The 60948-nt window shown below is 43.3% G+C and overlaps 1 protein-coding gene across 4 annotated transcripts; it reads left to right on the top strand.

Annotated features, from left to right (window-relative positions):
• Positions 1-20319: 20319 nt before the first annotated feature.
• Positions 20320-44040, top strand: LOC112260118. Of its 4 annotated transcripts, XM_024434977.2 has the most exons (9): positions 20320-20474; positions 25098-25207; positions 28651-28735; positions 32590-32785; positions 33072-33140; positions 33247-34262; positions 34485-35308; positions 39527-39703; positions 42516-44040. In XM_024434977.2, exons 1-9 carry the CDS (start codon positions 20377-20379, stop codon positions 42764-42766), a joined length of 2826 nt encoding a protein of 941 aa, XP_024290745.1. In that variant the 5' UTR covers positions 20320-20376; the 3' UTR covers positions 42767-44040. The 4 variants fall into 4 exon arrangements, with proteins under 4 accessions (XP_024290745.1, XP_024290746.1, XP_024290747.1 ...); XM_024434978.2 differs by lacking the exon at positions 33072-33140; XM_024434979.2 differs by lacking the exon at positions 25098-25207 and having other exon boundaries at positions 20329-20474.
• Positions 44041-60948: the final 16908 nt, after the last annotated feature.

Genomic DNA, 60948 nt, shown 5'->3' with positions numbered 1-60948 from the left:
ATTTGCAGCCTTCTGGGAAACATTTTTTCAAAACTGTTCAGAAGGCTAGATAGATAAAGTTCCATTGCTGTGTCCTGACTATGGACGTGAGCAGTGGGAAGCTGTTGGCTGCATACTAGTCAAAGGATTCCTTGAAGTCAGCTACTTCCCTATTAATCTTTCTTTGTCCTTCATGGTAGCTCTCATACACGGAGAAGCTCATTTAACCCCAGAGATAATGATGGAGTCCCCCCATTACATCCTTTCATCCCTACATACAATCATACAACCTGAAACATAACAATACACCTCTTGAGTTGTTATGGCTTTCAAAACCTTAATGTTTTTTTTCAATTGGTGCATCACTCAATTTGAGAGAGACACCTTTTCTGCTGCTGTGTGTGACGAAGATTAACAGCTAGATGTTCTTTCGAGAATGGGCAGCCATTCCATCCCAACTGAGTGAAACATGAAATAAGCCATAGTCTAGGTGGTGCTTAAGCAGCTGATCCAAGAACCCAAGTATGCTTTGGACGTGGCCACCACAGCTCGACCCACCATGAAGACCGCTCTACCAAGTGTAGCTGACATAAAACACATGTATGCAGTGAAAAAGCCCACCAACAAGAACATGGTCGACTTACTCTCTGCCAACGTAAAAAGATGCAGCTCAAAATCACTTAATGCAGTTTAGGAAGTTGTTGGTCAAATCACTGGACAGTGAGAGGATGACAAAAATTTTGCATTTTGTCATTCAACAAGTTGAATTCACAGACCTGAAGGGACTTCAAAGACGCCCTGTGGCCCATATCTGTGGGCAGCTCCTGCAAGTGCCAAGTACCTATATAAACTACACAGCGTTCCGCCGTGGAGTTCTGCAACGTCCTTGATGGACAATGCCTGGCACTAAACATTGTAGTTGACATTGTCTCCCACAGGCATAGCAACAGGCCCTACATGTAGACTATTTCCTTTTTGGTGTGATTTTATGCTAACATTTTGATAATTTAGCTAACTGGCACTCTTATTCTTCCTATATGAATGCACATTAACCAAATGTTAAGTTACAGTGATGGAGGCTACATTAGGACAAACTATTCAAATCCAGGTTTTGAGCAGTCAATGTTGAAAGATTGTGTGTCTGAATATGCCAGTGTAGTTAGGAGGTACTCACTTTTAAAAAAATAATGTATTAACAACCTCTATGTGCAGTGGACATTCTTCTTAAATTTTATGCAAGGATGTAAAGACATGTTTGTTCCAACACTTTTGTAAAGTTGTGTTTTTGCTAGTGTCTGTTGTCATTGCAGTCTCAAACAGTTAATTAACAGAGGTAATTCCATTGGTGGTGCATTGGATGTTCTTGGACGGAGAGATATATATTCTGACACTTTAAAGGTGAGTTTTTGCTATTGTCTGTTGTCATTGCAGTTTTAACAAGCAAACCATGTGGCTGTAATTTGATGTAGGCTATTACTCTAATCTCATGTTATTATCATGTCACAGTTATTTTACAACACTATCTCAGCAATTTGATAAGATGTGATTTGAAAGAGGCTAGTGCACACAATCAATGGCTGTTTAAGTTTATTTGTTAAGCTTTTGGTCTAAAATACCTCATTAGAACATACAGCGTACTTACAGCACACAGCCACAGCACACCACCACTTTCCCTGGACTCTATAACACCAGCAGCTATTTACTTTGTGTGTTTGGGGTCAGTTTGAATGTGATATCTTACTATATGCTATTTTTTAACAATACAAAACGTACGCATATGCAAACACAGACACACGCAAACATCCACATCACCCCTACCCAGACCCACTGGCTCACAACCCCATCTCCAGCGCTTTTCACTTTTAAAACCTGCACACATTACCCAGACTGTTAGCAGTTGATGTTATTCAGTGGAAGAAAAATAGGTTTCTTCAAAGAGAACAAATCATAGTTGTCATGCTGAGAAGTAGATGGTCAATGTTCATTCTTCCCTGTCCTCAATGATTCTCCACAGAACAAAGCGACAGGATGTAATTTATAACCCAACCCTAGCCTGTGGTTGACCAATTAGAATTCCATTCAGTAAAATTTCAGACTCAATATATACATCATTCGAGCCAATGAGAACTTGTCACATGTAGCTATGAGTCCAGGACTGAAACACCCACCCAGATTCTAAACAGATGTTGACCTGAAAAAAAAAAACATTTCCATTGATCGTTAATTTCCTATTGAAATCTAGTCCTCTGAGTTGTGTTTAAAATATTCTTACAAGACTGTGCCACTACCAGTTGGGAGTAGAAATCACGCGCAACCACCTCTAGCGATATGAAAAGTACAGTTGAAGTCAGAAGTTTAAATACACTTAGGTTGTGAAACGGTTTTCCTTAGGTGAAGTAGAGGCGGACCAAAACGCAGCGTGGTGGTTATTCATGTTTTTTAATAAAGACACTACACATGAATAAACTAACAAAAACAATAAACGTGGAAAACCAAAAACAGCCCTATCTGGTGCAAAACACAGAGACAGGAACCATCACCCACAAACACACAGTGAAACCCAGGCTACCTAAATATGGTTCCCAATCAGAGACAATGACTAACACCTGCCTCTGATTGTGAACCATATCAGGCCAGACATAGAAATAGACAAACAAGACATCCAACATAGAATGCCCACTCAGATCACACCCTGACCAACCAAAACATAGAAACACACAAAGCAAACTATGGTCAGGGTGTGACAGGTTGGAGTCATTAAAACTAGTTTTTCAACCACTCCACAAATTTCTTGTAAACAAACCATAGTTTTGGCAAGTCGGTTAGGACATCTACTTTGTGCATGACACATGTTATTTTTCCAATTGTTTACAGACAGATTATTTCCCTTATAATTCACTGTATCAGAATTCCAGTGAGTCAGAAGTTCACATACACTAAGTTGACTGTGCCTTTAAACAGCTTGGAAAATTCCAGAAAATTATGTCATGGCTTTAGAAGATTCTGTTAGGCTAACTGACATCATTTGAGTCAATTGGAGGTGTACCTGTGAATGTATTTCAAGGCCTACCTTCAGTCTCAGTGGCTCTTTGCTTTGGAAAATCAAAATAAATCAGCCAAGACCAAAATATTTTTGGTTCATCCTTGGGAGCAATTTCCAAGCACCTGAAGGTACCACGTTTATCTGTACAAACAGTAGTATGCAAGTATAAACACCATGGGATCACACAGCCGTCATACTGCTCAGGAAGGAGACGCATTCTGTCCCCTAAAGATGAACGTACTTTGGTGCGAAAAGTGCAAATCAATCCCAGAACAACAGCAAAGGACCTTGTGAAGATGCTGGAAGAAACCGGTCCAAAAGTATGTATATCCATAGTAAAACGAGTCCTATATCGACATAACCTGAAAGGCCACTCAGCAAGGAAGACCCGCTGCTCCAAAACCGCCATAAAAAATGCCAAACTGCCGTTTGTAACTGCACATGGGGACAAAGATTGTACTTTTTGGAGAAATGTCCTCTGGTCTGATGAAACAAAAATAGAACTGTTTGGCCAAAATGACTATCGTTATGTTTGAAGGAAAAAGGGGGAGGCTTGCAAGCCGAAGAACACCATCCCAACCGTGAAGCACGGGGGTGGCAGCATCATGTTGTGGGGGTGCGGGTGCTTTGCTGCAGGAGAGACTGGTGTACTTCACAAAATAGATGGCATCATGAGGGCAGGAAAATATGTAGATATATTGAAGCAAAATCTCAAGACATCAGTCAGGAAGTTAAAGCTTGGTCGCAAATGGTTCTTCCAAATGGACAATGACCCCAAGCATACTTCCAAAGTTGTAGCAAAATTGTGGCTTAAGGACAACAAAGTCAAGGTATTGGAGTGGCCATCACAAAGCCCTAACCTTAATCGTATAGAAGATTTGTGGGCAGAACTGAAAAAGCGTGTGCGAGCAAGGAGGCCTACAAACCTGACTCAGTTACACCAACTCTGTCAGGAGGAATGGGCCAAAATTCATGCAACTTATTGTGGGAAGCTTGTGAAAGGCTACCTGAAACGTTTGACCCAAGTTAAACAATTTAAAGCAATGCTACCAAATACTAATTGAGTGAACTTCTGAGCCACTGGGAATGTGATGAAAGAAATAAAAGCTGAAATAAATCATTCTTTCTACTATTATTCTGACATTTCACATTTTTAAAATAAAGTGGTGATCCTAACTGACCTATGGAAGGGAATTTTTATTAGGATTAAATGTCAGGAATTGTGAAAAACTGAGTTGAAATGTATTTGGCTAAGGTGTAACTTCTGACTTCAACTGTAATTGTTCATGCAGATTTTTGAATAGTCTGTCTACACAATCACAACAATACATACGAAAATGAAAAGTGCTTACATTTATTTATCAAGGTGAATGAATAACAACATTAATAATTCAATGGGCGACATGCATCAACGGCACTTCCTGGTCTTCAAATGTGCCACGGAGCTTTCCCATAGGAAGCAATGGGGTGATGTCATCGATGGCTTTGTCCATCATTTTTAGTCTTTGGTCTGTTTGCGTATTTCAATTAAAGTTGCCTTGTTGGTATCGTAATCATCCCATCATCATATATTATCCAACTTTAAGCCAAAAAGCTATCATCGGGAAGAAATAGGCCAGGGCTATCATGTTTTATGTGAGGATGTATAACACAGTGCCAGGTAGTACCAACTCCAGGATTCTGTAAGAGACTCACAACGATATTATGTAACTTACTATGTATAGAGCAATGTATAGACATTGTGAGTGATGACAAACCAATATTCGGAGTGATGTTAGATATATTGTTTGATTCTATGGTTTGCTGTGATTGTAGTGGGGATCATCCTCTCTAACCCCTTCCAAGAGATTTCCTAGACCTGGCTTTTCAACATAAGTACAGTATGACGAATATTATTTCTGTCCTGATCTTGAAAACAATCAACAAGTGCTGCCTCCGAGTAAGCATGGGCAAATAATATATTTTTTTTTACCAAAAAAAGAAACATCCTGCATCCTGACATTTATAATAAATCCGTAAGGCTATGGTGGATGGCATCTAAAGAAAATATAATTTCCCAAAGGGGTGTAATGAACTCTGTCACTCAGAAATAGACCATGGTTATCTTGTAAACTGTCATGGTCAAAAGAAATAAAGAAACATCCTCAAAGTCTAGTGCGTTTATTTTCAGCAAACTTGTGTAAATATTTGTATGAACATAAGATTCAACTGTGGCATGAACTCAACAAGTTTCACAGACATGTGACTAACAGAAATGGAATAATGTGTCCCTGAACAAAGGGGGGCGTCAAAATCAAAAGTCACAGTCAGTATCTGGTGTGGTCACCAGCTGCATTATATACTGCAGTGCATCTCCTCATGGACTGAATCACCCCACTCTTCCACCAAGGCACCTGCAAGTTCCCGGACATTTCTGGGGGGAATTGCCCTAGCCCTCACCCTCCGATGCAACAGGTCCCGGACGTGCTCAATGGGATTGAGATCCGGGCTCGTCGCTGGCCATGGCAGAACTCTGACATTACTGTCTTGCAGGAAATCACACACAGAACGAGCAGTATGGCACACTGCCCCAGACCATGACGTACCCTCCACCTCCAAATCGATCCCGCTCCAGAGTACAGGCCTTTGGTGTAACGCTCATTCCTTTGACGATGAACGTCAATCCGATCATCACCCCTGGTGAGACAAAACTGCATTGGTGAAGAGCACTTTTTTCCAGTCCTGTCTGGTCCAGCGACGGTGGGTTTGTGCCTATATGCGACGTTGTTGCCGGTGATGTCTGGTGAGGACCTGCCTTACAACAGGCCTACAAGCCCTCAGTCCAGGCTCTCTCAGCCTATTGCGGATAGTCTGAGCATTGATGGCGGGATTGTGCGTTCCTGGTGTAACTCGGGCAGTTGTTGTTGCCATCCTGTACTTGTCCCGCAGGTGTGATGTTCGGATGTACCAATCCTATGCAGGTTTTGTTACACGTGGTCTGCCACTGTGAGGATGATCAGCTGTCCATCCTGTCTCCCTGTAGCGCTGTCTTAGGCATCTCACAGTACAGACATTGCAATTTATTGCCCTGGCCACATCTGCAGTCCTCATGCCTCCTTGCAGCATGCCTAAGGCACGTTCACACAGATGAGCAGGAACCCTGGGAATCTTTCTTTTGGCATTTGTCAGAGTCAGTAGAATAACCTCTTTAGTGTCCTAAGTTTTCATAACTGTGACCTTAATTGCCTACCGTCTATAAGCTGTTAGTGTCTTAACGACCGTTCCACAGGTGCATGTTCATTAATTGTTTATGGTTCATTGAACAAGCATGGGAAACGGTGATTAAACCCTTTACAATGACGATATGTGAAGTTTTTTTTTACAAATTAGCTTTGAAAGACAGGGTCCTGAAAAGTGACATTTCTTTTTTTTGAGTTTAGATTCAATGGTTGTAAACATGGGGAGAGGTCTGTCCATAATAAACATATTATTAAGGACAGCTTTTTGGACACCACACTACACAAGTCAAGTCAGCTATCCTTTAGCTCGAAAAGCTATCGCCAGTTTTGTACAACGTGACTCAGACCAGAGCATACCGGACCCATTTTCTCTACATATCCCCGGATTTCTATCGCAAGCTCTGGACCTTTACACCTGGATCTTGCAGCTAGCTAGCTGCTATCCGAGTGACTATTGGCTTATGTCGGTCCCGGAGCAAACTGGGCTACAATCACTAATCCAGACCCGTTTTACTGCAGATGCAGAGCCCCACGGGGCCTTCACGACTGGATAACTGACGTTTTCTGCCCGAGGGAGTTATCCAACTGGCCCCTCTGCCGTGACGTTACCTGAACGCCCATCTGCGGACCGCTAATCATTAGCTGTCTTCTCGGCTGCTATCTGAATAGGTCTATCGGACAATTTTCTTGGGTCACTATAACTATCTCTATTTTGCCAATTGGATTGGTCCCCTCTACCACACGGAACACCACTAATCTACCGACGGAAACGCACGAGGTGGCTGAAAACAGACCTCCATCCTCTGCCAGCTTGCTAACGATGGCCCGGCTAGCTGTCTGAATCGCCGGTACCCCAACCAACCTCACGACTCACTGGACCCTTATGATCACTCGGCGAAGCATGCCTCTCCTTAATGTCAATATGCCTTGTCCATTGCTGTTCTGGTTAGTGTTTATTGGCTTATTTCACTGTAGAGCCTCTAGCCCTGCTCATTATACCTTATCCAACCTTTCAGTTCCACCACCCACACATGCGATGACATCACCTGGTTCCAATTATGTTTCTAGAGACAATATCTCTTTCATTATCACTCAATGCCTAGGGTTACCTCCATTGCATTCACATGCTACCATACCTTTGTCTGTACATTATACCTTGAAGCTATTTTATCGCCCCCAGAAACCTCCTTTTACTCTCTGTTCCTGACGTCCTATACGACCAATTCTCATAGCTTTTAGCTGTACCCTTATCCTACTCCTCCTCTGTTCCTCTAGTGATGTAGAAGTGAATCCAGGCCCTGCAGTGCCTAGCTCCACTCCTATTCCCCAGGCGCTCTCTTTTGATGACTTCTGTAACCATAATAGCCTTGGTTTCATGCATGTTAACATTAGAAGCCCCCTCTCTAAGTTTGTTTTATTCACTGCTTTAGCACACTCTGCCAACCCGGATGTCCTAGCCGTGTCTGAATCCTGGCTTAGGAAGACCACCAAAAACTCTGAAATCTCCATCCCTAACGACAACATTTTCAGACAAGATAGAACGGCCAAAGGGGGCGGTGTTGCAATCTACTGCAGAGATAGCCTGCAGAGTTCTGTCCTACTATCCAGATCTGTACCCAAACAATTTGAACTTCTACTTTTAAAAATCCAACTCTCTAAAAACAAGTCTCTCACTGTTGCCGCCTGCTATAGACCACCCTCTGCCCCCAGCTGTGCTCTGGACACCATATGAGAACTGATTGCCCCCCCATCTTCAGAGCTCGTGCTGCTAGGTGACCTAAACTGGAACATGCTTAACACCCCAGCCATCCTACAATCTAACCTTGATGCCCTCAATCTCACACAAATTATCAATGAACCTACCAGGTACAACCCCAAATCCATAAATACGGGCACCTTCATGGATATCATCCTAACCAACTTGCCCTCTAAACACTTCAGCGAGCAGGCCTTTCTAATCGGCCTGGCCTGGGTATCCTGGAAGGATATTGACCTCATCCCGTCAGTAGAGGATGCCTGGTTATATTTTTTCAATGCCCCATTCAAGAAATGTAGAACCAGGAACAGATATATCCCTTGGTTCTCTCCAGACCTGACTGCCCTTAACGAACACATATCGCATTAGCATCGATATGCAACTTTTCAGGAAAGTTAGAAACCAATATACACAGACAGTTAGAAAAGCCAAGACTAGTTTTTTCAAGGAGAAATTTGCTTCCTGCAACACAAACTCAAAGAAGTTCTGGAGCACTGTAAAGTCCATGGAGAATAAGAACACCTCCTTCCAGCTGCCCACTGCACTTAGGATAGGAAACTCTGTCACCACCGATAAATCCACTATAATTGAGAATTTCAAGAAGCATTTTTCTACGGCTGGCCATAATTTCCACCTGGCTACCCCTACCCCGGTAACAGCACTGTACCACACACAGCAACCGCCGAAGCCTTCCCCATTTCGCCTTCTCCCAAATCCAGTCAGCTGATGTTCTGAAAGAGTTGCAAAATCTGGACCCCTACAAATCAGCCGGGCTAGACAATCTGGACCCTTTCTTTCTAAAATTATCTGCCGAAATTGTTGCAAACCCTATTACTAGCCTGTTCAACCTCTCTGAGATTCCCAAAGATTGGAAAGCAGCTGTGGTCATCCCCCTCTTCAAAGGGGTGGACACTCTTGACCCAAACTGCTACAGACCTATATCTATCCTACCCTGCCTTTCTAAGGTCTTCGGAAGCCAAGTCAAAAAGCAGATTACCAACCATTTCGAATCCGTACCTTCTCCGCTATGCAAATCTGGTTTCAGAGCTGGTCATGGGTGCACCTCAGCCACGCTCAAGGTCCTAAACAATATCTTAACCGCCATAGATAAGAAACAATACTGTGCAGCCATATTCATTGACCTGGCCAAGGCTTTCGACTCTGTCAATCACCACATCCTCATCGGCAGACTCGATAGCCTTGGTTTCTCAAATGATTGCCTCGCCTGGTTCACCAACTACTTCTCTGATAGAGTTCAGTGTGTCAAATCGGAGGGCCTGTTGTCCGGGCCTCTGGCCAGGATTCAAATCTTGGGCCGACTCTCTGTATACATCAATGATGTCGCTCTTGCTGCTGGTGAGTCTCTGATCCACCTCTACGCAGATGACACCATTCTGTATACTTTTGGCCCTTTTTTGGACACTGTGTTAACAACCCTCCAGACAAGCTTCAATGCCATACAACTCTCCTTCCATGGCCTTCAACTGCTCTTAAATACAAGTAAAACTAAATGCATGCTCTTCAACCGATCGCTGCCTGCACCTGCCCGCCCGTCCAGCATCACTACTCTGGATGGTTCTGACTTAGAATATGTGGACAACTACAAATACCTAGGTGTCTGGTTAGACTAAACTCTCCTTCCAGACTCACATCAAACATCTTCAATCCAAAGTTTAAATCTAGAATTGGCTTCCTATTTTGCAACAAAGCATCCTTCACTCATGCTGCCAAACATACCCTTGTAAAACTGACCATCCTACCGATACTCGACTTCGGCGATGTCATTTACAAAATAGTCTCCAATACCCTACTCAATAAATTGGATGAAGCAGGAGTGGTAAGAATTTAAATTTTTTGTCATTTTTCCCTCTCCCGGTAAATCCCACAAGAGGGCAAATTGAATCATATTGCAAATGTACAAAACATCACCAATCACGACGTGGCCTTATCTCCTAAACGGAAAAGATTTGAAAGACGAAACTTGGTGAGCATAGGTTTGGCATAACGGGCAGTTGGCCCCGAACAAGATGGCGTGTAGGCCTCAACGGTTTTTGAGTTATGGTCATTTTTCTGGGATTAAAGGTCAAAAATGAAAATAGAGCAATAATTTTTCCGCTTCACGTCAAAGTAATGGAACCTACAGAGTCAATAAAAAAAGAACCAGCCATTTATCTATCGTAATTTAAGAGAAATCGTACAATGTGAAATTGGTGATGTTCAAAAATAGTTTTTAAAAAAGAAAGTTTATCCAGTTGCAGCGCGTTCATAGTGTGCTTTGGAGCTCTGCGAGATTTCTGTGATTTTCTGTGATTTTTAAAAATAATACACACTCACTAAACCCTCCGCAAAAAAGTAAGTTCTAAATGTAAAGACTTAAAACTCTCTCTTGGGCCTACCCCAAGGAGGATATGTGTTCACTTTCAGCTTCCTGTGTAAACCGGAAGTGCCTTAAAATGGTGTCATAGGTGCTGTTTTGAAGGGTTAAAAAGGTCTGATCTTTTCAAAACTTCATATGTGTTATTAGGCAACCCTCATAAACTGTAAATCAGTAATTTCAATGACTTCAATTCATTTTGACCATTACTAAAATGTCGACATTTACAAAAGTCCCAGAGTCGCAAGACTAGGTGCATTGAAACCGGCTCGGCCGGAGGGCACTCATTTAACATATTGTGAAATCTGTTGTAAAATAGGACAGGAGAAGTACTCTAGATATAACAAACTGACCCCAGCCCCCTGACACATAAACTACTGCAGCATAAATACTGGTGACTGGAATGAGCTGAAACATACACTCAAACTAGACAGTTTTATCTCAATTTCTTCATCCAAAGACTCAATCATGGACACTCTTACTGGCAATTGTCGCTGCTTTGCTTGATGTATTGTTGTCGCTACCTTCTTGCCCTTTGTGCTGTTCTCTGTGCCCAATAATGTTCAATACCATGTTTTGTGCTGCTATTATGTTGTGCTGCTGCCATGTTGTGTCGCTACCATGTTGTTGTTGTGTTGCTACCATGCTGTGTTGTCATGTGTTGCTGCCATGCTATATTGTTGTAGGTCTGTCTTTATGTAGTGTTGTGGTGTCTCTCTTGTCGTGATGTGTGTTTTGTCCTATATTTATTTTCTTTTTCTTTTTTCTTTTTAATCCCAGCCCCCTTTTTCCGCAGGAGGCCTTTAGCCTTTTGGTAGGCCATCACTGTAAATAAGAATGTGTTCTTAACTGACTTGCCTAGTTAAATAAAGGTTAAATAAAAATGTAACAAATAAATAAAGGCTATATTTGTTGCACCCATTAGGGAGAATGCTGTACCCCTTATTGTTTTAACATTTTATTTGTCCTGTAAATATGCAGTAACTTACTGGCTACTGTGCTGCCAGTAATTTACTATAATTCTGGTCTGATGAAACCAAGATTGAACTGTAGGAAACATGACACCATCCCTACGGTGAAGCATGGTGGTGGCAGCATCATGCTGTGGGGATGTTTTTCAGCAGCAGGGACTGGGATACTAGACAGGATCAAGGGAAACATGAACAGAGCAAAGTACAGAGAGATCCTTGATGAAAATCTGCTGCAGAGCGCTCAGGACCTCAAGACTGGGGTGAAGGTTCACCTTCCAACAGCCAGCGACCCTAAGCACACAGCCAAGACAACGCTGGAGTGGCTTCGGGACAAGTTTCTGAATGTCCTTGAGTGGCCCAGCAGATCCCGGACTTGAACCCGATCGAACATCTCGGGAAAGACCTGAAAATAGCTGTCCAGCAACTTTCCCCATCCAACCTGACAGAGCGTGAGAGGATCTGCATAGAAGAATGGGAGAAACTCCCCAAATACAGGTGTGCCAAGCTTGTAGCGTTATACCCAAGAAGACTCAACGCTGTAATCGCTGCCAAAGGTTCTTCAACAAAGTACTGAGTAAAGGGTCTGAATACTTATGTAAATGTTCTATTTCAGTTTTTTATTTATAATACATTTGCAAAAATGTCTAAACTTGTTTTTGCTTTGTAATTATGTTGTATTGTGTGTAGATTGATGAGGAAAAATTATTTAATCCATTTTAGAATAAGGCTGGAATGTGGAAAAGGTCCAGGGGTCTGAATACTTCCCGAATGCGTATTATGTCTGTTTGTAACAGTGTGTTAAATGGGAAAATGTGATTGTATCATAAATTGTATTTTAATGTTTAAAGACTCTTGGAAGATTAGTCAAAATGAGGACTAAAAGAGATCCTAATAAAATAAAATAAAACCTCCACATGCCTCTGCAACCTGTGCGGGAAAGGGGGCCACTTTCCACTTCTTAAGAAACTGTCCCAGTTCCTATGCTGGCAGGGCAAGGGCCAAAGCCACCAATCCAAATCCCAAACCCACCAACTCACCAGACAAAAACAACAAAGACACAGACCCAGACCTTTCCACAGGCACCGCCCAACCAACCATCCAAGATGTCTAAGAAATGGCCCCCCATCACTGTCACCACCCAAGACATCCAAGAAACAGTCCCCACCCCTGCCTGCACCTTCATCTTCAACAAACCCTCACCTCCACCACCTGCAAATCCCTGGTCGAAGTGGAGCCGGTTTTCGAGAGAGGTCATACAACCGGGATGCTCCATCACCACACATCTTCAGTTCTTAGATGATGATGACCCAAATTGGACAAAAATTACCAAATGGAAAAGAAAACAAACAAACAAACAGACCAATAAGAGACCAGAACACCACCCCAAAACCCAATCCCCGACGACAGCAAACACGACCCGCCAAACCCCCTATCCCCTCAGAGAAACCGTCTCCCCCCAGTCCATTAGTTCCTCTGATCCCTCCTCCCTACCCCTTACTGTCCCTGATTCCCTACTCCCACCACCAACTGCCCCCCCCGCTCAAGCGGGGATGTGAAGCAACACAAACAAATGAACATACACATGGATACACACACACACAGGATAACATTTTCACTATACACACATGTACACATGGAGTTTGTGTTGTAGATACACTACTGTTCAAAAGTTTGGGGTCACTTAGAAATGTCCTTGTTTTTGAAAGAAAAGCAATTTTTTTGTCCATTAAAATAACATCAAATAGATCAGAAATACAGTGTAGATATTGTTAATGTTGTAAATGACTATTGTAGCTGGAAACGGCAGATTTATGGAATATCTACATAGGCGTATAGAGGTCCATTATCATTAACCATCACCCCTGTGTTCCAATGGCACGTTGTGTTAGATAATCCAAGTTTATAATTTTAAAAGGCTAATTGATCACTAGAAAACCCTTTTGCAATTATGTTAGCACAGCTGACAACTGTTGTCCTGATTAAAGAAGGAATAAAACTGGCCTTCTTTAGACTAGTTGAGTATCTGGAGCATCAGCATTTGTGGGTTTGATTACAGGCTCAAAATGGCCCTTTCTTCTGAAACTCGTCAGTCTATTCTTGTTCTGAGAAATGAAGGCTATTCCATGTGAGAAATTGCCAAGGAACATAAGATCTCCTACAACGCTGTGTACTACTCCCTTCATAGAACAGCACAAACTGGCTCTAAGCACAAACTGACACGCAGAAAAGGCTACTCTCCTCAATGTTGTCCTCACAAATAATCCTGATAGGTATCAGTCTGGTGTTTTCTGTAATGACCTTAGTGATCACTGTTTTACAACCTGTGTTCGTAATGGCTGCTCAGTGAAACGACCTGTCCTGATTTGTCATAGACGCTTGCTAAAAAACTTTAACGAGCAAGCCTTCCTTCATGAACTGGCCTCTGTAAAATGGTATAGAATCAGCTTGATTCTATGTCGAAGATGCTTGGACCTTCTTTTTTTATATTTTCAGTGGTATTGTTAACAAATACGCCCGCATAAAGAAAATGCGAATAAAAAACAGGTTCAGGCCCTGGATCGACAGTGATCTTGCATAGTTACTCCACCTGAAGAGTTGCATTTGGCGAATGGCTCGGCACACGCATACTCAGGCTGACTTAAGGAGCAGTTCTCTCTCTGTGGGTCTAACCCGAAGATGTTCTGGAAAACTGTTCATTAAAGACCTGGAGATTAGGATTCCTAATTGACTCAGCCATGCCTCCTGCCCGACCAACATTTCCTTATTTCCCACCCCTTCTAATGCCACTAGCCCCGATGCTCCTCCCTCTTTTTCCCTTCCCTGCTACAAAGTTTCTCCCTGCAGGTGGTCACTGAGTCCGAGGTGCTAAAGGAGCTCCTTAAACTTAACCCCCCCAAAAACATCTTGGTCAGATGGTTTAGATCATTTCTGTTGCTCCCCCTATCATCGCCAAGCCTATCTCTGATCTTTTTAACCTGTCTCTCCTCTCTGGGGAGGTTCCCATTGCTTGGAAGGCAGCCACAGTTCATCCTTTATTTAATTAAAGGGGGAGATCAAGCTGATACTAACTGTTATAGGCCTATTTCTAATTTGCCCCATCTATCAAAACTGTTGGAAAAACTTGTCAATAATCAACTGACTGGCTTTCTATAGTATTCTCTCTGGTATGCAATCTTGTTTCCGCTCAGGTTATGGATGTGTCACTGCAATTTTAAAGGTCCTCAATGATGTCACCATTGCCCTTGATTCGAAGCAATGTTGTGCTGCTATTTTTATTGACTTGACCAAGGCTTTTGACACGGTAGACCATTCCATTCTTGTGAGCCTGCTAAGGAGCATTGGTGTCTCTGAGGGGTCTTTGGCCTGGTTTGCTAACAAAGAGTGCAGTGTATAAAGTCAGAGCATCTGCTGTCTCAGCCACTACCTGTCATTAAGGGTGTACCCCAAGGCTCGATCTTAGGCCCCACACACTTCTCAATTTACATCAGCAACATAGGAAGCTCTCTCATCCATTTATATGCAGATGATACAGACTTATACTCAGCTGGCCTATCCCCGGATTTTGTGTTAAACACTCTACAACAAAGCTGTCTCAGTGCCCAACAAGCTTTCTCTGCCCTTAACATTGTTCTGAACACCTCCAAAACATAGGTCATGTGGTTTGGTAAGAAGACTGCCCCTCTCCCCACAGATGTGATTACTAGCTCTGAGGGTTTAGAGCTTGAGGTAGTCACCTCATACAAGTACTTGGAAGTATGGCTAGACGGTACACTGTCCTTCTCTCAGCACATATCAAATCTGCAGGCTAAAGTTAAATCTAGACTTGGTTTCCTCTATCGTAATCGCTTCTCTTTTACCCCAGCTGCCAAACTAAACCTGATTCAGATGACCATCCTACCCATGATAGATTACGAAGAACTAATTTATAGATTGTCAGGTAAGGGTGCTCTCGATTCAGCTAGATGTTCTTTACCATTCGGCCATCAGATTTGCCACCATTGCTCCTTATAGGACACATCACTGCAATCTATACTCCTCTGTAAACTGGTCATCTCTGTATACCCATCGCAAGACCCACTGGTTGCGTGCTTATTTATAAAACCCTCTTAGGCCTCACTCCCCCCTATCTGAGATATCTACTGCAGCCCTCATACAACACCCGTTCTGCCAGTCACATTCTGTTAAAGGTCCCCAAAGCACACACATCCCTTGGTCGCTCGTCTTTTCAGTTCGCTGCAGCTAGCGACTGGAACGAGCTGCAACAAACACTCAAACTGGACAGTTTTATCTCAATCTCTTCATTCATAGACTCAATCATGAACACTCTTACTGACAGTTGTGGCTGCTTTGCATGATGTATTGCTGTCTCTACCTTCTTGCCCTTTGTGCTGTTGTCTGTGCCCAATAACGGTTATACCCTCTTTGGTGCTGCTACCATGTTGTGTTGCTACCATGTTGTTGTCATGTTATGTTGCTACCATGTTGTGTTATCATATGTTGTTGCCATGCTATGTTGTTGTCTTAGGTCTCTCTTTATGTAGTGTAGTGTTGTCTCTCTTGTTGTAATTTGTTTTGTCATATATTTTTATTTAATAAATGTTTATTTTTAATCCCAGCCCCTGTCCCCACAGGATGTCTTTTGGTAAATAATAATTTGTTCTTAAGAGAGAATAGAGATTGATCAGATATCAGAGCGCCCTATGGAAAAATGAGGTGCCTTTTACACCACACGGACATAGACCATTACTTCTGCTACTGTTGTGAACTAAAACTTATCAACATCTAAGTTGATTTCCTTTTGAATAACGGGGGACCCTGTCCTATCAATGTAGTTTAGTGTCTACAATTTGTTGTACCATAGACACTACCAGTCTACACACTGGCTTGATAACCCTCCCAAACCCAGAAGTGGGGTGATTGCCTGCATTGGGGCCCTTTTTAAGTTTTTCTGGGGCGGGGGCATTTAGTGGCAGGGATAAAGGAGGGGGATTTAGGGGCACCAGCCACTGGAAGCTCATCTGAATGAATGTTCATTTGTGGGTCACTTGGGTTGAGGCTGCCAGTGTCTTCATCAGTGTCATCAGCCCAAGACTGTTCTTGGACCCAGGAAGTAGTGCGATCCTCAGCACATCCATCTAGCATCCTCCATGGAAGGTTCAGCTGCTGCACTGTTGAACTCCAATCCAGAAGCTTCAGTCTCAGGCACATCCCTCACATTGGTGTCACTCATCATACTGTTGTCGCTCTGGGAGCTGGGGTCAGACACATCCTGTGTGTCATCCAAGGGGAGGAAGTTTTCTGGGAGCAGAAGGTTTCTGTGCACCACCCTCTCATTTCCAGCACGTCCCCAGATCTTGTAGATGTTGTATGCAGGCTTTGAAGCCATGACAGTGTACACATCTGATTCCCACTTGTCAGGAAGCTTGTGTTTTCCTCTGCATTCCTTGTTAGCCATGAGAACATGGCCATCAATGGAACGAGACTGGCCCCTAACGTACTTGTTGTACAGGTCAGACTGATGTCTCTGTTCCACTGCAGAGTTCTTCTGGGCTTGGAGCATGGCAGACTGGAGGTCGCTCAACAGGGACTTCAGATAGACTTCGTAGCCATAGACAGTCTGGTCATGGAAGACGTTCTTGAACATCAGGTCAACAGGCAGCCTGAGTACTCTACCAAACATCAAGTAGAAGGGTTTGAAGCCAGTGACCAGTACAGCTGCACACAAAGGTCATGTTCTGGATCATCTGGGGCCACTTCTGTTTTGACTTTGGGGTCAAGGATCTCAGCATGTTACCTAGTGTCCTGTTGAACCTCTCTGTGTCACCGTTCCCCATAGGGGGAGGTTCAACACTTCTCGACACCGGCCAACTCTAGGAGTTCGGCGATGAGTTCAGTTTGAAAATTTTCTCCCTGATGCGAGTGGACACAGAAGAAGTTGTACCAAAACGTCTTTGGTGCCAACTTGGTTAAGTAATCATTAATCACTAGGAAATTCAAAGAATTGTTCCTGTTGTCTTCAGCAGATCAGAAGTCGAAGCATACAAGTTCCAGTGGGGCAGTGGTCTAGATGCTCTCCGGTGGGGCAGTGGTCTTGATGCTCTCCAGTGGGGCTCTTGCTGCGACCTCTGGGGTCTTGCTTAGGACACACCTTTGACAGGTTTTGACCTACACTACCGTTCAAAAGTTTGGGGTCACTTAGAAATGTCCTTTTTTTTAAAGAAAATATAATTTTTTGTCCATTAAAATAACATGAAGTTGATCAGAAATAAAACATTTTTTATATCTACTTAGGCGTACAGAGCCCTATTATCAGCAACTGTCACTCCTGTGTTCCAATGGCACATTGTTAGCCAATTCAAGTTTATCATATTAAAAGGCAAATTAATCATTAGAAAACCCTTTTGCGATTATGTAAGCACAGCTGTCCTAAGACTCAGTTTTCAGCCTCACATTTCAAAGTGACCCCAAACTTTTGAACGGTAGTGTATACTGAACGAAAATATAAACGCAACATGCAAAAATGTCTACGATTTTACTGAGTTACAGTTCATATAAGGAAATCAGTCATTTGAAATAAATGAATTAGTCCGTAATCCATGGATTTCAAATGACAGCGATGGGTGGAGTCACTTGGGAACCAGCTCCACCCACTGGGAAGCCAGGCCCAGCCAATCAGAATGATTTTTTTTGCCCACAAAAGGGCTTTATTACAGACAGAAATACTCCTCAGTTTTATCAGCTGTCCGAGTGGCTGGTCTCAGACTATCCTGCAGGTGAATAAGCCGAATAAGGGGGTTCTGTACTGGCGTGGTTACACCTGGTCTGCAGTTGTGAGGCCGGTTGGACATACTGCCAAGTTCTCTAAAATGACGTTGGAGGCGGCTTATGGTAGCTAAATGAACATTCCATTCTCTGGCAACAGCTCTGGTGGACATTCCTGCAGTCCTGCAGTCACTTGAGACATCTGTGGTATTATGTTGTGTGACAAAACTGCACATTTTAGATTTGTTGTGGATGTCTTTCTACATGTCGTGCCAGAAGAACTTCTGACAGGCGAGGGAGAGGGTGCGTGGCTGACCCTGGTGACCAAACAGGTCATCAATACCATTCAAAGCCTCCTTCCTCTGAGTTTCAGGCAGGACGTTGCTCCTTGTCAGCAGATCTTTGGAAACTCTGTACAGGATATCATTCAGCAGTGTGAGTTTCTCCCATTGCTTCAGAATCTTTAGAGCAAGCTGGTTCTCATTGTGACGCTCACGTTTGGATGATCTGCACTTCCTCTCAACATAGTGGATCACTCTGGAGATGGCGGCATCGTGTTGTTGGTGGGACTTGAGCTCTTCTATGATAAGGTGGGGAGTGTTTCTTGGCCATCTGGAGCTAACGTGCTCATGTGATCCACCAACAAAGCAGCGTTCTGACGAGAAGCAGACTCCCAATCTTTATGAGAGGAGAGTAAAGCTGACACATCATCCTCAGACAAGGACATATCCGCTGACACACGCAGGGAGGAGTTATCTAGGATTGCGGCTGACACATTAAGCGGAATGCATCCTACACGCATCCATCTTTCACAACACACACTTTCCTAAGCAGCTCCAAATATGTCTCAGACGAGTCAATGACTCAGTAGCTTCACGAACGGCCCCTTGCTCAGAGCTTCGGCCACAACCAGTACATTCAAAGGGAACCTGAATGATCTCGAAGCAGTATGGTGCAAGCTTGGAGACCTAGCGCTGCTCACATGCATCAAGCATCAGTCCACACTGAACTTGTGACCTTTAGCCAACGGAAAGGTGGATGCGTCGGAAAGGTGGATGCGGTGCACAAAGTCGCTCGCCTCTCCACATTCCAGCATGTCCTTCAAGAAGACATCTTGGTACTTCACTAAGATCTCGGCCAGCTTAGCTTTCCAATCAGCAGATACTTCACTTCTCGATATCCACATCGCTCTAACCATAGTCCGTCAACAGCTGTGTGGGGTCAGCCATCCTGTGTGAGGAAATGGCAGGACTTGGGGTGTCACACTGAGTGACGGGCAGGTTCTCCACTGCTAGGCAAGGAGAGACATCCACTAGCTTGGCGTTGCGGCGCAGTGTGACCGGGTTTAGTGATGCGTTCAGGACTGTCTTTGGGACCCAGCGATCTCCCCACATGGGTGTTAGGACTTTCTCTAACAGAATGTCCTTAAGGGCTGAGCAGGCGGAGGTGGGCTCAACAATGACAGTGCTCCCAGATGAAACACGAGCATCGTTTGGCAACTTCCCCCATAGAGGTACTCCTTCTGTGAAAGGAGAGTAACAGCTGGCCTAAGCTTTACCGTGCCAATCTTGCTTGCCAACATGTCAATATGACTTGGAAATCTAAGTTTATGAATCAAAGTGAAAGATCAATCAATTGATAGTGACAGAATTAGATTACTTCCCAAGCAAAGCCTATGTTTTGTCGCCTCCGCTATAGAAAGTTGTAGCTTAACCAAAGAAATGAAACATATCCCCATATGTATCAGATTCACGTCTTTTCTGGGTATTTTACAGCTTTTTCTCTAGCATTATCAAATCCATTTTATTTTCTTAAATATTAACCTAACAAAAAGAAGGGATGGGATTACGAATTGACAAGGCTTTACATCAGTATAACACATCAATAATTTAATTATTGGGAATTTATTGACGTCCCATAGTAACCAGCTCAAGGTGCTGAAAGTAGGCATAATTAATTTAAACAGTCTTCATTTTCATTAGACTTTACGAACAACAAGAGGGCTTGTGTTGGAGCCTATTTCTTCCTATTTAAGAAATGAAGTAGGTCTACCTGTTTGACAGACGAAATTAGGCTATGAGCTGCTAAATCCATAGATTTCTCTGTGAATTCAAGATAGGCATACCTTTTATTAAAGAAATTGGCAAAAAAGTACAGGCCTACCCATTGTAATTGTGCTATTCTACCCCCATTTTGCCATAAACCTCTGCATCCTCGCACATGCGCGTTGGGCAATCTACCGGAGCGCGAGGACGGGTAGGAGAGCAGTCCTAATGGCGGAGAACGTACGGTCGCCTTTTGACTACCGGGAGCCACCGACCCTCGACAGTGACGGTGATGGGAGCAAACCGCCACCGCCGCCGCCCCGGGGGTGAGATAAATAGCTTACTGGGAAATACATTTTTGTTGTGTATCTGATCACTTGCTAACGTTACTTTGTTTAAAGTGAAGTAGAACGCAAAGCCCTGCCTAAGCGTGTGTTTGTTTAGTTCCAGGCTTCCATCCGCGTGATGATTCTGCTGACAAAAATGAAACACAGGAAAAGTGCTTTTTCGCTTCGGGATCACTAACTAGTTTAGTATGTGCAAGCATCCACAATTACGGTCACCCACTTCTCTTAACGCCGATTAAGCCGTATGATGTTGCTCTTTCGTTTGGAAGCTGGCCAGCTGTAATGGGCTGTCTGTTATTTCAATAGCCAGCCAGCTAGCCATTTTAGCTTGTCCGGCCAGCTAACGCGTTAGGTTAGTTATATCGGCAGAGCAGAAATCTTCGCTAACTGACTAGCTATCTAATTTTAATTGCATTTAGGACATGCCTTACTTGATTCTGATAACTAACGTTTGCTAACTAGCGAGATACATTATTCATAGATGATTCATTATTTGTAAATATTTCATAAAAATCTGCATACCAGATGTTTTGGTAGCTAGCTAGATCATCTTTATTCAAACTGATGTTGTTGGGGGGGAGCCCCGGAGCCCCAGTTAAATTCAGGCATCATTCTCACTGTGTTGATGATCTGACTGATTTGTGGTGTACTGTATCAGAGAGAGCGAATGAGGGATGGAAAGGTATCTCAGGTGTGTGGAGTGGGGCGCATTTTATATAGGTCTGCTATTAGGGTTTGTCCAATGTTTATTTTATAAAGCTATTATTTTGTGTCTTTATCAGATTATTTAGATTATTTATGGATTTGATTCCATTTGTTGATAGACAGATGTTAAAATTATATTGATACTATGTCATCCCAATTGTTAATGCCATATCTATTTCGTTGCTGTTTTGAATTTAACTTTAGAAACAATATTAGAATAACATTGTTGTGATTAAATTATTCAATATGGTAGTAGAAAATGCCTTACTACGAGTGGTGGTAGACTTTTCTTGGGGTTATTTGACAGCAAGAAATTGCCTATTCATAATGTGGCAGATGTAAATGCAAGTTACTTTACACAAGTATGTGAACACCCCTTCAAATCAGTGGATTTGGCTATTTCAGCCACACCTGTTGCTGACGGGTGTATTCAATCGAGCACACAGCCATGCAATCTCCAAAGACAAACATTGGCAGTAGAATGGCCGGTACTGAGGAGCTCAGTGACTTTCAATGTGACATCGTCATAGGATTATCATAGATTTATCGGTGGTGACCATGTTACCTAGCATCAGTGCAGTGGGCAGCTGGGAGGAGGCACTCTTGTTCTCCATGGACTTTAGTGTCCCAAAACATTTTGAAGTTCGAGCTACAGGATGTGAATTTCTGCTTGAAAAAGCTAGCCTTTGCTTTCCTGACTGACTGCGTGTATTGGTTCCTGACTTCCCTGAACAGTTGCATATCGCGGGGACTATTCGATGCTATTGCAGTCGGCCACAGGATGTCAAGGGCAGTCAGGTCTGGAGTGAACCAAGGGCTATATCTGTTCTTAGTTCTGCATTTTTTTGATCGGGGCATGCTTATCTAAGATGGTGAGGAAATTACTTTTAAAGAATGACCAGGCTTCCTCGGCTGATGGGATGAGGTCAATATCCTTCCAGGATCTCTGAAGCTGGGGGGGATCAATCAATTCACAAATGGTGTCCGGGGCACAGCTGGGGGTGAAGGGGGGTCGATAGCAGGCGGCAACAGTGAGAGACTTATTTCTGGAGAGGTGAATTTTTTAAATTAGAAGTTCAAACTGTTTGGGTATAGACCTGGAAAGTATGACAGAACTTTGCAGGCTATCTCTGCAGTAAATTGCAACTCCTCCCCCTTTGGCAGTTCTATCTTGATAGAAAATGTTGTAGTTGGGTATGTAAATCTCAGAATTGTTGGTGGCCTTCCTAAGCCAGGATTCAGACACGGCAAGGACATCAGGGTTGGCACAGTGAGTAAAACACACTTGGGGCTTCTGATGTTGACATGCATGAAACCAAGACTTTTTTCATCACAGAAGTCAACAAATGAGGGTGCCTGGGGACACGCAGGTCCTGGGTTTACCTCCACATCACCCGAGGATCAGAGGAGGAGTAGGATGAGGGTACGGCTAAAGGCTATCAAAACTGGTCGCCTATAGCGTTGGGGACAAAGAATAAAAGAAGCAGATTTCTGGGCGTGGTAGAATAGATTCAGGGCATAATGTGCAGACAGGGGTATGGTGGGGTGCGGGTACAGCCGAGGTAAGCCCAGGCACTGAGTGATGATAAGAGAGGTTGTATCTCTGGATAAGCTGTTTATAATGGGTGAGGTCACCGCATGTGTGGGAGGCGGGACAAAGGAGGTATAATGAGTGGAACTAGGGGCTCCATTGTAAACTAAAACAATGATAACTAACCTAAACAACAGTATACAAGGCATATTGACATATGAGAGAGGCATAAAGTAATCACAGGTGTTGATTTGGAGAGCTAGCTAAGACAACAACAGGTGAGACAACAACAGCTAATCAGCTAAAACAACAACAGGTAAAAGGGTGATGAATGGGCAGAGAGGGTCGGTTAACTACACACAGGGCCTCAGTTCGCGGCTGGGGCTGACAGATAAACAAAACAAAATAAACCGAATGGAGTACAGTGATTAATGGACAGTCCAGCAGGCATCTGCTATGTAGCCAAGTGATCATAGGGTCCAGGGGGCAGCAATAGATGGAACAGGGAAGCCGCGGAGTAGTCGCTACTACGCTAGCATTCGGGCGACATGGTGTTTAAAGTTAGTAGCCCGGGGCTAGTAGAAGCGTGTGCTCCGACGTCCGACGGAGGCCGGTTGAAGGCACAGCGGATGGAGTATTCGCTGCAGACCAGTCGTAGTGGTGCGGCGGGGCGCAGTGTCGATTAAGGATCCAAGCCAGATGGCGAAAGAGGTATCTTAGTTGTAGTAATTTAGTTTTCTAGCCGGGAGATGCGCCTGGGTCACTGCAAACTGGTGCTTGCTTCGGGGCAGGGGCATTAGCCACTACAGCCACTCGGTAGCAGCGGTGATCCGGTGCCAATGTCCAGAGCTTACGGCAAGGATCCGGTGGAGTAGTGTGTTCTAGCTGTGTTTAGGTGGAGTCCGGGTGAACAACTGAGTAGACCTGGAGGTGGACCTCAGGGATAGCTTCGGTACTGGGTAACTCGGTGGGTGCTAGCTAGCTGTGAAGATCAGGAGTAATGGTCGAGGGATTACGGCAGGATTCCGGTGTTGTAGTGGAGAGACAGTCCGTTACTGGTAGGCTGGCGAGTATTATCCAGGCTAAAAAAAAATTAAAATAAAAATGGCTGGTATCTGTGCAGAAGGTAAAGGCCGCTAGCAGTGGCTAACAATGACTAAATAGCTTGTGGCTAATTAGCTGGTTAGCTTCTGATGGCTAGGTGGTTTTTGCTATAAGGTCTAAAAATAATAGCGGTTCCATATCACAATGGGTGAGGCAGGTTACCGGAAGGTATAATTGAACTAAAATGGAAAAGAGATTGAAAATAAAATTTAAATATATACGAAAAATACAGAAGTACATGAGAGGACGAACAAAACACGTCAGCACTGCTACGCCATCTTGGAAATCAACTTTTTGTTGGGAGTTTAATTAAATGGTTTTCCATGGCCGAGAAGCCGCACACAAGCCTAAGATCACCGTGCGCAATGCCATGTGTCGGCTGGAGTGGTGTAAAGCTCGCAGCCATTGGACGCTGGAGCAGTGGAAATGCGTTCTCTGGAGTGATGAATCCTGCTTCACCATCTGGCAGTCCGACGGACGAATCTGGGTTTGGCGGATGCCAGGAGAACGCTACCTCTATCTAGAAATGCAATTATTGTCATCGACAACATAAATCTGTCTGCTCTATGCAGTACATTTTTAAGCTGAAATGTTCTTAATCTGAAGGGAACCCTAGCCCAAGATGTACCCTACTCTTAAGTTACTCCTTAATTCAAGGACCTTATACGATATCTTCAGAGGTAGATTTTCTCTGGCAGCCAAATACTCAAGCTAAACGTGAATGGATTCTAAATTGCCATACAGTTCTAGAAACATAAAGCCCCTTTTATATCACATTAAAAGTAATTTCCCAAATGCAAAATATACACTTACTGTACACTGTTTTAAACGGCTTTATTACAGTTGCATCCGACAGTATTTTTCAGTGATGACATGTTTCTGGGGACCTTCTTCAGTTACACACAGGTGTTCGGTGCATGCTACATAGAGGGACCACTTGTGCTAATTAGCTATCTTCCATCTGTCTGCCGTAAACACTCGCTGTAATGGCGATATGGCCACGTGGGAACGGTAACCCTATAGAGGTGTGTAATCAATGCAACCTTTTTTATTTATTTATTATTTCTCGCTCATACGAAAGATAAGGTCCTTATGCTCCCAAAACCTGTACCGCAAGCGATGCATGTTAATATTCAGACTGAGCGTTTGGGCACTTAACAAAACTCCCACGTACCGAAGACTCCTTTGTCCTATGACTCTTATGTGTAATGGAACTGAGAATCATGGACAAGGGCTAAAGGAACCCCGCGTGTGTTTTGTAGGCGGGTGTGTGGGAGAAAAAGGAAGGGTACACCTGTGAAGGTGTGTGACCAGGCCTACGTGACCGAGGATGAAGAGGAGGAAAGTCTGTCTGAACACAGCTACAGTCCGGGTAAACACACGCACAGACAGACACCCTATCATGTGCCGTCAGAAAGTATTCACACCCCTGGACTTTTTCTAAATGTTGTATTACAGTATGACTTTACTGGCCTACACACAGTACCCCATAATGTCAAACTGGAATGATGTTTTTGAAGTTTTTACAAACTCATTAAAAAAAAATGTGAAGCTGGAATACCTTGAGTCAGTAAGTATTCAACCCCTATGTTATGACAAGCCTAAATAAGTTCAGGAGTAGAAATTTGCTTAACAAGTCACAAGTTGCAACAATCGTGTTTAACATGATTTTTGAATGACTACCTCATCTCTGTACCCCACACATAATTATCTGTAAGGTCCCTTAGTGTTGCAGTGCATTTCAAACACAGATTCAACCAAAAAGACCTGGAAGGTTTTCCAATGCTTTGCAAACAAGGGCACCTATTGATACATGGTTAAAAGAAAGCAGACATTGAATATCCCTTTGTGCATGGTGAAGTTATTAATGTGCATGGTGAAGTTATTAATTACACTTTGGATGGTATCAAATCACCCAATCACTATAAAGACACAGGCGTCCTTCCTAACTCAGTTTCCGGAGAGGAAGTAAACCACTCGGGGATTTCACCATCAGGCCATTGGTGGCTTTAAAACAGTTAGTGTTTAATGGCTGTGATGGGAGAAAAACTGAGGATGCATCAACTTTGTAGTTACTCTGCAATACTAACCTAATTGACAGAGTGAATAGAAGGAAGCCTGTACAGAGTAAAACATTCCTAAACATGCATCCTGTTTACAACAAGGCTCTATTGTAATACTGCAAAAAATGTGTCAAAGCAATTTCACTCTTTGTCCTGAATACAAAGTGTTTTGTTTGGGGCAAATCCAATACAACACATTCCTGAGTACCACTCCCCATATTTTCAAGCGTAGTGGTGGATGCCTCACGTTATGGGTATGCTTGTAATCATTAAGGACTCGGGAGTATTTCAGGATAAAAACAAACGGAATGGAGCTCAGCACAGACAAAATCCTAGAGGAAAACCTGGTTCCTTTCAGCAAGACAATAACCTTAAACATAAGGCCAAATCTACACTGGAGTTGCTTAACAAAAGACAGTGAATGTTCCTGAGTGGCCAAGTTACAGTTTTGACTTAAATCTACTTGGAATTCTATGGCAAGACCTGAACAATGGTTGTCTAGCAATTATCAACAACCAATTAAGCTTATTAAACCATTTTGAAAAGATCAATCGCCAAATGTTGTAAAATCCAGGTGTGGAACGCTCTTAGAGGGGGCTCCCGAGTGGCACAGTGGTGTAAAGCAGTGCATCACAGTGCAAGAGACGTCACTACAGTCCCTAGTTCAAATCCAGACTGTTTCACACCCTCCGTGATTGGGAGTCCCGTCCTGTAAGGCGGTGCACAATTGGCCCAGCGTCGTCCGGGTTTGGCCAGGGTAGGCCGTCATTGTAAAGAACAAATTCTTAATAGCTGACTTGCCTAGTTAAATAAAGGTTACATTTAAATAAAAAATAATAATAATTGAGACTTACCCAGAAAGACTCACGGCTGTAATCACTGCCAAAGGTGCTTTTACAAAGTACTGACTCTGCGTGTGAATGCTTAGGTAAATTACATATTTGTTTATTTAATTTTCAATGAATGTGCAAAAATGTCTAAACATGTTTTCACTTTGTCATTATGGGGTGTTGTGTGTAGATGGGTGAGCAAAAATGTATGTGTAAGTACAGTGCCTTGCAAAAGTATTCATCCCCCTTGGTGTTTTTCCTATTTTGTTGCATTACAACCTGTAATTTAAATAGATTTTTATTTGGATTTCATGCAATGGACATATTATAATATTACATATTATGGTCATGTAATGGACATATTATATTATAATATTACATTCTGGACATATTATATTGGTGAAGTGAAATGAAAAAAATAACTTCTCTAAAATAAAAAATGGAAAAGTGGTGCGTGCATATGTATTCACCCCCTTAGCTATGAAGCCCCTAAATAAGATCTGGTGCATCCAATTAACTTCAGAAGTCACATAATTAGTTAGATTGCACACAGGTGGACTTTATTTAAGTGTCACATAATCTGTCACATGATACACATGTTCTGAAAGGCCCCAGAGTCTGTAACACCACCAAGCAAGCGGCACCATGAAGACCAAGGAGCTCTCCAATCAGGTCAGGGACAAAGTTGTGGAGAAGTACAAATCAGGGTTGGGTTAGAAAAATATCCTAAATGTTGAACATCCCGCGGAGCACCATTAAATCCATTATTAAAAAATGTAAAGAATATGGCACTACAACCTGCCAAGAGAGGGCCACCCACCAGAACTCACGTGACAGGCAAGGAGGGCATTAATCAGAGAGGCAATAAAGAGACCAAAGATAACCCTGAAGGAGCTGCAAAGCTCCATAGCGGAGATTGGTGTATCTGACCATAGGACCACTTTAAGCCGTACTGTCCACAGAGCTGGGTTTTACGGAAGAGTGGCCCAAAAAAAGCCATTGCTTAAAGAAAAAAATAAGCAAACGCGTTTGGTGTTCGCCAAAAGGCGTGTGGGAGACTCCCCAAACATATGGAAGAAGGTACTCCGGACAGATGAGACAAAAATGTAGCTTTTTGGGCATCAAGGAAAATGCTATGTCTGGCGCAAACCCAACACCTCTCAACACCATGAGAACACCATCCCCACAGTGAAGCATGGTGGTGGCAGCAACATGCTGTGGGGATGTTTTTCCATCGGCAAGGACTGGGAAACATGTTCAGAATTGAAGGAATGATGGATGGTGCAGGGAAAGTCTTGAGGGAAACCTGTTTCAGTCTTCCAGAGATTTGAGACTAGGACCGAGGTTCACCTACCAGCAGGACAATGACTCTAAGCATACTGCTAAAGCAACACTTGAGTGGTTTAAGGGAAAACATTTAAATGTCTTGGAATGGCTTAGGCAAAGCCCAGACCTCAATCCAATTGAGAATCTGTGGTATGATTTAAAGATTGCTGTACACCAGTGGAACCCATCCAGCCAGAAGGAGCTTGAGCAGTTTTGCCTTGAAGAATGGGCAACAATCCCAGTGGCTAGATGTGACAAACCTATGGAGACATTCTCCAGAGACTTGCAGCTGTAATTGCTGCAAAAGGTACCTCTGCAAAGTATTGATTTTGGGGGGATGAATAGTTATGCAAACAGAAGTTTTCTGTTTTTTGTCTTGTTTGTTTCACAATAAAAAAATATTTTGCATCTTCTAAGTGGTAGGCATGTTGTGTAAATGAAATTATACAACCCCCCCCCCCAAAAAATCGATTTTAATTCCAGGTTGTAAGGAAGCAAAATAGGATAAATGCCAGGGGGGTGAATACTTTCGCAAGGCACTGTATACATTGGGTTAAATGTGTGCTGCTGTTCTTACCTGTGTGTAACTCTCCTAGGTGGTGGGCAGTACCCAGAGGGAGCGGAGGACAGACTGCCTCCACCCGGAAGCCCTTACTACCTTGCTGACCCCTCCCAGCTCTGGTGAGAGAGACAATAGGATTACTCAATTACACTTTTAAAAAATGTGTTCTTCTGAAACCGACAGCCAATATGTGATAATGAAAGGTAAGAGGATATCAAGCTTGATGAGAAATACATGAAATGTTTCTGATCTTATCTAGAAATTGCTCAATGAAATGTTGATGCAATTTAAAAAAAATTCTAGTTGCATTTTTTGTTTTGATTTATTTGACGATTAAAAAACCCCCAGAAACAACCACACGTGGATAATGCATTTAAAATCATGACTATGACACAGTTTGTGCGTAGTTGCTGAATATTGGCGTGAACTACAACACACTGTTTTACATGTCAATCCAGAGCATACCATACATGCTCAATGAGTGACATGTCTGGTGAGTATGCATGCCGTGGAAGAACTGGGACATTTTCAGCTTCCAGGAATTGTGTACAGATCCTTTCGACACGAGCCGTGCATTATCATGCTGAAACATCAGGTGATGGCGGTGGATGAATGGTGTCACATTGGGCCTCAGGATCTTGTCACTATCTCTGTGCATTCAATTGCCATCAATAAAATGCAATTGTATTCATTGCCCGTAGCTTATGCCTGCACATACTATAACCTCACCGCCACAATGGGGCACTGTGTTCACAACATTGACATCAGCAAATTGCTCGCCCACACAACACAATTTACCCAGTACAGTTGAAACCGGGATTTATCTGTGAAGAGCACACTTCTTCAGTGTGCCAGTGGCCATCGAAGGTGAGCATTTGCCCACTGAAGTCGGTTACGACGCTGTACTGCAGTCAGATCAAGATCCTGGTGAGGACGACGAGCACGCAGAAGAGATTCCCTGAGACGGTTTCTGACAGTTTATGCAGAAATCCTTTGGTTGTGCAAACCCACAGTTTCATCAGCTGTCTGGGTGGCTGGCCTCAGACGATCCCGCTGGTGAAGAAGCCGGAATTGGAGGTCCTGGGCTGGTGTGGTTGGAGGTACTGCCAAAGTTCTCTACTTCGGCTAATGGTAGAGAAATTAACATTAAATTCTCTGGTAATAGCGTTGGTTGACATTCCTGGAGTCAGCATGCCAATTGCACGCTCTCAACTTGAGACATCTCTAGCATTGTGTTGTGACACAACTGCATATTTTGCCTTTTATTGTCCCCAGCAGAAGGTGCACCTGTGTAATGGTCCTGCTATTTAATCAGCTTCTTCATATGCTAAACCTGTCAGATGGATAGTTTATGTTGGCAAAGGAGAGATTTTCACTAACAGGGATGTAAACAGAATGTATGCAAAACATTTGAGAGAAGCTTTTTGTGTGTATGGAATGTTTCGTGGACTTTTTTTTTTCCAGCTTCATGAAACATGGGAACAACACTACATGTTGCGTCTTATCATTTTGTTCAGTATAAATGAATGGTAAAAATATTAACAAACATATACACATACGTAAGTAGGCCTAGGCTAGTAGGCATACTTGGGTTACACATAACCAGGGGTTGGTTTTTAGGAACAGAACCGGGAACGAAAGTGAACTGTTATTTTAAAAGCATGGGAACTGGTTAATAATGTTATTTTATGTTCCGGGACTCTTTTTTTTCAGTCCCACAAAAAAACATTACAAGGCACCTATGCAAAGCCCTCAATCTGTCACTCAAACGAATTCCAGTGTCTGCCTGCCAGCTGAAAATCTTTCTGTCCGTGTAGGCTACCTGCTCCTCCCACCGCCGAAGCATAGGTAACTGTAGCCTACTGACATTACAAGCGTTATTCAGAAATTAGGGAGAGATTTTTAGATAGAATAATGGAATATATTATTCAGTGCTAGATACTGATACTATAGTTATCACATTTCACATTGGATTTATTACAGTGCCTTCAGAAATTATTCACACTCCTTTAATTTTTCTGCATTTTGTGTTACAGCCTGAATTAAAAAGGGGTTAACGCTGCAAAATGTAATTTTTTGGTGACCCAACCAAATTCACATAGAAATGTGAGTTATAGATCTGTTGTTCTCATTGAAAGCAGGTTTTAAGATGCTGTAGATATGTTCTATGCGCGTTATTTCTAGGCATCGCGTTAAGTTACATTTTTGCATCTTTTACTTTCGGTTTTGTACACCAGCTTCAATAAGATCCAATATTTTTGCTTATTGAAAGATTATAAAATAGAGCAGACAGCCATGCAATCTCCAAAGACACACATTCGCAGTAGAATGGCCATACTGAAGAGCTCAGTGACTTTCAATGTGGCACCGTCAAAGGATGCCACCTTTCCAACAAGTCAGTTTGTAAAATTTCTGCCCTGCTAGAGCTGCCCCAGTCAACTGTAAGTGCTGTTATTCTGAAGTGGAAATGGCTCCGAGCAGCAACGTCTTCAGCCGCAAAGTGGTAAGCCACACAATCACATAGAACGAGACCGGCGAGTGCTGAAGCGCCTGGCGCGTACATTTTTTTGTTCTCGGTTGCAAAACTCATTACCGAGTTCCACACTGCCTCTGGAAGCAATGTCACCACAAAAACTGTTTGTCGGGAGCTTCATGAAATTGTTTTTTCCATGGCCGAGCATCCGTGCACAAGCCTAAGATCATGCGCAATGCCAAGCGTCGGCTGGAGTGGAGTAAAGCTCGCCGCCATTGGACTCTGGAAAGGGTGGAAATGCATTCTCTGGAGTGATGAATCATGCTTCACCATCCAGCAGTCCGACAAACGACTCTGGGTTTGGCTGATGCCAGGAGATCGCTACTTGTCCGAATGTATAGTGCCATATGTCAAGGTTGGTGGAGGAGGAATAATGGTCTGGGGCTGTTTGTCTATGGTTCGGGTTAGGCCCCTTCCTTCCAGTGAATGAAAATCTTAATGCCGCAGCATACAATGACATTCTACATGATTCTGTGCTCCCAACTTCGTGGCAACAGTTTGGGGAAGGCCCTTTCCTGTTTCAGCATGACACTGCCCTTGTGCACATAGCAAGGTCAGTACAGAAATGGTTTGTCGTGATCGGTGTGAAAGATCTTGACTGGCCTGCACAGAGCCCTGACTTCAACCCCTTCAAACACCTTTCGATGAATTTGAACGCCGACTGCGAGCCAGGCCTATTTGCCCAACATCAGTGCCTGACCTCACTAATGCTCTTGTGGTTGAATGGAAGCATGTCCCCGCAGAAATGTTCCAACTTCTAGTGGCAAGCCTTCCCAGAAGAGTGGAGGATGTTATAGAATCAAAGGGGGACCGACTCCATATTAATGCCCATGTTTTTGGAATGAGATGTTCGAATAGCAGTACAATACAGTACTAAGTACAGCACAGGATACACACACACTAGCCCACACACACGGTACGGTGGTACTGTACATTTTGTGCTGTGGGTATGTATTGGTGTGCTGCCTTGGCAGCAGCTAATGGGGATAAAAAAAATAGCTTACATGTTTGAATTTTAATTCGGAACAGATATTTAGAAGTTTTTGGAAATGTGGTCGCATAAACCTGAGGGAGATTTTACATTAATTCCATTATCAAAGTTTGCATCTGCACAATTCTTCCACTTAATTTGTTTTTGAAAAATGTTCAGTGGAAATTGTCACAATTAGTCCTTTTGCATGTCATTGTATGGTTTGTTCAAAATATTCATATTTTTTGTTTGGCATACATTTGTTAAGTAAAAAAACTGAGTCAAAGCGCAAATCCTTTACTGTAGAATGGCCCACACCTCACCAAGACCTTGATCAGTGAAATCCGGTGTGTCAGTACTGGAGTAGAACAAAAGGCGGCACACAGTGTATCTCTCCAGGACCAGGCTTGGTGACGACCAATCCAATGGTGAGTGGATGGTATGTAACGGTACTGTGTTTCTCTGTACAGCGTGTCGGAGCTGGGTGAGGAGGGGGCGAGTGGTGTCCGGGGGCCAGTGCTCTTCCACCCCCCTCCCAACTGCAGAATCCGAGAGGTGCACTGTGGAAGCCAGGTGCGACTGGTCGTTATAGCGATCCATGACATCGCCAAAGGGGAGGAGATCACGGTGGACTACAGCCTGACGGACTGGGGAGAGAACGCCATGGTGATTGACTTGCTGATAACATCACCAGCTTAACTCATCACAAACCCATTTCAGCCATTCTTAAATATACTTGGAACTATTGTTGTTAGAGGTCATGACTTCTGACTAACAGCAACCGTATACACATCAAAATTGACGTTGTTCATCTGTAGGCATTAGTTGCATTCATGTTGTCTCCTTGTTCTAAGAAAAAACATTGCAATGCCCAGTGTAATTGTTGTGGCACTCAGATAATAATACTCTGAATCCATATTGAAGCCTTTTGGTTGTGTTATGAATATTCTAGGGATTCCATAGCTCTGTGTCTTCGCGAGGGTTTGACTGCAGCTTTAACCCAGACAATAACATTAAGAAGGTAATCAAAACGGTCATGACCCTACCTCAAGCTCATTTAATCTATTGGTTACAGAGGGTATTTACAAAGTCTCTTTTGTCTTGTTTTGGGGTTTGTCTCCGAACAGGAGGAAGAGCCCGGCCCCCACCCTCTGTCTCTCTCTGACTACCTCACCCCCTCCTGGTCCCTCTCCCCTTCCTCCTCCCCGCTCACCCACTCTGAGCCCAGCGACTCAGACCGAGAAGAAGATGACGACGACGACGATGATGATGAAGAAGAGATGGAGGAGCTAAGGGGCCGTATGCTCAGTCGCCGAAAGAAGCGCAAGATAGCTGTCACGGTCACCACCAAGAAGAACAGCGCCGCTAATCCCAGGGTGGGACCCGGCCACCCCTGCTCGTTGTTATCCTCCCGATTGGCTGCCTCCCCGGCCCAGACCCAGTCTCAGGCCGCCACTACCCTGGCGCCCCCCACCACCAATATCAACAACAACATCAACATAAACATTGGCAGCTCCAGCGGGGCTACTGTCAGCCGACGGCAGCACTGTTCCTACTGCGGCCGCCACTACCGTTCGCTGGCGCGCCACCTGGAGAAACACCATGCCAACCAGCCAAAGGTCAGGGCGGCCATGGATCTAGCCACACACCACACACACTCCTCCTCTACCTCCTCCCATCCTCACTCCTCCACCACCACCACCTCTCATGGCCATACCTTCGCCTCCCCCCAGCCCTCATCATCCTCCGCTCCCGCCCCTCCCCCTCCTTTCTCCAGTGAGAGAGAGAGGGATGCGCCGGCCACTCGAAGTTCCTCGGGGGCGGTCTCCTTTTCGCTCTCATTGTCTGCTCAGTCGGCTGTGGCCAAGAAAGGCTCCAACTTATCGGTGCAGACGCCAAAGCAATGTTTCGCCCCTGCAGTGGCACCGGTTAAAAGCCTGCCCACACCAGCCAGGAGGGGCCGCAGGCCGAAGAGAGCAAAGGAGGAGCAGCAGAAAACAGAGGAGTGCTTCAGGAGCAAGGAGGAAGAGATACCTCCACGTTCTACCCTCGAGCCGGAGGAAGAAGAGCCGGGTGAGGAGCTGGAGCTGTGTGGAGCTGGGGAAGGGGATAGTCCTGGGAATAAGAGTGTCGAGATGGCTAGGTATGTGATGGATAATATGGTTCTGCTGCATTGGAAAGAAAGTCGGGCCTAACTGAAATGTGAAATATGATGTTCTGTATCAAAACTGCTTGAGAAATGACAGCATATTCTGCAATTCTATCATTATTGTTGTGATAAAGATAAAGTAAAAATATAACTTTTTGACATGTTATTATTTTTACTTTCTCACGCTCCCTCTCTCTGCCTCTCTCCTTTTTCTAGCTCTCACAGACATCACATGCCCCCTCTCCTATCCTCCCTCTCCTGCCTGGTGCTCTTCCTCCGCCGGCAGCAACACTCTTCCTTCTTGTCCCTATCACGCTCCCCCAGTTCGGCCGAGGCCTGGCGCCTACTTTGCCACTCCAGCCTGGCGCTACTTATCCTCTACAACCGGCACCGTGAGTGCGAAGTGGCCAAGCTCACCACCCAGGACTACCACAACCGCACCACCACACCGAGCCCAACCCAGGCTAACTTGGCCAACGACCCCCCCACTGGCCTAGAGGCCATCCTCTCCCCCTTCGAGCACCAGGTGCTTTGCCACCTCCCCCGGGCAGGTGTGCTGGGTAAGCGGGGGCGTATCCAACCCCTCATCCTGCCCCCGCACTGCGAGCCCTGCATGGAGCTGCTCCTTCAGACCTCTGCCAATGTGGGCGTGGACCCCCACAGCCCCTACGTCTTCTCCCGGCCCTTCCACTCGCCCGCCACCCCGCTCCGGGGCACCGACCTGCTGCGCAACCTGGCACGTGCCAGCGGCGCCAAGAATCCCGGAGTGCTGACCCAAACGCGAGTGCGCCGGCAGGTGGCCATCCTTACCCAGTTACTGCTCTTGGAGGAAGGTGAGGGGCAGGGCCTGCCGAGCGGGGCGGCTGGCAAGCGCCTGGAAGACTTCCTGCAGCGGGAGTACCACGTAACCCAGAGCTGCACCACGATAGGCCGAGACCCTGCGTTGATGGGACATGTGGGCAGGGTGGTGCTTTATGGGGAGCGGCAGGGCGTGCTGTTCAAGGGGATGAGCCTGCAGCACATTTGTCTGGAGCTGGATGGTAAGGAGACACTTCCAGGAACTCGGCCCTGGTATGACGAAACTAGCACTTACTGCTAATTCATGACAGAACGCCATCCATCCCTAAAAAAATAAAGTTTCTGTTCATGAAGGGTTTGCATCAGTGACCTTCAGAAGGGAATACAAGAGAAAAGTTGAATTGCATTTAGGTGTGAACTATTAATCTCCCCAATTTTCTCTCATTGTGATGATGGAGGAGAGGAGGAAACAAGGAGGTTCTGAGATGGATCAGCAGTAGAGTAATTGATAGCTTTGTTTAATATGAGTATGCTTGTCATGCTCACTAGGGGTATGTTTAATTGTTGTAAGTTGTTAATAAAGCAGTAATAACAGAGGCTTTACACTGGGGGAGGTGACATTAGGGCGATTCTTCTCTCGCTATGTCACAGCTGTGAGCAAACTAATAACATTTTAAATAGATGGGAGCTCTGAATACTGCACCTTGCGATTCCTTTGCCTGCAGTACAACAATCTGTCCTTATCAGACATTGCTCCGGACTATGTGTTATGTTATTGTTTGCTCATTACAAGTGTTTAAATTAGAGGTCGACCGATTGTGATTTTTCAACACAGATACCGATTATTGGAGGACCAAAAAAAGCCGATACCGATTATTATTGTTTTTTTATTTGTAATAATGACAATTACAACAATACTGAATGAACACTTATTTTAACTTAATACATCAATAAAAATACATTTAGCCTCAAATAAATAATGAAACATGTTCAATTTGGTTTAAATAATGCAAAAACAAAGTGTTGGAGAAGAAAGTAAAAGTGCAATATGTGCCATGTAAAAAAGCTAATGTTTAAGTTCCTTGCTCAGAACATGAGAACATATGAAAGCTGGTGGTTCCTTTTAACATGAGTCAATTCAATATTCCCAGGTAAGAAGGTAAGAAGTTTAGGTTGTAGTTATTATAGGACTATTTCTCTCTATACCATTTGTATTTCATATACCTTTTGACTATTGGATGTTCTTATAGGCACTTTAGTATTGCCAGTGTAACAGTATAGCTTCCGTCCCTCTCCTCGCCCCTACCTGGGCTCGAACCAGGAACACATCGACAACAGCCACCCTCGAAGCATCGTTACCCATCGCTCCACAAATGCCACAGCCCTTGCAGAGCAAGGGGAACAACTACTCAAGTCTCAGAGCGAGTGACGTTTGAAACTCTTAGTGCGCACCCCGCTAACTAGCTAGCCATTTCACATCGGTTACAGCAACCTAATCTCGGGAGATGATAGGCTCGAAGTCATAAACAGCTCAATGCTTGAAGCACAGCGAAGAACTGCTGGCAAAACGCACGAAAGTGCTGTTTGAATGAATGCATACGAGCCTGCTGCTGCCTACCATCGCTCAGACTGCTCTATCAAATCATAGACCTAATTATAACATAATAACACACAGAAATACGAGCCTTTGGTCATTAATATGGTCGAATCCGGAAACTATCATTTTGAAAACAAAACGTTTATTATTTCAGTGAATTTCGGAACCGTTCCGTATTTTATCTAACGGGTGGCATCCCCAAGTCTAAATATTGCTGTTACATTGCACAACCTTCAATGTTATATCATAATTACGTAAAACTCTTGCAAATTAGTTCGCAACGAGCCAGGCGGCCCAAACTGTTGCATATATCCTGACTCTGCGTACAATGAACGCAAGACAAGTGACACAATTTCACCTGGTTAATATTGCCTGATAACCTGGATTTCTTTCAGCTAAATATGCAGGTTTAAAATATATACTTCTGTGTATTGATTTTAAGAAAGGCATTAGTGTTTATGGTTAGGTACAGTCGTGCAACGATTGTGCTTTTGTTCGCAAATTTTGTTAAATCATCCCCTGTTTGGCGTTGGCTGTCTTTGTTAGGTTGGCTGTCTTTGTTAGGAAGAAATAGTCTTCACACAGTTCGCAACAAGCCAGGTGGCCCAAACTGCTGCATATACCCTGACTCTGTTGCAAGAGAAGTGACACAATTTACCTAGTTAAAATAAATTCATGTTAGCAGGCAATATTAACTAAATATGCAGGTTTAAAAATATATGCTTGTGTATTGATTTTAAGAAAGGCATTGATGTTTATGGTTAGGTACACGGAGGAGCAGCGATATCGATTATATGCAACGCGCAGGACACGCTAGATAAACTAGTAATATCATCAACCATGTGTAGTTAATTAGTGATTATGATTCATTGATTGTTTTTTATAAGATAAGTTTAATGCTAGCTAGCAACTTACCTTGGCTTCTTTCTGCATTCGCGTAACAGGCAGACTCCTTGTGGAGTGCAATGAGAGGCAGGTGGTTAGAACGTTGGACTAGTTAACTGTAAGGTTACAAGATTGAATCCCCGAGCTGACAAGGTAAAAATCTGTCGTTCTGCCCATGAACAAGGAAGTTAACCCACCGTTCCTAGGCCGTCATTGAAAATAAGAATGTGTTCTTAACTAACTTGCCTAGTTAAATAAAGGTGTAAAAAAACATATTTTTTTAATCGGCCAAATCGGTGTCCAAAAATTCCGATTTCCGATTGTTATGAAAACTTGAAAACGGCCATTCAGATTAGTCGGTCGACCTCAAGTGTAAATTGCAGAGGAAATCGTTGCTCCAAGTCTCCAAGTCCTTTACATTGTAAACTCTGCAAAAAAAAAAACGGGCCCTGTCTTTCAAAGATAATTCGTAAAAATACAAATAACCTCACAGATCTTCATTGTGTTTCCCATGCTTGTTCAATGACACATAAACAATTAATGAACATTCACCTGTGGAACGGTCGTTAAGATACTAACAGCTTACAGACCGTAGGCAATTAAGGTCACAGTTATGAAAACTTAGGACACTAAAGAGGCCATTCTACTGACTCTGAAAAACACCAAAAGAAAGATGCTCAGGGTCCCTGTTCATTTACGTGAACGTGCCCTTAGGCATGCTGCAAGGAAGCACTGCTGATGTGGCCAGGGCAATAAATTGCAATGTCCGTACTGTGAGACGCCTAAGACGGCGCTACAGGGAGACAGGACGGACAGCTGATCGTCCTCGCATTGGCAGACCACGTGTAACAACACCTGCACAGGATCGGTACATCCGAACATCACACCTGCGGGACAGGCACAGGATGGCAACAACAACTGCCCGAGTTACACCAGGAAAGCACAATCCCTCCATCAGTGCTCAGACTGTCCGCAATAGGCTGAGAGAGACTGGACTGAGGGCTTGTGGGCCTGTTGTAAGGCAGGTCCTCACCAGACATCACCGGCGACAATGTGGCTTATGGGCACAAACCCACTGTCCCTGGACCAGACAGGACTGGCAAAAAGTGCTCTTCACTGACGAGTCGCGGTTTTGTCTCACCAGGGGTGATGATCGGATTCGTGTTTATCGTCGAAGCAATGAGCGTTACACTGAGGGCTGTACTCTGGAGCAGGATCGATTTGGAGGTGGAGGGTCCGTCATAGTCTGGGGCGGTGTTGCACAGCATCATCGGACTGAGCTTGTTGTCATTGCAGGCAATCTCAACACTGTGTTACAGGAAAGACATCCTCCTCCCTCATGTGTACCCTTCCTGCAGGCTCATCCTGATATGATCCTCTAGCATGACTATACCACCAGCCACACTACTCGTTCAATGCGTGATTTCCTGCAAGACAGGAATGTCAGTGTTCTGCCATGGCCAGCGAAGAGCCCGGATCTCAATCCCATTGAGCACGTCTGGGACCTGTTGGATCGGAGGTTGAAGGCTAGGGCCATTCCCCCCAGAAATGTCCGGGAACTTGCAGGTGTCTTGGTGGAAGAGTAGGGGTGACATCTCACAGCAAGAACTGGCAAATCTGGTGCAGTCCATGAGGAAGAGATGCACTGCAGTACTTAATGCATCTGGTGGCTACACCAGATACTGATTGTTACTTTTGATTTTGACCCCCCCCCCCTTTTTTCAGGGACACATTACTCAATTTCTGTTAGTCACATGTCTGTGGAACCTGTTCAGTTTGTCTCAGTTGTTGACTCTTGTTATGTTTATACAAATATTTACACGTTAAGTTTGCTGAAAATGAACGTAGTTGACAGTGAGAGGACGTTTCTTTTTTTGCTGAGTTTGTAAGGAAGGTGTTGGTGAATGAACAAAGCATGTTGTATGTTATTTTCCTGTTGACATATGTGCCCTCTCCCTCTTCTATCCCTATCCAACAGTGATGTCGGGTAACTCTGCAGACTCCTTCTCAGGTGACTCGGACGGGGAGGCAGAGAAGGTGGAGGTGGTGAAGAAGCGACCAGGTCGACCCCCCCGCAAGAAAAAAGGACCCCCTCCCTCTGTCAACCCTCCGCTCCCTGGTGCCCACAAAAGGAGAAGCATCCAGCCCAAGTCCGGTATGTATCATTGTATTTTTGGCCTACCCAATGCTCTGTGTATTAATGCATATTTTGGTGAATTGTTTTGAACAATAGCTTATTTTTGTGAGAAAGTGGGTGCTAGCGTCAGACAAGTTTGATCAACAAGGGACTCGACAAGCAACTCGTTTACTTCCTAACACCTATCGATCTTTTCAAATCTAGAAATCTTAGTCACATTTTAGTAATTTCATCCTTCGTTAGTTTTTGTTTTCAGTCGACTAAAACTCTGGACATTTTTTGTCTTGTTTTAGTCACAGCCATTTTAGTCACATACTAGTGTATTAAAAAATTAATGTTTAGGCAACCTAACCTAACTTTCATCATGTGCCTTGTCCAACTAGGCCTACTATTCCCTCTTATACGTTAGCTGGCAACATTGATATTGTGGGAGCGTGTGTCATGAGACCAAGGCTCTCTGCCAGACCACTGACTCAGAGGTCGTATGAGCCCCTCCTTTATAGTAGAATCCTCAAACCAGTTTCTAAAGACGGTTGACATCTAGTGGAAGCCCTAGGAAGTGCATCCTCATCCATATCTCAATGTGTATTCGGTCAGCCAAGCTTTGAAAAACTACAAACGTCAGATGTCCCACTTCCTGTTTGGATTTTTCTCAGGTTTTCCCCTGTCATATGAGTTCTGTTATACTCACAGACATCATTTCAAACAGTTTTAGAAACTTCAGACTGTTTTCTATCCAATAATAATATGCATATATTATGCATATATTAGCTTCAGAGTAGGAGGCAGTTCACTCTGGGCACACTATTCATCCAAAAGTGAAAATGCTGCCCCCTATCCCAAAAAGGTTAGCAAAACATTTTTGCATTGTCATTATGGTGTATTGTGTGTAGATTGAGGGGACAAAAACGAACAATTACATTTTAGAATAAGTCTAACGTAAAAATTGAAGGGGTCAGAATACTTTCCCAAAGATAGATGTGTGTGTATATATTTATATATATTTCAGCAAAAAAAGTAACCTCATTGTCAACTGTTTATTTTCAGAAAACTTAACATGTGTATATATTTGTATGAAGATACGATTTAACAACAGACATAAACTGAACAAGATCCATAGACGTGACTAACAGAAATAGAATAATGTGGTCCTTGAGCAAAGGGGTGTCAAAATAAAAAATAACAGTCAGTATCTGGTGTGGCCACCAGCTGCATTAAATACTGCACTGCATCTCCTCCTCATGGACTGCATCAGATTTTGCCCCACTCTTCCACCAAAACACCTGCAAGCTCCCTGACATTTCTGGGGGTGAATGGCCCTAGCCCTCATGCTCCGATCCAACAGGTCCCAGACGTGCTCAATGGGATTGCGATCCGGGCTCTTTTCTGGCCATGGCAGAACACTAACATTCCTGTCTTGCAGGAAATCACGCACAGAACAAGCAGTAAGGCTGGTGGCATTGTCATGCTGGAGGGTCATGTTAGGATGAGCCTGCAGGAAGGGTACCACATGAGGGAGGAGGATGTCTTTCCTTCAACACACAGCATTGAGATTGCCAGCAATGACAACAAGCTCAGTCTGATGATGCTGTGACACACCGCCCCAGACCATGACGGACCCTCCACTTCCAAATCGATCCTACTCCAGAGTACAGGCCTTGGTGTAACACTTAATCCTTCGACGATAAACGCAAATCCGACCATCACCCCTGGTGAGACAAAACCGCGACTCGTCAGTGAAGAGCACTTTTTGCCAGTCCTGTCTGGTCCAGCGTTTGGTGGGTTTGTGCCCATAGGCGACGTTGTTGCCGGTGATGTTTGGTGAGGACCTGCATTACAACAGGCGCTCAGTCCAGCGTCTCTCAGCCTATTGCGGGCAGTTGTTGTCGCCTTCCTGTACCGCAGGTGTGATGTTCGGATATACCAATCCTGTGCAGGTGTTGTTACACATGGTCTGCCACTGCGAGGACGATCAGCTGTCCGTCCTGTCTCCCTGTAGCTCTGTCTTAGGCGTCTCACAGTACGAACATTGCAATTTATTGCCCTGGCCACATCTGCAGTCCTCATGCCTCCTTGCAGCATGCCTAAGACACGTTCACGCAGATGAGCAGGAACCCTTGGCATCTTTCTTTTGGTGTTTTTCAGAGTCAGTAGAAAGGCCTCTTTAGTGTCCTAAGTTTTCATAACTGTGACCTTAATTGCCTACCGTCTGTAAGCTGTTAGTGTCTTAAAGTCCGTTTTACAAGGGTTAATGTCAGGAATTGTGAGTTTAAAAGTATTTGGCTAAGGTGTATGTAAACTTCAGACTTCAACTGTATATAGAATTTATTATTAGAATAGATTTTATAATTTTTTTGTGTGTATTGTTAGATATTCCTGCACTGTTGGAGATGGGAACACAAGCATATCACTACACCTGCAATAACATCTGCTAAATGTGTTTGCGTTCAATAAGATCCAATTTTTTTACTGCACACAGTGAGTCCATGCAACTTATTATGTAGACACACATTTGTACTCCTGAACTTATTTCGGCTTACCATAACAAAGCGGTTTCAGCTTTTCATTTGTAATTAATTTGGAAACTTAAATTTTTTTAAATGTATAATAATTAAATCTGTTTTGACATTATGTGGTGTTGTCTTTAGGCCAGTGAACAAAAAATCCAGCTGTAATCAATTTTAAATTCAGGCTGTAACACAACAAAATGTGGGAAAAGTAAAGGGGTGTGTATACTTGAAGGCACTGTATAGATTAGGGGTCCGGTGCTCTGTGGGGATGGATTTGGATTTGGGTAATTGATACATATGAGACTGTCCTGTGTTCCCAGGGAAGCGTGGGGTGCTGAAGCGGCCCTGGTCGGAGGCGGAGCGAGTCGCCGTGGAGACGCACCTGAAGAGGAACATCATGGAATTGCGGGTGCCAGCCAAGGCAGACTGCGAGCGCTGCTTGCACCTCTGCCCTCTGCTGGTCAGCAACCAGCGCGACTGGAGGGCCATCAAGTTTTACTGCCACAACCGCATCCAGCTACTGAAGAAACAAGGCCGGAAGGAGAGTGCAGGACAAGGGGCACTCTGTTAGATAGGGATGGGGAGAGAGAGAGAGAGAGAGAGAGAGAGAGAGAAAGGAAGTGAGAGATGTAGCAGTCGGTTCTCGACCTCTCACGATCTGGAGTGACCTGATTCTGGTCCTGGCGAAGTAAGCGCAGTCTACTGGTTTTCTACTGAATTAACCTGACCTCCGACTTAATTTTAAAGACTCGTACCTGGGACTAGGAGTTCAATATTAGTCCATATCTGTAATGTTGACTTCAAGAGTCAAAACGATAATTAATTGAGATTAGTTGAAATGTCTCCTGTAACCTGGGGCCATATCCACAAAGTGTCTCAGAAAAGGCCCAAGGAATCCTGTTAAAAGCTTTTGTTAGAAAACTCCTAGCTCAGAGTAGGTTTTAGGATGTTAAGTCACTGCTCCGACAAACTCAATGTCTTATCTTGTTATCACGACAGTTTGAGGTACTGCAAAGGAAAGATAGTGATGGCGCTTTTTGACGTTGTTGCAAATGATTAATCGTTATGAGGCATTGCCAGCTGTGAACTCTATAGCACGCTTCAGACGTGACTGTATGTTGCAATAGTGTAGTGTTTGACATAATTTTTGCCTGACACGGTCAGCCTTCTCTTAATTCTTGCCTAATATGTTGGCATGCGAAATATATATATTTTTTTACCAATTCTGATGGTTGTTCAAATCTAATTAGCATAATAAAGAAATACCCATCAAATTCCGTTTTTTTTTTACGGTAATGAGCAGTTTGTCGCCCTTCCACAGTGAAAGGTGGCAGAGCTAAAGCGGTGTTTGTCTTGCCGTGAGACATCCCGAAAGTCGTTCTTTTCACAAACGTCTGTAGCGTATTATGACCCCCCCCATGTCGATTTTAGGTGCGACTCATCACTAAAGAGGCTTCATGCAAAGCTTTTATTTTTTCCCATACGGTCGTTGAATTCCATATGAATTCACTTTCTGCACCCCTTTAGAATTGAACGAAACCTTCCAAACATGTTTGTCCATGGTAGAAGTTGTCTGAAAGTGACTTTTTGGACCTGAATGCCAAAACATTCAGGAGATAGTTGCGCAAAGTTGACCCATTTTGCATTTCCCACCCTACCGTAAGACATCCATGTCTTTATGACTGAAAAATATAACTGTTCTGAGTTTGATGTCATTTGAAAGGGTTGCCAAACTATTTGATACTTTTTTCCAATATACATATGTACACACACAGTACCAGTCAAAAGTTTGGACACCTACTCATTCAAGGGTTTCTATTTATTTTTTACTATTTTCTACATTGTAGAATAATAGTGAAGACATCAACACTATGGAATCATGTAGTAACCATTAAAGTGTTAATCAAATCAAAATATATTTGATATTCTTCAAAGTAGTCACCCTTTGCCTTGATGAAAGCTTTGCACACTCTTGGTATTCTCTTAATGAGTAGGTGTGTCCCAACTTTTGACTGGTACTGTATATATACAGTGCATTTGGGAAAGTATTCAGACCTCTCGACTTTTTACACATTTTGTTAAGTTACAGCCTTATTCTAAAATGTATTAAATAGTTTTTTTCCCCCTCATCAATCTACACACAATACCCCATAATGACGAAGCAAAAGAGGTTTTTAGAAATTTTGCACATTTATAAAAAAATATATACAGTGGGGCAAAAAAGTATTTAGTCAGCAATCAATTGTGCAAGTTCTCCCACTTAAAAAGATGAGGCCTGTAATTTTCATCATAGGTACACTTCAAATATGACAGACAAAATGAGGGGAAAAAATCCAGAATATCACATTGTAGGATTTTGAATTAATTTATTTGCAAATTATGGTGGAAAATAAGTATTTGGTCAATAACAAAAGTTTATCTCAATAATTTGTTATATACCCTTTGTTGGCAATGACAGAGGTCAAACGTTTTCTGTAAGTCTTCGCAAGGTTTTCACACACACTTGCTGGTATTTTGGCCCATTCCTCCATGCAGATCTCCTCTTGAGCAGTGATGTTTTGGGGCTGTTGCTGGGCTACACAGACTTTCAAATCCCTCCAAAGATTTTCTATGGGGTTGAGATCTGGAGACTGGCTAGGCCACTCCAGGACCTTGAAATGCTTCTTACGAAGCCACTCCTTCGTTGCCCGGGCGGTGTGTTTGGGATCATTGTCATGCTGAAATACCCAGCCACGTTTCATCTTCAATGCCCTTGCTGATGGAAGGAGGATTTCACTCAAAATCTCATGATACATGGCCCCATTCATTCTTTCCTTTACACGGATCAGTCGTCCTGGTCACTTTGCAGAAAAACAGCCCCAAAGCATGATGTTTCCACCCCCATGCTTTACAGTAGGTGTGGTGTTCTTTGGATGCAACTCAGCATTCTTTGTCCTCCAAACATGATGAGTTGAGTTTTTACCAAAAAGTTATATTTTGGTTTCATCTGATCATATGACATTCTCCCAATCTTCTTCTGGATCATCCAAATGCTCTCAAGCAAACTTCAGACGGGCCTGGACATGTACTGGCTTAAGCAGGGGGACACGTCTGGCACTGCAGGATTTGAGTCCCTGGCGGCGTAGTGTGTTACTGATGGTAGGCTTTGTTGCTTTGGTCCCAGCTCTCTGCAGGTCATTCACTAGGTCCCCCCGTGTGGTTCTGAGATTTTTGCTCACCATTGTTGTGATCATTTTGACCCCATGGGGTGAGATCTTGAGTGGAGCCCCAGATCGAGGGAGATTATCAGTGGTCTTGTATGTCTTCCATTTCCTAATAATTGCTCCCACAGTTGATTTCTTCAAACCAAGCTGCTTACCTATTGCAGATTTAGTCTTCCCAGCCTGGTGCAGGTCTACAATTTTGTTTCTGGTGTCCTTTGACAGGTCTTTGGTCTTGGCCATAGTGGAGTTTGGAGTGTGACTGTTTGAGGTTGTGGACAGGTGTCTTTTATACTGATAACAAGTTCAAACAGGTGCCATTAATACAGGTAACGAGTGGAGGACAGAGGAGCCTCTTAAAGAAGTTACAGGTCTGTGAGAGCCAGAAATCTTGCTTGTTTGTAGGTGACCAAATACTTATTTTCTACCAGAATTTGCAAATAAATTCATTAAAAATCCTACAATGTGATTTTTCTGGATTTTTTTTCTTCTCATTTTGTCTGTCATAGTTCAAGTGTACCTATGATGAAAATTACAGGCCTCATCTTTTTAAGTGAGAGCTTGCACAATTGGTGGATGACTAAATACTTGTTTGCCCCACTGTGTGTGTGTGTGTGTGTGTGTGTGTGTGTGTGTGTATGTATGTATGTATGTATGCTTATCACATTTACATAGGTTTTCAGACCCTTTACGCAGTACTTTGTTGAAGCACTTTTGGCAGCGATTACAGCGTTGTCTTCTTGGGTATTACTCTACAGGCCTGTCATGTTGAATGGGGAGCGTCGGGGCCACTCAAGGACATTCAGAGACTTGTCCCAAAGCCACTACTAGTTGTCTTGGCTGTGTGCTTAGGGTTGTTGTCCTGTTTGAAGGTGGTCTTGAGCGTTGATGAAAACCTCCTCCAGAGCGATCTCTCTGTACTTTTCTCTGCTTACCTTTCCCTCTATCCTGACTAGTCTCCAAGTCCCTGGCACTGAAAAACATCCCATCAGGATGATACTGCCACCACCATGATTTACCGTAGGGATGGTGCCAGGTTTCCTCCAGACATGACGCTTGGCATTCAGGCCAAAGAGTTCGATCTTGGTTTCATCAGAACAGAGAATCTTGTTTCTCATGATTTGAGAGTCTTTAGGTGCCTTTTGGCAAACTCTAAGCGGGCTGTCATGTGCATTTTAATGATGAGTGGCTTCCTTCTGGCCGTCCTTATGGGGTATTGTGTACACATTGAGGAATTTATTTTATTTAATACATTTTGTTATTAGGGCTGTAATGTAAAAATTTTGGGAAAAAGTCCAGGGGTCTGAATACTTTTCAAAAGCACTGTATATTTTTATGTTTTTTATCGTTAAAGGAGAAGCTTACCCAAAATTGAGAAACTTTCCAGTTTGTTTTCTGGAATACAGAAAAACGTTTCCAGGACACCAGAGTGTATGTGGGCAGCAAAATCCCTGTGGTCTGTTAGGTTCTAAATGAACCCAGTAAAACTCACGGGTGCTTAGTAATGCTCAAACCAAGTTTATTCACCCACTTGGTCAACAGCTGCGTAAGACAACCTATTCACGCAAGTACTGTTATTTAACTCTTTCTCCTATGCTGAGTCTCCTACACATCTGAACAGCCAATACAACTCTGTTGCTAGACAGAAACTTATTGATATCTGTTCTTCCTCACTTCATCTGACCTGACCTCGGCCCCAAGTTCCTCACTCCTCCCCATAGGATCCCTGATGTCCAACAATAACATATTCTGTCAGAATGTAAACGTTCTACATTCCCCTCTCCTCCCTCTGTGATATGAATAAGAATATCAAATAAAATGTTATGGTTTGCAGATGTTAATGCGAGTGTAGCGAAATGCTTGTGCTTCTAGTTCCGACAATGCAGTAATAACCAACAAGTAATCTAACCTAACAATTACCTTATACACACAAGTGTAAAGGGATGAAGAATATGTACATAAATATATATGAATTAGTGATGGTACAGAACGGCATAGGCAAGATGCAGTAGATGGTATCGAGTACAGTATATACATATGAGATGAGTAATGTAGGGTATGTAGACATTATATTAAGTGGCATTGTTTAAAGTGGCTAGTGATATATTTTACATCAATTCCCATGATTAAAGTGGCTGGATTTGAGTCAGTGTGTTGGCAGCAGCCACTCAATGTTAGTGGTGGCTGTTTAACAGTCTGATGGCCTTGAGATAGAAGCTGTTTTTCAGTCTCTTGGTCCCTGCTTTGATGCACCTGTACTGACCTCGCCTTCTGGATGATAGCGGGGTGAACAGGCAGTGGCTCGGGTGGTTGTTGTCCTTGATGATCTTTATGGCCTTCCTGTGACATCGGGTGGTGTAGGTGTCCTGGAGGGCAGGTAGTTTTCCCCCGGTGATGCATTGTGCAGACCTCACTACCCTCTGGAGAGCCTTACGGTTGTGGGCGGAGCAATTGCCGTACCAGGCGGTGATACAGCCCAACAGGATGCTCTTGATTGTGCATCTGTAAAAGTTTGTGTGCTTTTGGTGACAAGCTGAATTTCTTCAGCCTCCTAAGGTTGAAGAGGCACTACTGTGCCTTCACCACGCTGTCCGTGTGGGTGGACCAATTCAGTTTGTCTGTGATGTGTGCTTTCAGTTTCGCACGAATGCTGCCATCAATCCACGGTTTCTGGTTGGGGAATATTTTGTATTTTCAAGTTTAGAAGTCCGGTCGCAAAAGCAAACTAACTGTTCCTCATTACATTACTCCATTACTGTACAAATTGTAGACATATTATTTTTCTCTGCAGCACAAACATTTCTCATTCATGGCATTGCCGTGCAATTGCCACAACTGCACCACCATGTCTGTGTTGATTCTGTGGATGGGTTGTGGCTGTGGTCCAGCTACTGCTACGGCTTCAGTGGCTAGAGCGGCAGTGGCCATCTGAAGTTCAATTTGCCTTAATTCTTTGTCCGAATACTCGGGCTCAAATAAATACTGTTAGACGACACCATCGACCCACCCCCACTCCTCCAGTTGTTTTATTCATCACTAGCGATTATTTCATTGTCATACATATTTGTAGATTGTTGTTTACTTTGTATAACTAATATGTAACGCTGTATTCACTCCGCCGCCGAGAGAGCTGGGGAGAGGGCAAACTCCACTGAACAAGTTTGAATGTATGGAATCATTTGGGATTTTCTGTATTTTGGGTCAACTTCTCTTTTAATGTCAATTATCAAAAAATGTGTAAACTCTTTTTTTCATTTTCACATGTTGTAGCTTACACCCTCCTATGTTACATAGTCTGAGTGTTTGTGTTGTGCACTAAATCGGTTGGGACACATCATTCTCATGAATACAGGGTGGTGTAATTTCAATCATAACCAGGATTCATAGAATGGACCTATCCCTTCAGTTCACTGCCATTTAGCTGGTACACAATTGAAATTGCATTTATCAAGTTATTACCTGAAAGATGTATACAGCCTTCCATACATGCTTTCCCATGGTATTAGTGATCAGAAAGTGTCAAACTAATAATTTCTGGAAAAATACCTTAATAGAAAAGGTATTTTTTACCTTTTAACAACCTTTTAACATAAAGGTAAAAACATAATTTCTCAAAATATGATAATACAAATAATTAGTTTGACAACCCTTTTTATAAGCTTTCAAATTCAACCATTTATCTTTTTCAGTGATGACATAGATGTTTTCATGGTCGGGTATGCAAAATGGGTCAACTTTGAGAAACTCTTATGTCCAGAATGTTTTGTCATTCAGGTCCCAAAAATCACTTTCTGACCACTTCTACAATGGGCAAGCTTGTATGGAGGGTTTCATTCCAATCAAAAGGGATGCAGTCAGAAATTGATTGAGATTATATGGAACGACCCCATAAGAGTAGGAGTAAAATGTCTATTTTCGGTGCTTAAGACCAATTTTCTACTCTGACGCTTTATGGATACAGGCCATGGATTGGGAATCATTGGTCCTAGAAGTGTGGAAGAGTATCCGAGTTTTAAAGACCCAATTTCAATGTGATGGGACATGACTGAGAAAGAACTGAGAAAGTGAGTGAGTTCAGGATTGGAGAATGTTTGGAAGTCTAGCATCCACCTCCACTGAAAGCTGAAGACGAAAAGTGAATGTTAGGTTGTCTTTACAAAGATAGAAGAAGAAACATTATGGTTTTAACCCATAAGAGCCACCCTAGAATTAGCCTACGTGTCATATGGACTGGGACACCTATGAACTGTAAAGTTTTTGTTTGATATCGATAACTGACTGGCGTGGACCCCAACCATTGCTTTCATGGTCAACTGTATTGATCAAAGTATTGGACCGTGATGCACCAGTGAACTTATTCACATGTACCTTTGTACCCCGGTCTTAGTCATACTAGTATGAAACATGGCACTCATTGTTCAAATTGTTTATAATGTGTTTTTTATTTTAATTTTATTCAACTATCATATGGTCTTATTAGTAACAAATGTAAATGTGTACTAATCAACAATGAAATTGGACATAGTAGGGGTTATTAAGGTCTTATTGTGCTTTGGTGTACATAATGTAAATACTACTTATTAAAGTGTGTCACATTTTGAAGTGTTTTCTTAACCACAATTGCAAAGTGAGATTTTGTACTACGGTAACAGATGCAACATAAAACATACAGTGCATTCGTAAAGGATTCAGACCCCTTGACTTTTTAGTTAGTCTTATTCTACAATTGATTAAATTGTTTATCTGCATCAATCTACACACAATACCCCATAACGACAAAGCAAAACAGGTTTTTAGAAATGTTGTGCATTTATTTAAAAAATTAAATTCTTATCACATTTACATACGTTTTCAGACCCTTTACGCAGTACTTTGTTGAAGCTTTGGCAGCGATTACAGTGCCGAGTCTTCTTGGGTATGACTCTACAAGCTTGGCACACCTGTATTTGGGGAGTTTTTCCCCATTCTTCTCTGCAGATAATCTCAAGCTATGTCATATTGAATGGAGATTGTTGCTTCACAGCTATTTTCAGGTCTCTCCAGAGATGTTCAATCGGGTTCAAGTCCAGGCTCTGGCTGTGCCACTCAAGGACGTTCAGAGACTTGTACCGTAGACACTCCTGAGTTGTCTTGGTTGTGTGCTTAGGGTTGTTGTCCTGTTGGAAGGTGAACCTTTGCACCAATCTGAGGTCCTGAGCGCTCTGGAGCATGTTTTCATCAAGGATTGCTCTGTTAATCTTTCCCTCAATCCTGACTCGTCTCCCAGTTCCTGCTGCTGTAAAACGTCCCCACAGCATGATGCTGACATCACCATGCTTCACCGTAGGGATGGTGCCAGGTTTGTTCCAGACGTGACGCTTGGCATTCAGGCCAAAGAGTTCAATCTTGGTTTCATCAGACCAGAGAATCTTGTTTCTCATGGTCTGAGAGTCCTTTAGGTGCCTTTTGGCAGAGTCCAAGCGGGCTGCCGTGTGCCTTTTACTGAGGAGTGGCTTCCATCTGGCCACTCTACCATAAATCCCTGATTGGTGAAGTGCTACAGAGATGGTTGTCATTCTGGAAGGTTCTCACATCTCCACAGAGGAACTCTGGAGCTCTGTCAGAGTGACCATCAGGTTCTCGGTCACTCCCTGACCAAGGCCCTTCTCCCCCGATTGCTCAGTTTGGCCAGGCGGCCTGCTCTTTACCACAGGTGGACTCCAATGAAGTTGTAGAAACATCTCAAGGAAGATCATTGGAAACAGGATGCTCCTCAGCTCAATTTCAAGTCTCATTGCAAAGGGTCTGTAAATAAGGTATTTTGGGGGGCATTTGCAAATATTTCGTAGCCTGTTTTCGCTTTGATTATGGGGTAATGTGTGTAGATTGAGGATTTTTTTTATTTTTAAGGCTGCAACGTTACAATGTGGAAAAAGTCAAGGGGTCTGAATACTTTCCGAATGCACTGTATTAGCTACAGTAATGCAAAATATGATAATTTCAGAATAGTCTAATGAATAAGAACAAGTGTTAACAATATTCCAAATTGTTTCAAGAAAACAAAACTTAGCTCTAATACTTTAAGTCACAAGTACATTATTTGAATACATAGTCACACAAGGTGTTTATCATATTCAGAATATATTAAACATCTTAGGTTGGGTTTCTGCCTTTAGTAAATGAGCAAGGTCTTACCTGGGTTGAACAGGTAATACAGTATGAAGTCACTTCTACAGATACAGCAGGAAAATTACTCCTCGCTAGATTCTCGTTGCAGGTTATTGTCGTGCTGGAAAATCCAGTTAAGGCCATGTTTTAGCCTCCTGTCCATGACACTGTTGACCATAACAAGGGCCCCGTGGAAGCAAATAGCTCCCTAACATCAACACCACCACCATATTTTTCAGTAGTTTTTGGGTTATTTTCTGCTTATACATTCTCATTTCAATGCCAAACCGGCCACTGGTGTGCATGGCCAAAGAGCTCTATTTTCTTGTCGACTGACCAAAGCACCAGTTCCAGTCCAAGTGCCAATGCCATTTAGCTAACTTCAGGTTTTTACATTTGTTGGATGACATGAAAATAGAGCTCTTTGGCCACGCATACCAGTGGTGGGTTTGGCATCAAAATGAGAATGCATGAGCAGCAAATAACCTCATACCTACTGTTGTATGAAATATACTTATTCATGTCACTGAGGGAGAGAGGGGGGACTGTATAACGTTTACATTCTGTCCGGATATACACTGCTCAAAAAAATAAAGGAAACACTTAAACAACACAATGTAACTCCAAGTCAACCACACTTCTGTGAAATCAAACTGTCCACTTAGGAAGCAACACTGATTGACAATAAATTTCACATGCTGTTGTGCAAATGGAATAGACTGGTGGAAATTATAGGCAATTAGCAAGACACCCCCAATAAAGGAGTGGTTTTGCAGGTGGTGACCACAGACCACTTCACAGTTCCTATGCTTCCTGGCTGATGTTTTGGTCACTTTTGAATGCTGGCGGTGCTTTCACTCTAGTGGTAGCATGAGACGGAGTCTACAACCCACACAAGTGGCTCAGGTAGTGCAGCTCATCCAGGATGGCACATCAATGTGAGCTGTGGCAAGAAGGTTAGCTGTGTCTGTCAGTGTAGTGTCCAGAGCATGGAAGCGCTACCAGGAGACAGGCCAGTACGTCAGGAGACGTGGAGGAGGCCGTAGGAGGGCAACAACCCAGCAGCAGGACCGCTACCTCCGCCTTTGTGCAAGGAGGAGCAGGAGGAGCACTGCCAGAGCCCTGCAAAATGACCTCCAGCAGGCCACAAATGTGCATGTGTCTGCTCAAACGGTCAGAAACAGACTCCATGAGGGCGGTATGAGGGCCCGACGTCCACAGGTGGGGGTTGTGCTTACAGCCCAACACCGTGCAGGACGTTTGGCATTTGAGAACACCAAGATTGGCAAAATCGCCACTGGCGCCCTGTGCTCTTCACAGATGAAAGCAGGTTCACACTGAGCACGTGACAGACGTGACAGAGTCTGGAGACGCCGTGGAGAATGTTCTGCTGCCTGCAACATTCTTCAGCATGACCGGTTTGGCGGTGGGTCAGTCATGGTGTGTGGTGGCATTTCTTTGGGGGGCCGCGCAACCCTCCATGTGCTCGCCAGAGGTAGCCTGACTGCCATTAGGTACCGAGTTGAGATCCTCACCCCTTGTGAGACCATATGCTGGTGCGGTTGGCCCTGGGTTCATCCTAATGCAAGACAATGCTAGACCTCATGTGGCTGGAGTGTATCAGCAGTTCCTGCAAGAGGAAGGCATTGATGCTATGGACTGGCCCGCCCGTTCCCCAGACCTGAATCCAATTGAGCACATCTGGGACATCATGTCTCGTTCCATCCACCAACGCCACGTTGCACCACAGACTATCCAGGAGTTGGCGGATGCTTTAGTCCAGGTCTGGGAGGAGATCCCTCAGGAGACCATCCGCCACTTCATCAGGAGCATGCCCAGGCATTGTAGGGAGGTCATACAGGCACGTGGAGGCCACACACACTACTGAGCCTCATTTTGACTTGTTTTAATGACATTACATTGTGGCAAAATCTGCACGGAGCCTTCACCGTGCACTGCCACTTTAAGAGCGCATGAGCAGTAAGGAAGGAGGAAATGAAGAGAGCTCATTTAGCTCTTTGGGGAGGAGCTCTTGAGTGGCGCGACAGTTTGATTGTGTGGGCTGTGCTGCAGAAGTTTTGTTTGTTTTCAGCGTGTGCAGTTTATAAAGTATTTAACTCAATCATCGGTGTAATCGCTCTAGGTCGTGGTTGTTTTCGTTTGGGACTGCCCCCGTTATGGATTGCATGGATTAGTAGCAACATTGTTTTCAAGCTTTAACATACAATCTAACAAACCATCGGACAGTCAGACAGTACACCTGCACGCCTGAAGACTACAGCTAAGATCCCTCTTGTTCTCTTTTTCTCTTCCCTCTATCGTTCCAGTGCTTTACCCTGCAACAGACTCTATTTTTCCAATGCACTTCCCATTGAAGTTCATTAGAGCTGGACTATTATTGCCCTGCCAGAAGTATTTGGGTGGACATTTTAGTTAAAAGGGAGGTTGCTTGCAAGTTATGCATTGTTATGTGAACTGTATTGAGGTGTACTAATGACATGTGGCAGAGAAGATTGTGGACATTTTTAAGGCCTTTGTTGTGTCTATGAACACCCCCCACATTCATAACCTCTGCACTGTTCCACTGGACGATAATACATATTATTGCAAATCCTCTGTTGATGACTGGGTTCTTTCTTGTAATGAAGTTGCTGTTAAATTGCTCTGCCATTATTAGTATTATTATTATTGAATGAGGTATTCTTGTTGGGGTTACCCCTGTGCTGTGATGTGGGTTTTATATGGGGTGTATTATTTTTTTCTCTCCACTGGCTATCTGGTAAACAGGCTACACTCTAGGCAGTCTCTTCTGCTGATGTGTGTGGGTCTGGTAGTGGAGCTCTTTGGTCTTCATGGTGCTGCTTGCTTGATGGTGCCCTTTGCTTATGGTGTTGCAGACTCTGGAGCCTTTCAGAACAGATATATATATATATATATAGACTGAGATCATGTGACACTTAGATTGCACACAGGGAGACTTAACCTGTCTAGGACTAGCGGACCCCCCTGCAACAGCCAGTGAAAGTGCAGGGCGCCAAATTTAAAACAACAAAAATCTCATAATTAAAATTCCTCAAGCATACAAGTATTTTACACCATTTTAAAGATAGAATTCTCGTTAATCCAGCCACAGTGTCTGATTTCAAAAACGATTTACAGTGAAAGCACCACAAACAATTATGTTAGGTCACCACCAAGCCACAGAAAAACACAGCCATTTTTTCCAGCCAAAGAGAGGAGTCACAAAAAGCAGAAATAGAGATCAAATTAATCACTAACCTTTGATGATCTTCATCAGATGACAATCATAAGACTTCATGTTACACAATACATGTATGTTTTGTTTGATAAAGTTCCTATTTACATTGGCACGTTACGTTCAGTAGTTCAGTTGTGCAGAGAGCCACATTAATTTACAGAAATACTCATAATAAACATTGATAAAGATACTACTATTATACATGGAACTTTAGATAAACCTCTCCTTAATGCAACTGCTGTGTCAGATTTCAAAAAAAAATTATGGAGAAAGCAAACCATGCAATAATCTGAGTACAGCCTTTAGACAACAAAGCAGCTGAAAAGATACCCGCCATATTGGGTAGTCAACATTACTCAATTTTGTTTCTGGTGTCCTTTGACAGCTCTTTGGTCTTGGCCATAGTGGAGTTTGGAGTGTGACTGTTTGAGGTTATGGACAGGTGTCTTTTATACTGATAACAAGTTCAAACAGGTGCCATTAATCTTCTTAAAGAAGAAGTTACAGGTCTGTGAGAGCCAGAAATCTTGCTTGTTTGTAGGTGACCAAATACTTATTTTCCACCATAATTTGCAAATAAATTCATTAAAAATCCTACAATGTGATTTTCTGGATTTCTTTTCTGATTTTGTCTGTCATAGTTGAAGTGTACCTATGATGAAAATTACAGGCCTCTCTCATCTTTTTAAGTGGGAGAACTTGCACAATTGGTGGCTGACTAAATACTTTTTTTGCCCCACTAACTAATATCACCCTGTATCTTCAATGGGGGCTGAGTTGAAAAACTACAAACCTCAGATTTCCCACTTCCTGGTTGGATTTTTTCTCAGGTTTTTGCCTGCCATATGAGTTCTGTTATACTCACAGACATCATTCAAACAGTTTTAGAAACATCAGTGTTTTCTATCCAAATTTACTAATTATATGTATATTCTGAAGGTAATTGGTTGCACCAGATCTTATTTAGGGGCTTAATAGCAATGGGGTTGAATACATATGCATGCACCACTTTTCATTTTTTTTTTTTGTGTATGTCTATTTACGTGAAATCTAAATAAAATCCATTTAAATTACAGGTTGTAATGAAACAAAATAGGAAAAAAGCCAAGTGGTTGAATACTTTTGCATGGCACTGTATAAGAGTACATATCCATTAAGGCTTGATTGTTCCTCAAGATGTTCAAACTTTCATAGATGACCAGCAGGGTCAAATAATAAATACAGTGGTTGCACAGGAGAATTACACCAGATATAACAGACCGACCCTAGACCCGCGGCACATAGTCTATTGCAGCATAGTTACTGGAGGCTCAGACGGGAGGGGGTGACTTTGGATCCATCCTACGATACCCCCGGACAGGACCAACCAGGCAGGATATATCCCCACCCACTTTGCCAAAGCACAGTGCCCACACCACTAGAGGGATATCCACAGACCACCAACTTACTACCCTAAGACAAGGCTGAGTATAGCCCACCAAGAACTCCTCCACCGCATGAGCCCGAGGGGGGCGCAAAACTGGACAGGAAGATTACTTCTGTGACTCAACCCACTCAAGTGACACACCCCTCCTAGGGAAGGCATTGAAGAGCACTAGTAAGCTAGTGTCTCATTTCCGGTAATAGAGAATTATTAACTCAGAGGTAGAGAATCCCAGTGGAGAGGGGAGCTGGCCAGGCAGAGACAACAAGGGCAGTTCGTTGCTCCAGTGCCTTGCCGTTCACCTTCTCACCCCTGGGCCAGACTACATTCAACCATAGGACCTACTGAAGAGATGAGTCTTCAGTAAAGACTTAAAGGTTGAAACAGAGTCTGTGTCTCTCACATGAATAGGCAGACCATTCCATACAAATGGAGCTCTGTAGGAGAAGGCCCTAACTCCAGCTACTTAGAAATTCTAGGGAAAATTAGGCCTGCATCTTGTGACCGTAGCGTATGTGAAGGCATGTACGGCAGGACGAAATCGGAGAGGTAGGTAGGAGCAAGGCCATGTAATGCTTTGTAGGTTAGCAGTAAAACCTTGAAATCAGCCCTAGCCTTAACAGGAAGCCAGTGTAGAGGCTAGTACTGGAGTAATATGATCAAATGTTTTGGTTCTAGTCATGATTCTAGCAGCTGAAGTTTATTTTGTGATTTTTCCGGGTAGCCGGAGAGTAGAGCTTGCAGTAGTCTAATCTAGAAGTGACAAAAGCATGGATTAGCTTTTCCGCATAATTTTTTGGGACAAAAAGTTTCAGTTTTTTGCAATGTTACAAAGATGTAAAAAAGCAGTTCTTGATATTTTTGTTAAAAGAGATCAGGGTCAAGAGTAACGCCGAGGTCCTTCACAGTTTTATATGTCAGTCGACTGTACAACCATCAAGATTATTTGTCTGATCCAACAGCAGATCACTTTGGTTCTTGGGACCTAGAACTAGCATCTCTGTTTTGTCAGAGTTTAAAAGTAAATAATTTGCCCCGATCCATCTCCTTATGTCTGAAACACAGACTTCCAGAGTAGGCAATTTTGGGACTTCACCGTGTTTCATCAAAATGTGCAGCTGTATGTCGTCTGCATAGCAGAGAAAGTTGACATTGTGTTTCCGAATGACATCACCAAGAGGTAGAATATATAGTGAAAACAATAGTGGTCCTAAAACGGAACCTTGAGGAACACTGAAACGTACAGTTGATTTGTCAGAGGACAAACTATCCAGAGAGACGAACTGATATCTTTCTGACAGATAAGATCTAAACAAGGCAAAATCTTTTCTGTGTAAACTAAATTGGGTTTCAATCTCTCCAAAAGAATGTGGTGATTGATGGTGCCAAATGCAGCACTAAGGTCTATGAGCACAAGAACAGTTGCAGAGCCTTGGTCTGATGCCATTAAAAGGTAATTTACCACCTTCACGGGTGCAGTCTCAGTGCTATGATGGGGTCTAAAACCATACTGAAGCGTTTCATATTATTTGTCTTCAGGAAGTCAACAACAGATTTTTTTTTTTTTTTTTGAGGAATGGGAGATTCTATATGGGCTGATAATTTATAGACTTCTCCATGTGAATACTGAAGTCACCAGAATATTATCTGCCATGACTACAAGGTTCGATAGGAATTTAGGGAACGCTGTATACGGCCCAGCAGGCCTGTAAACAGTAGCTATAAAAAGTGATTGAGTAGGCTGCAAAGATTTCATGACTAGAAGCTTAAAATACAAAGTTTTTATAAAAAATAAAAAAAGTACTTTCAAAAAGGTTAGCAACATTTGCAGGATGTGTGGGGGATATGGTCACTAGTGTAACCAGGAGGAGATCCCTCATTTAACACAGTAAATTAATCAGGCTTGATTCATGATCCATGTTTCAGTCAGTCCAATCACATCGAGTTCATGATCAGTGATTGGCTCATTGACCTTGGAGATATGAGATCACAATCTCTTTCAATAATGACAGGAATGGAGGAGGTCTTTATAGTCCAATGAGATTGCTGAGGCGAACACCGCCATGTTAAGTTTTGCCCAACCTTGATCAAGGCACAGACACTGTCTGAATGGGGATACCTGAGCTGACTACACTGACTGTGCTAGTAGCAGACAGTTCGGAACCTTCAACACCTCATTGAAATCCTGTGGTTTGAATTGGAACAGGGCAGTCCATAAGCGCAAAGAATATCAAGGATCTGGAAGGATTCTGTGGAGGAATGATCTAAGATTCCGCCCAATGTGTACCCCAACTCATAAAATATCTTAAAGGCAAAGTGCTGTTATCCTCGCAAGGTGAGGTATTGAAAACATAATTGTGACCCCTACCTTTTTGAGATTTAAAAAAATGATCACTTGTTTAAGAAAATCCCTTTCTCAGCAATTGTATTAGTATAAAAAAGTTTCCCTTTTTTTCAGCATTTGATTTTTTTTGTGTGTGTCCTTTTTGCTCATCTATATCAAGGGTATCAATCATTTCTGACCACGCTGTACAGTTGAAATCGGAAGTTTACATGCACTTAGTTGGAGTTGGAGTTTTGACGGTCGGTTAGGACATCTACTTTGTGCATGACACAATTAATCTTTCCAATATTGTTTACAGACAGATTATTTCACTTATAACTCACTGTAACACAATTCCAGTGGGTCAGAGGTTTACATATACACTAAGTTGACTGTGCCTTTAAACAGCTTGGAAAATTCCCAAAACTGATGTCATGGCTTTAGAAGCTTCTGATAGGCTAATTGCCATAATTTGAGTCAATTGGAGGTGTACCTGTGGATGTATTTCAAGGCCTACCTTCAAACTCAGTGCCTCTTTGCTTGACATCATGGGAAAATCAAAAGAAATCAGCCAAGACCTTAGCAAAAAATGGTAGACCTCCACAAGTCTGGTTCATCCTTGGGAGCAATTTTCAAGCGCCTGAAGGTACCACATTTATCTGTACAAACAATAGTACGCAAGTATAAACACCATGGGACCACGCAGCCATCATACTGCTCAGGAAGGAGACGCAGTCTGTCTCTTAGAGATGAACGTACTTTGGTGCGTAAAGTGCAAATCAATCCCAGAACAACTGCAAACGACCTTGTGATGATGCTGGTGGAAACAGGTACAAAAGTATCTATATCCACAGTAAAACGAGTCCTATATCGACATAACCTGAAAGGCAGCTCAGCAAGGAAGAAGCCACTGCTCCAAAACCGCCATGAAAAAGCCAGACTATGGTTTGCAACTGAACATGAGGACAAAGATTTTACTTTTTGGAGAAATGTCCTCTGGTCTGACGAAACAAAAATAGAACTGTTTGGCCATAATGACTATCGTTATGTTTGGAGGAAAAAGGAGGAGGTTTGCAAGCCAAAGAACGCCATCCCAACCGTGAAGCACGGGGGTGGCAGCATCATGTTGTGGGGGTGCTTTGCTGCAGGAGAGACTGGTGACAATTCAACAAAATAGATGGCATCATGGGGCTGGATAATTATGTGGATATATTGAAGCGACATCTCAAGACATCAGTCAGGAAGTTCAAGCTTGGTCGCAAATGGGTTTTCCAAATGAATAATGACCCCAAGTGTACTTACAAAGTTGTGGCAAAATGGCTTAGGACAACAAAGTCAAGGTATTAGAGTGGCCATCACAAAGCCCTGACCTCAATCCTATAGAAAATTTGTGGGCCGAACTGAAAATGTGTGTGCGAGCAAGGAGGCCTACAAACCTGACTCAGTTACACCAGCTCTGTCAGGAGGAATGGGACAAAATTCACCCAACTTATTGTGGGAAGCTTGTGGAAGGCTACCCAGAACAATTTAAAGGCAATGCTACCAAAGACTAATTGAGTGTATTTAAACTTCTGACCCACTGGGAATGTGATGAAAGAAATAAAAGCTGAAATAAATCATTATCTCTCTTATTCTGACATTTCACATTCTTCAAATAAAATGGTGATCCTAACTGACCTAAGACAGGGAATTTTTACTAAGATTAAACGTCAGGAATTGTGAAAAACGGAGTTCAAATGTATTTGGCTAAGGTGTATGTAAACTTCCGACTTCAACTGTATATGTTGGTGAACCTGCATGACTTCCCACCATGTGTCTCGTGCGCTTCTATTTGTTTGGTTTGCGGGTGTTTTTTTTCTTATAATCATTCCAAATACTCTGGTAATGTTTTGATATAGCGGAGAAAGCAAACGGATATCAATCGCTCTGATGCCATTGCTGAAAGCTTCTCAAACACACACCTATCTGGTTGAAAGCCTCCTCTCTTTTATACCGCCTCCACGACACAAGCCTCTCCCAAGTGGGTGTGATACCTAGGCTTCTCCTGTGGTGATTACATAAATATACAATGAAGGTTGGTGCATAATGTGGAATTGCTTCAATTGATGTTTATATGGACTAGCTGAAGCAAAGCTTTCTAAGCAGAGGAAGGATTTTAACTATCAACCTATGGGTTATGGGCCAGCACGCTGGGACTTGAACCCACAATCCATTAAGCTACTGGGGCTGTTTGAAATAGGGATATATTATATGAACTGACAGAACAAGGAATACTTGTGAGAATTCAGCATTGAAGCGGCAGAGACCTGCCAATGAAACAATACTTTTTTTTTCATTCCTGTTTGCACTTCATAGCTAAAATCCAACTAGATAGCAGAGGAAGATTTCGATCCATCAACCT

This window comes from Oncorhynchus tshawytscha, linkage group LG10, assembly GCF_018296145.1.
Source record: "Oncorhynchus tshawytscha isolate Ot180627B linkage group LG10, Otsh_v2.0, whole genome shotgun sequence".
NCBI classification, from domain to species: Eukaryota; Metazoa; Chordata; class Actinopteri; order Salmoniformes; family Salmonidae; genus Oncorhynchus; species Oncorhynchus tshawytscha.
Note: the sequence above shows the minus strand (reverse complement) of the source record. Positions and strands in the feature narration are given on the sequence as shown.

Coding starts and splice junctions, on each gene's coding strand:
- LOC112260118 (XM_024434977.2), top strand. CDS start 20,377: ATGGCGGAGAACGTACGGTCGCCTTTTGACTACCGGGAGCCACCGACC. Junction 20,475..25,097: donor CCACCGCCGCCGCCCCGGGG/GTGAGATAAATA, acceptor TGTGTTTTGTAG/GCGGGTGTGTGGGAGAAAAA. Junction 39,704..42,515: donor AAGCATCCAGCCCAAGTCCG/GTATGTATCATT, acceptor CTGTGTTCCCAG/GGAAGCGTGGGGTGCTGAAG.